Source organism: Peromyscus leucopus, chromosome 1 (assembly GCF_004664715.2).
Source record: "Peromyscus leucopus breed LL Stock chromosome 1, UCI_PerLeu_2.1, whole genome shotgun sequence".
Taxonomy (NCBI): Eukaryota; Metazoa; Chordata; class Mammalia; order Rodentia; family Cricetidae; genus Peromyscus; species Peromyscus leucopus.
The window spans coordinates 181,969,706-182,041,794 of record NC_051063.1 but is presented as its reverse complement, the minus strand read 5'-3'; the positions used below and the strand labels follow the sequence as shown (position 1 = coordinate 182,041,794).

Sequence of the window (72,089 nt, the reverse complement as noted above, 5' to 3'; positions counted from 1 at the left end):
TCTTCATTTGCCAAGTCTGCTGATAAAAGCTATGTCTCACACTTTGTCACATTGGGCACTGTGCAACATTCCTCTGGTCCTGAGAACTTGGAACCTTGTGGAACTGTTAATGGTTCTGCTCCTCATCGACTATTCTAATAATGTGCTATGACCTTGAGGATTTTGAAACTTTTCTCAGAATTTCAAGGAGTCTTCTGTAGAAATGTAAGGAGTCAGGAAAGAGAGGAGCTAAGAATGAAAACTGAATAGAAGCTCTAGACTTAGGGAAGCAGTAGAACTAAGGTAGAACAGAGAGAGAACAATAGAGAGATCAGAGGCAAAGAATTATCTTACTTAGAACAATAAAGTGATGACTGCAAGAGTATGGTGTACATAGATTCACTTGATATTCATGAAATTAGAATTCCTGCCACTTGTAAGCACCTTCTCCAGACTCCAGGAGAAAGGTTTTCAGGGCAGGCAACCAAAAAGCTTTCAGTAGAGGAGACTTGAAAGAGTTTGGGGCTGGGAAGGGAAAAAAGGAAGTGATAAAATTATATTTTGGCTAAATGTATTAAACATTTTTAAGACGAAAAAGTGGTGATAAGTGTATTTAAGATGAAAGCACATTTGATCCAAGTAGACTTTGTCATCAGTTTGTGTATATTGTTCAGAAATAAATTATAACTAATGTGGAAAGAAATGGTTATATTAAAGTATATTAAAGCAAATGATACGATAGACATATTTGAAACATTTTAGAATATTTGAAAATATATGACTTGCATCATAATCAGAAAATGAAATGTAATTCTATTAATTAGTGTTGAAATTACATGCATGTTAGGGGGATTAAATGTCCATTACTGTATCTCTAAGCTCTGTCTTTTATAAGCCATGCTCTTGATATTCTTCAGGAAATGACTATATAGAAATGTTTGTCTGTAAGGTCATATATAAAATGGGAAACAGTAAGGATTGTAGTATTTTAGTTATTACATTTTGATCTGTTTTTATTTATTTCTTTTATGGACTTAGGGGAGAAAATCATGTGGAATATGTATGTGTCATAAGACTTCAGGCAGGAGTTGGTTTTCTCCTTCCACCAAGTGGGTCTTGGTACTCAAAGCAAGTTTTCAGGCATGGTAGCAAGTGCCTTTAGCTAGTCCATCATTACTAAATTTTTGTATATATAATGTTAGTATACATAATCTATATGTGTTTCTAAATCGGTATTCTGTTCAACTCTCTCATGCTGTGTAATTAAAGGGAAGAGAATTAAAGTTAGTGAAAGAGGACAAAACACTAGTTTGGTTAATAAAAAATCTAGGTTGAAAATCTCTATTGTTAAAAGTAAAGTGGATAGCTTATTGCTGAGTTGTAACATATGTATTAAAATTTTCAATAGACAGGAATTTGCCTTCACTGGTCTCTGGGACTCTGACAATGGTCAGGGAAGAGAGAAACCATCCATCTCATGTCTTCTAGGAAAAAAGCAAGGAGAGGGGCAGAGGCCAGGATCCTAATGTCCTCTTCAAATATTTATACTAAATGCCCCAAGTTCCCACTAATAGACATACCTTGTGAAGTTTCTACTATCTCCAAATAACACAGCAGGCTATTTAGCACATGGTGCTTTGGATCATGAGAGTGGGAAAAAGGGGGATTGTGGAGAGAGACTAGGGAGATGAGAGACTGGAAAGTGTGGCCAGAATTAAAGTAAATATATATATATATATATGTATATGTATATACATATACATATACATATGTGTGTGTGTATAACTAAATATATATATAACTAAATGAAAGAATAAATAAATTTATTTTCTTAAAATATAAGTAACAAATGAATTTTTACAAAAGCGTTCCAAGTTTATTCAAGAACTAAAGTTCTTACCCAGTGTACTCAAGACCTGACATCAATTTCCAACACTTCAAACTAAAATGAGGGTAAAATTGACATTGCCGTGGTCACACAAGACAGGTGCAAATGCTGAAGAGATTGAGAAAGGAGGAGCAAGAGATCAAGAGCATCTGTATCTGCACCTATCCTCTTTAATTTTGAAACACTGTGGCACACATAATGCCAATACCATTAATTAATACAATTAGCTATTATCAATGGGGAAGGAATTAGATGAAGAGAGTTGGAAAACAATTATCACACTATTTGAGTAACAACCAAAAATCTACTTTATAACAATGAAAAATAAGAAATGTTCCATAGAATAACTAGGAAATATTCAGAATCTATGGATTAAGCAAGTTGGATTTATGCATTAAGGAATACATTTATGTACATATATGTATACATAAATAAATACATATATATCTATGTAAATATGTGAATGTGTTTGCCCATCTGTATGTGTGCTGTAACAATAATTAAATAAAACCAGACCAATAATTTGAGGAATATGGATGGTGGCCAAGGGAAGGAGGTGGGGAGGAAAATGGAAGGGAAATAATAATATTTACACTTCAAAAGTAATATATATATATATATAATTATAATTATCTAAAATTTTTTAGCATAGTCCATATATCTTCATTTTTTATTACATTTTCATACCATCATTATACAATCCATTTGTATTTCATTGTACTAAGTGTTCTAAAGATCTGCTCTGCTCATTGTGACTTCATGCTTTTCCCTTTGTTCCTACTTCAATGGATAGTTTCCCCAAAACTGACTATTTCCTCTGCTGAGTACTCTAAACTGGATCAGTGTAAGGGCCTCAAAGTTAAGCAATCGATTGAAGATAACCAAGAACAGTATCAATAGCCTGAAATGTTTAGTAGTCTCTGGTCCTTAGGAAGCACAACCCTATTGCAGACCATGTGATATACTTGAGAAATGTCATGTACGATGGAGAAATCACACTGGCCCCTTTAGCCTTACTGGATGGATTTTACAGTGCTAGAAGCAATCATCAATAGTACCCAGATGTGAGCCCTGAGAGCTAAAAGAAAATCAAGCCTAGTACAATGCTGTCATGACTATCATGGGAGGAACCAATCACTTGATGATTGAATATCAGGTCCACATCACAAGATGGAACCCATAAAAGCACCTTTGTAATGGATGAGAATATGTGACTAGAGAGTTGTATAGATTCTAGAGAAGAAGTTAATATTATTATTTTAATAAATGAAATAGTAATAAACTGTCAAAAACCTCCTATTTTTTATACTCAGAGTTTACTCATCACTCCACTTTCATCAGAAAAGATTTTTTGCAGTCTATTGTGATTAACATACAGGTTCACAATTATTCAAGGTGCTGAGAATAAGATACTCTGGCAAGGCCGTGGTGCCACACACCTTTAATCCCAGCACTCAGGAGGCAGAGCCAGGAGGATTTCTGTGAGTTTACGGCCAGCCTGGTCTACAGAGCAAGAGTTAGGACAAGCATCAAAACTACACAGAGAAAACCTGTCTCAAAAAAAAAAAAAATACAAGAAAAAAGAATACTCTGGAGGTCCAAGCTAAAAATTGCACACCCATATCACAACTTTTCCACTCAGTACTCAGGGATCATCATGGAAGAAGAGGCAGAAAGAGTATAAGAACCAGAGATGATAGATAATTCCAAGGAATCATGTTTTGTCCAGATAGAACAGAGTAATTGCACATGTGAATTCACATCTTAGGACAATATGCATAAAATCTGCACAAGATCAAGGTAGACAAAATTCAAACTGAATGAGATGGTCAAGAAGTATCACTCCTACCTGAAAAGGTGTTGGCTACAGAAGGGTTTGAAAAACTAAATGTCACATTTCCAGAAGGATTTGAATTTTGAGTGTCTACTCATGTTTTTAAAGATGCCAAAACACTAGGTACTCACCAGAATCCTTAAGTAATTCCTGTTTTTTCCTTTTGTTTGTTTGCTTTGGTTTTTTTCCTTTTATTTTATTTTACAATACCATTCAGTTCTACATATCAGCCACAGACTCCCCTGTTCTCCCCCCTCCTACCCCCCTCTCCTTCCCCCAGCCCACCCCCCATTTCCACCTCCTCCAGGGCAAAGCCTCCCCCGGGGACTGAGATAGACCTGGTAGACTCAATCCAGGCAGGTCCAGTCCCCTCCTCCCAGACTGAGCCAAGCATCACTGCATAAGCCCCAGGTTTCAAACAGCCAACTCATGCACTGAGTACAGGACCCAGTACCACTGCCTAGATGCCTCCCAAACAGATCAAGCCAATCAACTGTCTCACCTATTCAGAGGGCTTGATCCAGTTTGGGGCCCCTCAGCCTTTGGTTCACATATATACAATGGAATACTACTTAGCAGAGAAAAACAATGACATCATGAGGTTTGTAGTCAAATGGATGGATCTAGAAAAAATCATCCCAGACTCAGAAAGACAAATATGGTATGTACTCACTCATAGGAGGATACTAGAGGTAAAACAATGATGACTGGACTGCTACTCACATCACCAGGGAGGCTACCTGGAAAACAGGACCCCAAGAAAGAATCGAGGATTGCCCAATGGCAGAGAAGTGGCTGAGATCTACATGAACAACCTGGACATGAGTGGGAGTAATGAAGGGAAATGGTTGACGGAAAGAGAGCCTGTGGGAGTGGGAGATCCCAACTGAATCAAGAACAGAGAGGGAGAACAAGGAATAGGAGACCATGGTAAATGAAGACCACATGAGAAAAGGAAGAAACAAAGTGCTAGAGAGGCCCACAGAAATCCACAAACATACCCCCACAATAGACTGCTGGCAATGGTCAAGAGACAGCCAGAACTGACCTACTGTGGTGATGGGATGGCCAAACACCCTGATAGTTATGCCAGAAACACCATCCAAGTACTGAGGAATCTGGATTCAGAGATCCATGGCTAGGCCCGGGGTGGAGCTCCGGGAGTCTAATTAGTGAGAAAGAGGAGGGTTTATATGAGCAAAAATTGTTGAAACCAAGGTTGGATAAAGCACAGGGACAAATAGCCAAACGAAAGCTTTTTTTTTTTTTTTTTTTTTTTTTTTTTTAATGAACACATAACACCGTGGGGAAATAGTAGTGAGGGATAAGATTTTATAAAGGAGATAATGTGGGCTGGGCAAGAACAAAACACATATGCATGCAATTAACAGTTAAAAAACATTTAAGTAGTAAATATTATAATTTTTTTGAAAAACAACTAACTTCATTTGTGTTGGAAGAGATCAGAGAATATTGGATCCAATGGGACATAAAAAAATTCTGTAACTTTCTCATGAATCTGACCTCAAACTTTCTAGTACCTTCTGTACAACCTCAGTCAACCTTCAGGAATGATGAAAACTCAATGCTCCTTCAAAACATTTTGCCTCTTTGGAGATATTCACAAAAACTCTTAAGTAACTTTGTTAATTAGTAACTGGAATATGTTATTTTTTTTCTCCCAAAATGATTTGGACTCCCAAAGCCAGATCTGTCATTTCTACCGTAGGTGAAATGAAAATTACAGTTCTAGAGGGAGGTGAAGTCACAGAGTCACAGACCTCTATCTCAGGCTTGAGCTCACCATCACACATCACTGCTTATTACAAGTCAGTGTCTGCCTAATGAATCCACCACTCTGCAGAAGCCAAAAGCCGGGTGAGTACTCTGTCATTCAGTTTTAGCAGCATATTCAACAATGAAAGGAAGCCTGAGTAAGTGCCTATGTCTAGCATTCGAAATCTGGGGTAAAAATAGATCTGTGGAACAGACAGAAGTTGCAGAAGAATAATTCCATATCTAAGAGGTTAGCCAACATTGGACAAACCTAACTTTGTGCAGGTCCCTATCAGTACTTACTGTAATATAAATCTCTGACTGAGGGTGACTTTGGGTTCCACCAGGGTAATGCAATCCATCTGTGAGAGTGCTGAAGGATTGTGGTAACATGAAAATGTGATAACTTATCTTCCTCTACATGATGTGTAGGCTAATTTTGCATTGGGATTATTATAGTTGAACTTAGCATAGTTTTATGCCCATAGTAAAAATTCTAATAGAAGTGTAAAAATCACACAGCCCTGAAAGATATAGCTTGTGAATTTGTTTCTGGACTAAAGGGTATTCTTATGCAACACTACATGAATAAGTCAGAGAGTCAGGAACAGAGTCTGTATAGAATGACAGTGGTATAATGACATGCTTAAAATCTGCCTCTTAAACTTGGGAAAGTAAAACCAAAGGGAATTTATGAGTTATATGTTAATAATATGAGCATTGGAAATGAGAGTAAGGAACAAATGTATCTTGTGTTATCTCTCCTGGTTGAATCGTATTCTAATGTTAAGCACAAAGTGCTGTCATACTTTCCCTCACTGTTTTATCCTTATTGATATTGGAACAAGTAAGTGCCATGTGCCATGGTAGGCCAGTACTCTACCCATCAGCTATGCTTGTATCCAATCCACACTTAACTTATTTTTGTTTCATATTGATCAATGTTTAAGTTTTTATATTATTCAGATTTCTTATTATTTCTCATGAATTCTTTCTATTTGAGTAGATTACAATATTTATTATAATAGATTCATCAATATAAGAATTAGTAAGCATACACAAAATTTAAGGAAACATCTTAGTATTTTAATTTTTTCTCAGTTATTTCAGCACACATTAGCATCTTATGTCATAATTACACAGATTAATAATGTTAGTAATTCATCTCTACTTACCACTCTAGCCTTTCCCCCTCATTTAAAACACTGTAGATTTACAGTGATGTCATAAACATCAGGTTTCATCTTGTACTTGTGCAATCAAACTGGGAATTAGGACAGCTGTCACCACAGGTCACTGTTAGAACACTGCATTGTATTAAAATCCTAAAAGCCTTTTGTCTATGAAAGAAACAGTTATTTCAAAATGAAAACCTATTTTTAAAAGATTTATTTACTCATCTACTTTTATTTTGTGTGTATTAATGTTTTCTCTGTACATATAAAAGTGCACGGAGGGTACAGTACCTGTAGAGGCCACAAGTGATAGTCAAAAAACCTGGACCTGAATTTAGAGTCAGTTGTGAGCCAGCATGTCAGTGCTGGGATCCAAGCTCAGGTCCACTGCAATACTTTCAAGTGTTCTATATGACTGAGCCAAGTCTGTTATTCCCAAATAAAACTTCTCACAAAAAGCATACAATAAAATATCAACAACATGAAAGACATGTCATGTGGGGGAACACAAACTACATAAAAGACTGCAGTGTGTTTGAAAATGTTTCTCATGGTTTTATGATGAGGCACTCAGTTGACGGTGTTTAAACCTTACTAGCCATTTTCTAGACCTTCCAGTGTGGATTCTGGCAAAACCAGCTATATATTTAGGAGATGTGTGTACCATTTTTGTTTCTATGTTCAGGTCTTAACAGTTGAAATAAAGCTACTCTTCATATCAGACAGCTATAATAAATCTCAAAGAAATGGTTAAACTAACAGGCAAGCAGTGACTCACAAACTATTACTGCTGCTGGTGATTTCTACACTTAATTAAGAAAAATAACACCTATTTCTTATAATGTTCAGATGCAAGAGGAGCAAGTGGATATGAAGCAGTAGGAAATAAACATTAAGTCTAAGCTTTGATGCATAGAGACCAAAAGATCTAAGATTGATTATGGACTCAGTGTCCTTATCAATGCCCAGTACATAAAATTATAAAATTAGGGAATTTTCTGTATCTGAATTGCCTGCACTGTGGAGTCTTCTGAACTACAAATCTCTCAACTATCATGCCCAGCTCATCCTTCTCTCATCAACTCCTTTTTCCTCTCTGGGACATGGCCAACTCTGGGCTTGGCCCCCAGAAATGTGGTACTAGGGATATGTTATCATTTCTGGCTGAAATGTCAGCAAACATAAGGTACTAGATCATAATAGGTGATGATCAGGCATGATTGAGGGTCCTGGACTCCTGAGATGCACTTATGTTGTCCAGTTTACTGAGTGGAATAGGACTCTGTTAACAATTAATGGACCAATCACATCAGTGGGACCTCACTCAGCACTGCTATTTGTTTTTTAGGTTTGTGTTAATACAGATCATGAGATATGATCAGGTAAGAAAGGCTGCAGGATTTGAATTGCGCAGGGAGATATATATTCAATAAAATAAAACTTTTTAAAAGTTGTATTTGCCATTATACATTTAACTGTTCACAAAATAAAGTGAAGTGAATATTTACAAGTGAGAATATTGGATTTCTGTGCACATGATCTGTGTGACTGCAACACAATTTTGTGTGCTAATGATCTTGCTTTGAAGACAAGCACACATTTCAGGATAGAGCTGAGGGACCTCACAGTTCTGAACACAGAAGTGCTCTCACACTGTGGTGGATGGTGGTCACTGTTTCTTTTCTTTAAAATTTCTTCTTAGTTCACTACATTGAATGCAGGTGAATACACAAATACTCAATTCTCAAGTAGCTGGTATAGATACATCTTAGTCATTGTCATTCCAGGAGTCCCAAAGGCCACAACAACACTTAGGATGAGGTATCACATCAAGAATTTAAAACTTTTCCATCCTCACAGATGTGGCAGGATTGGTCCACTGGCATTGTCTTCCTGGGAATTTGTCCTTTTAGTAAGGACAATTACAAGTAGGTAGCGCTTTAAACATCTTCCTGGGTTGTTGCACTTTCACCTCTTCCCTGATGGACAGGGTATAGCCTAAATGGTGTTATATTTGCTATGTATATGTTGTTGTCATATGAAGTAGCACAAGTATAAATTTTAAAACATGTTTTTTAAAGTGCACTGAGGAACATTTCAGTGAACTCACACCATGGTTAGTATCAACATTCATAAACATTGGGTGATGTTTGCTGGGATCATGGTTGGGAACCATGATTTTCTTAGTTTAGTGTACAGAAGGAAGCTCCATACAACCAACAACTTTAATTAGAACTCACTTCTATTCATTTCTTTCTTCCTCCTTTCCCACTTCTTTCCTTCTATCATTCTTTTTTCCTTCCTTCCTTCCCTCCTTCTTTTCTTTCTTTAGATGTATTTCCTCAACTAATGAAACAAAATTCACAGCCATACATCTAGTGGGAATTTTATTCCAGAAGAGGGTATCAGTTTCCACTACAGATGGTTGTGAGCCATGATGAGGTGGGAAGGGGCTTAGACCTGCCTAGGCTCAGTGTGCTGGTCTCTGCTGACTCCCCATAGGAGACCTCAAATTGGGGGAAGTGAGGATGTGGGGTGGCTTGGAAAAGAGGGCTGGGGGTTGGAATAAGGGACAAGGGGGATGTGTGGATAGTATGTGGAGTGTGTAGAAAATTTCTTAATAAAGAAAAATGAAAAAAAAAAAAGAAAAAAATCAAGATAAAAAAAGAGTAATTCTCCAGAATGCCAGCATGAAGACAAGCTACCAAAGTGAAATGAATTGTGTATCAAGCAGTAATATTTACTGGAGCAAGATCAGTTTCAAGGCAGATATTTTAATTACTATTTGTTATGGAATCCTTTATGAGAGGACTCTGATTTTGAGGAATGGCAATTGACACTATGCTTATTTGTAACATGGCTGTCATCCAGATCCTCAGGGTCTATTGTTGTAATTGGTGGTACTAGAGAGGGCCTGTCAATTCTAGAAAATGATGCTCAGCACCATCTTTTGATGTCTGAGTATGTTGACTTAGCTGCTTTTGCTTGCACTTACAGTCATGTTTTCTTTTGTCCAAGGATGACTTTTCTCACTCCTGCCATACCTTGTAAGCTTTCTTTTCTTCAGTCATCAGAAATAGAACAATTTAAAATATATTTCTCTAACTTCTGGGCAATTTCACCATCATACAAACCTGAATCCTGTGGGTCACCTATGATGGAGCAGAGGCAGCATCTTTCATCACTCTTGATTCCATTCCTCCATCTTCTCCATAGTAACTGCTGCCTCCAGACAACACTGGAAGCTTCTTTTTCCTTTTCCTGTAACCTAACCACCTTTTGTAAAAGATGCACCATGTCCTCATTTGTCCTTTTCTGAATGCCTCCCTCAGCCTCAGCCAACAGCTTCTCCTGATTCCCTTTGTAGTTTCTAGATCTTTTTGTTCACTATCTTTATAACACTCCTGACACTGAGTATGGGGTTTCAGTTCTTCTTCTTGGAGTTGCTTGGCTACCTGTGGATGACTCTGCACTAAATGGTTCTCCTGAATATCTGGTACCAAATTATGCACTTTTTTTTCCAGTGTGCCTTGAGCCCTGGCATGGTCCTCCTTCACTGCAAAATCTCCATACTCTTCCTTCGTGCTGTGGAACCATCAATGCCAAAATTGGTCATGGTCTTTATTGTTTCATCTCTCCTTGGTGACCTCAGTGCACAGTCATCCCCCTGCTCAGTAGCAGCCCCCATGGAGCCACCAGCAACAATGTTATGGAATCCTGTCAAGCCAGAATTGTGGTATAAAAATCTATTTCGTGAGTATTAATTAATTGATCAAAGGTTGCCACTAGGTATTTTTGGGTGGTCAGCTGGTTGAAACTCCCATGATTGCTACTGTATGATGTAAAAATAAATTTAGTTTTGTAAAAGTGTGATTATTAGGGCCAGTTAGATTCTCCTTCCATGTTAGCATGTGTATTGGTGTCCTTTTATAGGCAGCCATGTGGAGACTTCAGGGGTGTAGCTTCCATGATATTTCTAATAGATGTAGTTTCACAGCAGATATCTGTTCCTCTGGCATTTTCAAACTTTCTGCCTCCTCTAACGCTAAGTTCCTTGAGCCTAGAGTGCAGGACTTGTACAGTAGATAGATCAGTTGGTACCTGGCACCACAGCATCATTCTTTACTCGTTGTTGATCAGTTGCGGTTTTTGTAAGGTTTCCTTTTTCTAAGAGAATCTTCTTTGCTAAGGAGTGAGAGCTACAGCAAGAATGGGTTGCTGAGAATGGAAGAAAATAGTCTTCTCTGGGGAGGAATCCCCTAATTAGTTATCCAATACCAAAGGGTGAACCGTGAAGTCAGTTAAATGCAAGTAGCATTATACATACAAACACACAGATACACACACACAAAAACAACCCCACATACTTATGTAACAACAGGTAAAGAAAAAGGACCAAAGCCATGAATTTGAGAGGAAGTTTGTATGTTGTTAATTGGAAGGGGTTGGAGGAAAGAAAAAAAATGATAAAATTATATGCTAATTTCAAAAACTAAAGTCTTAGTTCTATAGACTATAAGATGTATTTATATTTGTACAACAAATTAAATTGTGATTGTATAATGTATTTCTCAGAAAAATTAAAAAAATGAAGAGTATTGTAAAAATAAAAAGGAGTGTGAATACTGGTGTATAGAGTTACATTAGCTCAACTTAAGAGGATGTATCCCATTTTCAAATACTTGTCCTGGGACATTCACAGACAGTGCCATGGCATGTGATCTCTTGTTCACCCAAACGCACACCCAAAGTTAGTATTTTCAATATTTTATTCCTTATTTTAAATTGATGATTTTTATGTTTGGCTTCTTTTTTATTCTATGCTTTATTTGTTTAAAAAGTAGTAAGTTTCCTTAAGGCATTTTCTTACTTCCTGTTTTTTATTGGCCCAAAAATCTCTCCTTCTACCATTCCACAGTCTTCTTCCAAGCTTCTACTACCCCATGTCCATTATTCCTTCTTTCTCTTCTGAAACACATGTATTGTTTTACCTTCCCCATCCCACACTGAGACTCTAATGGGCTCCTGTCAATTTCCTTGACCTCTATACACACTCTTACATAAGCACACTTTTCTAAAAATTAGAAGCCATGAAATTACACTTGGCCCTCTGATATCTGTCTTTATGAACTTGAATTATATCACCTAGTGGAGTGGTTTCTGTTTCTTCTGTAACCATTCCCTAGTGTGTTCTACAATGCCAGTGAATGGGGAAAGGGGAGGCTGTAAATATCTGGTAGTTCCTTAAGGTCTCACCTCCTTTCCCATTCTGTTTAAACTACTTTAGATCCCAAGTTCTACTGCCAGTTCTTTCCGAGTTCTAGCTGGCTGTCTCTGCATGATTGTTGAGTGTGAAAAGGCAACAGTGCCTATTCTGGGGATGCTTGGTACAGCCTGGTACTAATTCACAAACTCACTGCCTGCTTTTGCAGTAAACCTAATATGATTAGAGAAGGTTTTGCAGACACCATCTTTCACAGGAACAGTGTATGATGTCCTGAGAGTTTTCTCCTACTGCATTGATAGGCTGTCTAACCCTCCACCATCCTTCCTCTCAATTCCACTCTAGACTTAGGAGAGGTGCATTATTATATTGGACACAGTTTCAATAGAAACATGAATCATCCCAGTAGCTATCATTTATCAGATGTTATCGTTATCTGTGATACTTTTCCTGGCACATTTTTCCTATTTTTGTTCTGTTATACATTCTGTGAGATTTCATCAAACTAGCTGTCCCCACTTCTCTAAGATCCCTGACCAGGTGTGCACATATGCGTGTGTTGTCTATGTGCTGTGAATTTTCATAATAACTAGCTCTTAAATTATTTTAGTGTATGTTTTCCTTTGAATCCTCATTCCTATATGTTTTGTGTTCTTAATAATTGTTTTTTTATGTTAGACAATTGTGGGTTTGAGACCCAATGATCATTCAGGAGCATCAAAATCCAAATTGAGAGTCAGCCTTAAGCAACTGCCTGAAGAAAAACACTTCTCACGAAGCTGCCTCAAATGCATTTCACAGTGAGCTTTAAAAGGCCAAGAACCCAGAAAACTTATGTCCTCATTGGCAGCTGGCAGAGGGAACTAAAGCTAACAAGCACTTTAACCAATACAAAACCACAGTTACTTGCACTTTATGACCTCCCAGTTACTAGAAAAGGGTTGGCTACATTCCCAAGGGAAGATTCATGGAAGGGGTAGGAAAGGAAAAGTCAGTTTGGGTTAAGTCAAAAATGATAAGGCGGCCTTGTCATAAGACCATAGATATATTCTGAGTGGTATTATAAATTTCTCAATACTTACGTTTTAATTTTAGGTAAGCAATATAATAAGAACAGATACATTTAAGTTATATGGCCTTTACTGAAATTGTCTTCTTTTACATAATGACTAGCAAATATTACTATTTTCTGGAATAATTTTTGTTTATTTGAGCTGTCACTTTTCATTGTTTCTTATAGGCCAACATCATATTGTCATGAAAGCTGGGTTTTCTATGAAAACTAATGGTTCTTCTTTCATCAGTATGTTCATCTTGAAGCATTGATCAATTTCATAGCGACAACACAGAAAATGACTACTTGTGTCAAAATATTTGGAATGAGATCATTTTATGTGTTCTAGGCTGGCCTTGAATTCCTGACTGTAAACGACCCTCTGCTTACGCTAATCAGAAGCTCCATGGTTTAAAGGTGTCCTTCTTTTACCACAAGCTATAAGCATTTGTTGTTATTCATTTTGACCAGAGAAATCACTGGGGCATAACTAAAGATCATTGTTCTATATCACAGAATGGACTTCTGGATTCTGGCAATCAGAATTATTTTCTTATCACAAACTGTAATTGGAATTCTGGGAAATTTTTTTCTTATGTTCTGCTATCTAGTCCTTTACTACAGAGAACGTGTATTAAAGCCCACAGATTTTATTCTTTTTCACCTAATGACAGCCAATGCCATTATCATATTCTCTTCAGGAGTGCCCCACACAATGGCAGCATTTGGACTGAAGCAGTTCTTGAGTGATTTTGTATGCAGGATCCTAATATATATTCAAGTAGTTGGCCGAAGTGTGTCCATTGGAACGACCTGTCTCTTGAGTGTCATCCAGGCCATGATCATCAGATCCAGGGAATCCTGTTGGAAGGATCATAAATTCAAAACTGTAAATTATATATGCTCTTCCATTTCCCTTCTGTGGATCATCTCCATGTTAATACATTTCATTTTCTTTGTATATCCACTTATCAAATTTAATAGCAAAAATATAACAACAAAACTAGAGTTTGGATACTGCCCTACTGTAGAGCGTGATGAAATCAGTGACTCATTTTATGTAACATTGATGGTGTGCCCTGAGGTCTTCTTTTCTCTGCTGATCACCTGGTCCAGCAGCTCCATGATTTTTATTCTGTGCCGACACAAGCAGAGAGTACAACTCATCCGCAGCTCACTTGGTTCCAGCAGACCCTCCCCTGAATCCACAGCAATCAAGAACATCCTGGTTCTGCAGTCTACCTTTCTGACTTTTTATACTTTCTCCTCTGTCTTGAGAGGGTGCAGTGTTCTTTTGTATAATCACAACTGGTGGCTGGTGAACATCACTCGACTCACTTCGCTGTGTTTTCCATCTTTCGTACCCTTTGTTCTTATGAAACATTACTCCATTGTTTCCAGGGTTATTTCAATGTGGATCAGTAATAAAAATAATTTATTCTTATTTTAAGTGCATGAATGATGATACGTTTTGTGTGGGATCTAGATTTTTTACTCACCCATCACCCTCAGAAGGTTAATAGAGAAAGTTAAGTAGGTAGCATCTTATCTTTCTAAGATTAACCAAAATGGGTATGGGAATTTTATCAGTTGATTGAATTAGCAGTGTCCATGAGACTTACAGCTACTAGATTCTTCCCATTGCCCAGCTAACATGCACATGTGAGCTAATAAATCACATAAAACTTTACTTCTTGTAGCTTTCATCTTGTCAGGGCACCTTGACTTCTTTCACAGACAACTTGATGGTCCTACATCCTAACTTCAAGGAATACTGAAACCATGACTGGCCATCAACTTGTGCTTCTCAGGAGCCTCCTCCATTCACAATTACATCCTCCTACACCAGTACCAGAAGACTTCTCTAGTCTTATCTTCTCTGATAGACTGCTTGTAGTTCTACAGAAATACCTGTTGACTTCTTCTCAACATCCAAAGAGTTTGGAAGATGCCTTTCATTGTTTCTTTGTTCTTTCACTGATTTGAGGCATATTGGCGGTACTTCTTAAAATACCTCCTAGAATTCTGCCCTGGATCCACATGGATATTAATTCTTTATAGGTGAATCATTCTTAAAATGACAACTCCAATCTTTGTCATAAATTATGTTGCCATAGCTTTGTTAATTTATATCCAGGTTCTCTGTTGTATTCCCTATGTTTGGCTGTTTGTTTTTATGGAAATGCCAAGATGACTTTATCACTTTGGCTCTGTAGTGTAATTTGATGCCATGTTTTGTGATTTTCCATTTTGTTTTTATCCCTTACAATTGCCTTAGCTATTTGTGGTGTTTGGGGCTTCATACCACTTTTGATAGCTTATCCTCTACATGTAAACTAGATCTTTGATAGGCATGTCACTAAATCCATAGGTTAACATTTTTTTTTAAAAAAAAAAAACTTTTTTATTGTATTGAAAATAGATATTTTTTGTCACATAATATCCTGTGATTATGGTTTCCCCTCTCCCTCTTCTCCCAGTTCTTCCTCATTTTTCCTCTTATCTGGATCCACTGCCTTTCTGTCTACTTTTAGGAAAAAACCCTGTTTCTAAGGGACAATAATAAAATAAAATAACATGAAACAAAAACAAATGCATTGGAGTTAGAGATGACAAACAAACAGAAGAAAAATAGCTAAAGGGCAGGCATAAGAAACAGAGACCCACTTGTTCCTACACTCAGGAATCCAACAAAAACATAAAACTGAAACCTATTACATGTACTCAGATACCTGATGCAGACCCATGCAGTTCATGTGCATTCTCCCTATGTCTCTTTGAGTTTATATGAGCTTTGATATTTCCTTGGTGTCGTCCATCCCTCTGGTTCTTATACTTTTTCCAACTCCTCTTTTGCAGGGTTACATGAGCCCTGACAGAGGCAATTGCTAGAACAATCCCACTTATACCTCTAAGTTCTAAGTGAGCTCTCCCTCCCTCCCTCCCTCTCTCTCTCTCTCTCTGCATAATGTCTGGCTGTGGGTCTCTGTATTTGTTTCCCTCTTCTGCAGGAGGAGGCTGCTGTGATAATTGCTCACTAAGGTATTGGTCTATACTTATAGCAGAATGCCATTAGGAGTCATTTTATTGCTACTTTTCTTTAAACCAATATTATTAGATTTTACCCTCGATTCCTGAGCTGTTTGGGCTTTTTGGTCCTTAGCATCCCAATAAATGTTGCATTTTGGTTCCATATGATAGAATTGTCCTTAGGTCAAATCTGATATTGGTCATTTACTCCTGAAACTTTGTATCACCATTATCCTAGCATATTTTGGTGACAGTACACCATTGTATACCACAGAGTTTGTGGCTGGCTTTGGGATTACCTTTCTCTTCTAATAGGCTTCAGAGTATATTCCTGTACCACAGACACTAAATCATGAGGGTGAAAACTCTTTGTAGGCACTAGATCAACTTCTCCATGTTCAGAGTTATGTGTTGGTGCTCTCTTCATCACGGGTGCCTTGAAACAATCTTGTGGAGAAATATCTGTCTTCTTGGCAACATCCTGGTTTGTTTAAGGATTCCTGTGGGATCCCTTTGGCCAACAACTCAAATAGATGTAACCTAATCATGGTAGAAGAAGCTTCATTTTGTGACAAGTGATGTTCAGGTTGGACTGTCTCTGCCATTATTTGATGATTTCAATTAGATCACCTTCAAATATATATCCCTCAAATGGCCCTTAATTTTAGCTGTCTTTCTCTATATTTCCTCCACTGTCCTACTCTTTTTTCTACATCCACACTTGATTCTGCTGTCCCATCTCCCTAACCATCTGTAACAATCTACTATATTTCTATTTCCAATTGAGGTCTACCTTTATCCTTTGTTACCTTAGACTATACCTAACCTTCATGCTTCTATGGATTGTAGCCTTTTTTCATTGGCTTAGAAGGTAATATTCTCAGAAAAGGTAGTGCATGTCTTATTTTCTTTCTGAGTTGGGATATCTCACTCAGAATGAATTTTTATAGCTCCATCCATTTTCCTGTTAATTACATGATTTTGTCTTTTTAGTGGCTGAATTATATTCTATCGTGTAAATGTATCATGTTTTCTTCATCCTTTCTTATGTTGAGGGACTTCCTTCTTCTTCTACTTCTTCTTCTTCTTCTTCTTCTTCTTCTTCTTCTTCTTCTTCTTCTTCTTCTTCTTCTTCTTCTTTGTCGTTGTCTTCTTCAAATTTTTGCTATTAGGAACAGAGCAGGGCTGGAGAGATGGCTCAGAGGTTAAGAGCACCGACTGTTCTTCCAGAGGTCCTGAGTTCAATTCCCAGCACCCACATGGTGGCTCACAACCATCTGCAATGAGATCTGGAACTCTCTTCTGTGTATATAATAAATAAATCTTAAAAAAAAAAAAAAAAAGGAACAGAGCAGCAATGCATTTGGTTGAGGAAGTGTCTCTGTGGTTGTAAGAAATGACTTTTGGTTATATGCCTATGAGTAGTATGTGGTAGTTTGAATGTAATTAGGTCCCATAATCTCATAGGGATTGGCTCTATTAGCAGATGTGGCTTTGTTGGAGTGGGTATGGCCTTGTTGGAGGAAGCATGTCACTTTGGGGTGGGTTTGAGGTTTCCTATGATCAGAATACTACCAAGTAACTCAGTCAACTGCTGTTCTGCAAGATGTAGAATTCTCAGCTATTTCTCCAGCACAACATCTGCCTGCATGCTGCCTTGCTCCCTGCAATAATGATGACAGACTGAACCTCTGAAATTGTAATCAAGCAACCCCAATTAAATGTTTCCTTTGTGAGGGTTCCCATAACCATTGCATCTCTTCAAAACAATAAAAATCTTAACTAAGAGAGAAGATTTTACCAGAAGTGGGGAATTGTTTTTGAAGACATCTCCGTGCATTTTTTTTGAAGTAATATGGATTGTGACTGTAAGTTAGAAAAGCAGTTGAACATTATAAGTGCAGCTTAATGGGCCATACTAGGGGCATGGATGATAGTGGTGCTGAATGTGATATGATGAAATATGGGGGGGGGGTTACTCAAGAGATTTTAGAAGAGAAGATGTTTACTATACTGCCCAGAGATCATTCTTGTGATATTTTGGTGAAGAGTGTGGCTGCTTTTGCCCTTTTCTGAAGAGTCTGCCTAAGGCTTAAGTGAAGGGTTTGAATTCATTCGTTTGGCAGAAAAAATCATAAAACAGCCCAGTATAGATTCTTTTGTGTTGATATTAGTGGTAACTCTAATGGAGATGTATAGTGAAAGGGAGCAAGTTGAACAGGGTAAATTACAAAATGTAAATTTTGAGGAGAAAAAGAGCACTAGGAAGTGGAATGTATCTAAATTCTATGTGCAAGGAGATAAATGGTTTAAGAAATATAATAAAGAGAGTAGTGATCTCAGAGAAAAAATAACTCTGAGCTAAGTTTCCAAATTATGAAAAGAAACTGAAGAAAAGCTTAGAGCCAAGTTTTGTGGGGCATACTTTTAATCCTAGCCCTGGGAAGGCAGAGGCTAGAGGACTTCTGAGTTTGAGGTCAGCTTGATCTCTAGACTAAGTTTAGGGTTAGCCAAACTCAGGCAGTGAAGGACAGAAAGCTAGTGAAGATGTAATCGAATGAGGGGGCCATGTTATAGCCCCAGGAAGCAGAAGAATTTGGCAGATTCAGCTACATGGCACTGGGTTTATATTTAAGGATGGAAGAAAGGAGTCATAGAATAAAGCTGTTGAGGCCACGTATGCGGCAGGTGTGTCCCTGAATGCAGGACCATAGAGGCCATTATGTGAGGCTGTGAAAGTGCAGTCTGAATTACCTTGGAGAATGTAAGTTGTTAGAGATGACAGATTCATGGGATACCTGCCAAGGATAGCTGCTAACAGAAAAGGCATTCAGTAGAAGAGAAAGAAGTGTATTGGAGTCAACAAAGCTGAATGGAATTGGAAATCAGAAGAGCATTTTGACATCAGACATGGAGTTGCAGAGTTTAGAGTTTGCCCAACTGGTCTTTGTTCTTGCATTAGTTCAATATTTCCTTACTATGCTCCCTCCCCTGCCTTTTGGAATGGTAATGTACATACTGTGCCATTATAAGTTGGAAGCATGTAATCTGTTTTTGATATTGATTTTAAAGGAGATTATAGTTAAGAGATTGCATGAATCTCATAAGAGACTGAACACTGGACTTTTAAACATTGTTGAGACTGTTATAGACTATGGTGATTTTTGAAGTTGGACTCAATACATTTTTGTATTATAATATTGTTACAAGCTAAGGGAATCAAGGTGAGGAATGTGGTACTTTGAAATTGGCTCTCATAATCTCACAGGGAGTGACACTATTAAGAGGTATGGCTTTGTTGGAATAGGTATGGCCTTAGTGGAGGAATTTTGTCACTGTGGAGGCAAACTCTGAGGTTTCCTATGCTCAGAATACACCCAATAAGTCAATTGACTTAATGTTGTCTACAAGATGTAAGACTCTCAGCTATTACTCCAGTATCACATCTGCCTGCATGCCCCCATTTTCCCCATCCTGATAAAACTCTGAAGCTGTAAGCAAGACACCCCAGTTAAATGTTCCCTTTGTAAGAGTTGTCATGATCATGGTGTCTGTTCACAGTGGAAAAACAAAAATAAAAAACAAAACAAAACTTAAATAAGACAGTGGTATAAGTTGTTCTTTGTATAGATGGATTCAGCCTTTCACAGAACTGCCACACTGATTTCCATATTGGTGGTACAAGTTTGCACTTTGACCAGCAATGGATGAATGTTTCTCTTACTCCACAACCTCTCTTGCGTGAGCTGTTACATGTTTTATGACCTTAGCCATTCTGACAGCTGCATGATGAAATCTCAAAATAGTTTTGATTTGCAGAAGTGAATTTTGTCAGCACACTGCATGATGGTGCAGAATGTAGCTGAGGCATTTCCAGGGTCTTCATCCTACCAACTCATCCCACAGAAATTGTACTTCCAATCTTAGTCAAACCATCTTTTTCCTTAATAGACTTCTCTTTTTGCTGCCATTTCTTTAAAGTGGTTCATAATTGTCACTGCAAATGTGTAATTCATCAATATACAATTCCTGTTTGCTATCTAAAGTTATGTTTGAGTTTGTATATGTGTGTGTTTTGTATGGGGAATAATCCACAATTGTCAGTTCATTTTATATGTATAATGAACAAGGGGGATCAAGACAGTAATAGGGAAAACTGCAGAGACACCTGAACCAAGCTTGTAGGAACTCGTGAACTTTAGTCTGACAGCATGACTGGACTAGGCCCTCTGCATAAGGCAGACAGTTGTGTAGCTTGGTCTGTTTGAGGGGACCCTGGCAGTGGGATCAGGGTCTATCCCTGATACATAAACATGCTTTCTGGAGCACATTACCTATGGTGGGAAGCCTTGCTCAGCCTTGATAATGGCGGTGGGGCTTCATCATGCCTCAACTGAATATACCAGGTTTTGTTGACTCCCTATGGGAGACTTTACACTTTTGGAGGAAGGGATGGAAGATGGATTGTGGAGGGAAAGCTGGGGGGGAGTGGGAGGAGGGATGGGAGGGGGATCTGTGATTGATACATAGAATGAGTGGAAAATTTTCTTAAATAAAAAATTAAACATATATAAATATATATGTTGGCCTAAATACACACATGTTTTATAATATATATAAACGTATATATATATATATATATATATATATACTTATAAAATATATTATAAAACGTGTGTGTGTGTGTGTGTGTGTGTGTTTTCCATATGCCAGAGAGCATGTGGATATAAGAGAACATTTTGTGTGTAGGTTGGTACTGTACTTCTATCCTTTTGGTTCCAAGAGATTGAATTGTGAATCTACACATACTGAACAATGTTGCTCACCTTAGAAATCTAAATTTAATTCATTTCTCCCTCCCAACACAAGAGCATTTAACAAAATCCTATGAAACATCTGTATGTGAATATGGAGAATATGCTCACCACAGTTAGGGGATTCATTTATTTTTAATTTGATGCTTATGAGTGTTTCACCCTCATGTTATGCCTGCGCAGCACATGTTTGCGATGCCCTGGTCAGACAGAAGAGGAAGTTGGGATGAATTCCAAAATGCTCTTAGCTGGCCTGTTTGGTGGGAATTGAACACATGTCCTCTGAAAGAATAGCCAGGGCTTTCAACCTCTGAATCATTTATCCAGCAGAGAAATTTCATTTTCTGCTTCCCAAATTCCTTCACACCACTACTTGACTGATAATTAAAATATTTTTCTCATATGATTTTTTATGAATAAAGAACACAATAAATGCACACTTCCTGAAAGTATCATATTCCAATTTTCCCTTCAGTCTACTCACTTCATCACTGTCCTCTTTGCTAACCATGTTCTAATATTTTATATTACTTAATATTTCCTCTTTGGAACTAAGAGGTGTGTGACGCGTATCCCACCCAGAGAGTCCCACCTCTAGGACCTAGGCTTTGGGGTAAAAATCCATGCCCTCCCACCCCCACTCATTGTTGCCCCAGATGCAGGCCAAAAGGAAAGAATCCTGTAGGCATGGCTCCTCCCACCACCACCACCCATTGGACACTGTAGTAGACACACCTGTTACCCCAAACTCATCCATGCCCCTGATACCTCAGTGGCTCCCTGAGACACAGAATCCACCAACTCCAATTGGACAAAGAGGTAAGGGACTCTTCTACTAACCAGATTGTCCTGCCTCTAGCACCTAGGCTCTGAGGCACAACCTGTCCCCCCCAATCCCCACCCTTCACTGTCCTAGTTACAGGCCAGCAAGGAAGACTCCTGTGGGCAGGATTCCCCCCACTGGACCCTGCAATCAGCAAAAACCACACCCTACCCCAAACCTACTCATTCCCCTATGACTTAAGAGGCTCTGTGTGACACAGAACTCACCAGCTCTGATTGGATAAACAGTGGTTCCCTGAGACAGACACAGCAAGAACAGATTGGACCAAGAGAAGCTTGCTCAGAAACAGAAGAGATGGTTAGACACCAGTGCAAAAACTCATACAACCTGAATAGCAATATGGCACAACCAGAACCGAGCAGTTCTATAACAGCAAGCCCTGAATATCACAGTATAGAAGAAGGAAAAGAAAGCAACCTTAAAAAATAACTTTATGAAGAAGATAGAGGCCTTTAAAGAGTAAATAAAAAATTCCCTTAAAGAAATTGAGGAAAAGGTGAACAAAAAATTGGAAGAAAACAATAAATCCTTTAAAGAAAACCAAGAAAACCAAGAAAAATCAGTTAAACAGGTCAAGAAAACAGTTCAAGACCTGAAAATTGAAATAAAAGTAATGAGAAGAAAAAGCAAGGGAATGCTGGAAATAGAAAATCTGAGTAAATGAACAGGAAGTATACATGCAAGCAAAACCAACAGAATACAAGAGATGGAAGAGAGAATCTCCAGCATGAAGGATACAATAGAAGAAATACATTCATCAGTCAAAGAAAACACTAAAGCCAAGAAAGGCATAACACAAAATGTCCAGGAAAAGACCAAACCTAAGTATAATAGGGATAGAGGAAGGAGAATACCACCTCAAAGGCACAGAAAATATATTCAACAAAACCATAGAAGAAAACTTGCCTAACTTAAAGAAATATCTATGAAGACACAAGAAGTTTATACATCACCAAATAGACTAACTCCCCTCCCCCAGCCCCCAAAGTCCCCTGGCCACGTAATAACCAAACCACTAAACATACAGGACAAATAAAGACTATTAAGAGCAGCAGAAGAAAAAGGCCAAATAATTTATAAAGGCAAACCCATCAGAACAACATCAGACTTCTCAATGGAGATTCTGAAAGTCAGTCAGTCCTGGGCAGGCATAATGCAGACACTAAGGGACCATAGCTTCCAGCCTAGACAAATATACCCAGCAAAACTTTCAATGATATTTTTAATCACCATAGATGGAGTGCACAAGATATTCCAAAACAAAACCAGATCTAAACAATACCTATCTATAAATCCAGCCCTATAGAAAGTACTAGAAGGAAACCTTCAACCTAAGTAGTTAGATGAACCCTCGAAAAAACAGGCAATAGATAACCACACAGCAACAAATCTCAAGGAATGGAAAAACACACACACTACCACCAAAAGATAACAGGAATTAACAATCATTGGTCATTAATATCCCTTAATATCAATGGACTTAATTCACCTATAAAATGATACAAGCTAACAGAATGGATATAAAAAGAGGATCCATCCTTCTGCTGCATATAGGAAACATATCTCAACTTCAAAGACAAATACTACCTCAGAGTAAAAGGCTGGAGAAAGACTTCCCAATCAAATGAACTACAGCTACAGAACAGACCTCACCAAAGGATGTTGCAGACTCATAGTTCATGAAGGGTGAGTAGCTATGAATAACCTCTTTCACTTTATTAACCCCCTCCCTTAGAATATTTCTTGCACCATGTGTCAGAATGAGTCTGAAGAAAAACAGATTTGATAGAAGTTACAGGACATAGGTTTAAAGATGAAAGGCATTTCAATCAGCTCCAGTCAGTTTATAGGCTTAGATAAGGAAGCAACCAACTATCTTAATCATAGGAGAGCCCTAAAAGCCGCTGACCTTATGAAATAGCTTTACAGGCAGAATGGGATAAATGGCAGAGATTTTAACCCCTCCCTTCTATGGAGAAACATGCCATTATTTCATTTGGGGGTCTTACAAAGAGATAACACCAGGAGACCTCCTGAGAATGTGTACTAGAGGCAATGAGGTTTGCTATTTTTCTCTGAGGTTGCAGTCCATGTTACAGTTTTTGTTGTTGTTGTTTTTTGTTTGTTTGTTTGTTTGTTTCTGCTAAGATTTGCTACACACTAAAGGGTTAACTTGAACAGTAAAACTTTGAAATTGCCCTACAGCTAGCTTGAGCTCCAGCAGTATTCATTTAAATAACAATACAAGCCACTCCTGCCAAAGCCAGTTTAAAACTGGTGGCAACTTAAACTATTTCTTCAGCCACCTCCTAATACTGTATTTAAAAAAATGTCTTTTTCTCCCTTTTCCTCTTTCTGAGTTGAATGTTTTTACAAAGTTCCTGGTTATTTACAAGATCTTCGCCAAGTCCAAGAACTTCCAGTTAACGCATTAAACATCCAGTTCAATGGAAGAAGGACGATTCTCCCATGACCTGAAAATTCTATGTGCTTTTCCTTGGACCTCCAGAGACATCTGGAAACCAGGAAATCCTACCTAAACAAATGCTTACATCTGCGCTTTTTTTCCTCTTTGAAAAACTCTCTGCAGTAAGTGCTGCAGCTCACTTAGACCTGCATCTCCACTCCTCCCCTACCTTGACATTCCCAGTGACTGGTGGGAAACTTGATACACTGGCTGCTGTAGTTGAAATAATCCTCTTCCTTTTGTCGTTCATATTACAACTGTTTTGGGTTTTTTACTTTGCTTATGTTATTTCATAATATACCCTAAAGAATTTATTAAATTGTTACTCACCTTATATACAAATGTTATGCCCAGATCACGACACCAAAGAGACCACTGAAGATCATGGATGTCCAGAATACAACAGCAAGGTTTATTCTATAGATACAAGTCTAGACAGGGAACTCACTCCTCCACCCAATACAGTGAGGCAGGGAGGAGTTGCTCTTTCTTTGAGAGGCTAGCTATTTAAAAGCAAAAACCACAAGCCCTTCATGGGGTGTGTGTGGGGGGGGGTTGGGAGGGTTTGGCATGGGTGTAACTCGGATTGGTTTATTTTTATTTTTGAAGATCTCTGTTCTCTTTTAAATGGGTGAGGTATGTAAATGTAAATTTACTGGTTGGGGTTTACAATTATCATTTTGGGGCCTGTCCAGGACAAGTCCCAGGCTTTGTTCTTGAGGCGCCATGGGGGCTGGCTGGCCTAGCATGTTCTGACTGTGGAGGTTGACTGAGTAGTCCAAGCTCTGTCCTTGAGCTGCCATGAGGGCTGGCTAACCTAGCACATACTGACTGTGGGGGCTGGCTCAGTCGTCAAGGCTCTGTCTTTGACTCATGCACATAACTCTTAGTTGGAGAGGCATCCCAGACAGTAAACATCTGGCTGAACTTTGAGCAGTCAGAGTACGTGCAGAAAGGGAGCTACTGCAAGGACTATGTCTTTTGTTCACGGCCCTCCCAGAGACTGCTTGTTCAGTCTCAGGAAACTGGAATTGAGGCCGATCTCTGAGAGAAGACTGAACAGCCTGTTATGGCATATGCTTGGTCCTTTATAAGAGCTTTTGTTTCCATATTAATATAGTTTCAATACAAACTTATTGTTTTTAAGGCTAGACCTGACAGGTATAAATCTTAAGTTCTAAGTTTATAAGAACAACTAACTTATAAACTGTTAATAATAAGTTTACTTTAATTTTAAACTATTAAAAATAATTAAGAAATACAACCTATTGATTAATTGGTCAACTTAACTTTAAACTATTGAGGATAAGTTATACTTAAATTATAAGCTATTACAGATAATTATTAGGATACAAGTTAAAGCTTGATCATCTTATAAATTATCAAATTCTCTAATGTATACAAAAAACTATGTTTATATAAATGTCATTGTTATGCCCAGATTGTGACCCCCCCAAAGAGACCACCAGGAATCTTGGGTGTCCAGAATGCAACAGCAAGGTTTATTCTGCAGATACAAGTCTAGACAGGGACTCATTCCTACACCCAATACAGTGAGGCAGGGAGGAGTGCCTCTTTCTTGGGGAAGTAGTTTTTATAGGCAAAACCCATAAAATTTCTTAGAGGGGCGGGGGTTAGTACGGGTCCATCCTTGATTGGTCAAGTTTTTCCCCGGGCCTGGACTTTACCTTATTTTATCTTATCTGTTTGCCCTGTCAGGAGTTTTACAACTCATCTCCGGGGTCTGGTCTTGTTATCTCTGGAGAGGGGCATCTCGTGGTTAATTGGTTACCATCAGACATCCTGACTCTGTTCTTTTGTTCCTGGGGCTGGTGCCAACATTTCTGGGGACTTGAAACTGGCCTGGCCTAGATCACAGTCCCCAAAGCTGCCACTGAATACTTTAGGTACAGAATGCAAAAGTAAGGTGTTTTCTAAGTCTCCAGGGAGGCTCTTCCAAATCTCTCACTCACAGCAGGGAGGTGGGGAGAAGGAGCCTCCCCTTTCTTTATGAGGCTAGTTCTTAAAGGCACAGACCATATAATTTATTTTAACCCACCTCCCTTTTTAGTCTTTTGGTCGAATATCCTGACTCTTTTCCAAAGTCCCTGTAGCAGATACAGCCACCTGGGGAAAAGGGGTCTAAGTTCTTATCTACACTTAGGAATCCTGGTTTAAGCTTCTCTTTGTCTGTAGGGGATAGAGTGGGGGGTTTTACTGAGGTATCACAGTCATGTATGCTAAATATTAATATAATAAATTCCTCACTTAACCCCTGGCACTTTAAAAATGTTTAAGCTTCCCACTTTAAACTATGCCATGCCTCTTATTGCCAGGATTTTGTCCAAATTAAGCTTTGAGATCATTTAGATTATATCCCCATTTACCAGGTCTAAAGATAATTTGCCTTGCATTCCAATTTCAAATAAAAGATAGCTCACCAAACAGATTTCAAAATGACCTTTTACTGTTCCTTTGATTAAAGGAATTAACTTTACATCGGCTGTTCTCTATAATCAATCTCCTGATGAATTAAATAAATAGATGCTTTTGAATGTAAAGTTTTTATAAGGGTATGAAAGTTTAGATATAAAGAATATTCAGGAAAGTTAAAAAATCACTTATGATATATAAATTGGCAGTTATTGGGATAGATAAAAATAAACATCTAGATATGTTGTAAATGATACATGACTCTCAATAAATAACTTAGAGATACTAAGGATGTATTTATCTATGGATAAAGTTTTTATTGAGGTCTGAGAAATACAGGTTTTGGGAATGGATTTATGCATGTCTTAATACAAGAGTCTATGAAGTTCTCCAGAAGGGACACTGGGGCTAATTATAGGCCATAGCTCCTCTACTGTACAAGATATTAAGGTTCTTCCTGGAAGGATTGAATCCTGACTTTACTGAGAGATTAAGATCATCATACATCCCCCTACAAAAACAATTCAGATTCATGCAGGGAGGCACCCTACAGAGCTGCTGGTTTGGATTCTAGTGATGTGGCTTTGTGGATTCAGGAAATTAAATATTCTAGACCAACTAAATGTTTAAAATACAGGGAAAGAAAATAATTCATTTGCTAGACATAAGTATGAATGTTTCTTGCATTTCAGGAAAATATTGGCTAAGTACTTCAGACCACTGTTACTCCTTCATCTCTTATAGGCCTAGAACCAGCTAATATTGTTACCAGAAGCTCAGGAATATCAAGATGGTTGGATAGAGAAAATGATAACATATTCTGTCCAGAGGTATCCCATCCTTAGCTACCACCCTGGGGAAGAGCTGTATTACAACTAATGGGTGTATTATTAATTTCTGCTATGGACTAATATCAGCTCAAAAGCTATAGATGGGTTCTACACAAAAAGACAGCTTAGATAAACAATCCCAAGACAGAATTGAACCATTATTCCAGAAATTAAAGGTGACAGACATGGCCTAGGTTATCAGGATTTGTCCTAGGAGCCACTGTCCCCCCACTGATGACCAAATTTCAGGAAAATCTGATGCTCCGATCTAGGTCAAATAATAGCCTTTGAATACTGAGAGAACTGTAGCTGCTACCTATCTGGTGGAAGAAAAACCTAAAAGTAGGTCATATAGAGCTCCCCACCAGCCTTAGAATAAACCCAATATTTGTTATTTAGAAAAAAATTAGGCTAGTAGGCTGTTACAAGACCTTAAGACATTAAATAAAATTTATTGGAGCCAATGGGAACTTTACAGCCTGGTTTGCCATCTCCTATGACCACCCCTAAAAATCAAAACATAATTGTCATAGGTTTACAAGATTGTTTCTTTACTGTGCCTTTACAACCTAAAGATTGCCAGCAGTTTGCTTTTAGCCTGCCTTCTCCAAATTTTCAGGGACCCTATCAGATGTATCAATAAAAATCTTACCCCAGGAAAATAAAACTAGCCCAACCTTATGTCACAAGTTCATAAAATATATTCTGATGTTTATCTTGTTCATTATATGCATGATATATTAATTTCTCATGCTGACAGAGTTATTTATAGTTTAGTTTTAGTTTATAGTTTTCTCATAGTCCTCCAACCCAATTATGTGTATATATATATATATATAATATATATATATAACAATACATATATTGCACAGATGAGAGAATACTCATATCAAACTATGAAACTCATAAGTCTGTAGATTGGCAGATAGCCCTATAGGATATCCTGGCACCTTTTCATGTGTCTGTCCAACAACTACAAATTCTCTCCCTATGGGAGCTTACCCATGAGACCTACATCCTTATGATTTATGGCTATGAGAGATAACATAATATTTTTCACTGCTTTTCAGTTTTAGGAATGCCTAGAGCACATCAAGAGCACTTAAGAACTGGTCCTTAACTTTTCATATATACCACTACAGGCATTCTTTATTACCCCCCAGGTCAAGCTATGATGTAAAGAAAAAGAACTCATCCTAAATACTCATCTCCCCATATCTTAAATCATGCTCTGTTTGTAATGAATATATTCTAAAGACTATACTAATTCTTTCCTCAGACATTTCTCCACAAAGTCACACCTAAGCCTCTAGGACCTTCTTACTGGTAATTGGAAATGTCCTGATGTTTTCAGAACAACAGAAACAGGGTATGCTTACATGTTTTCATAGGACACTGAACCACCTTTATGGATCCTGGATTGCATGATCACACCACATGACTAGGCCACTGTAGGACAAAGGTATTCTAAAGCTGCCAGTCTGATTACAGGCTGCTAATTACTCATAGATTCTTAAATATTGAGCTTTGACTTTATGAATAAATTGATATAATTCCAAGACATTTTGATGAACTGTTCATCAATGATATCAAAACTTATAAAAATATGATTAGAAATAGTAATCCTGTCCTAAATATATTTTCATTAAATTTGATCAATAGATAAACAGTATTTGGTATATATCTATATCACATTACACATATATATTATATAATATATATATATATATATTACATTTCAGATTTCATTCTCTGGCTATCCTGCTATCTTTTGAGACTCCAAGGATTCATGATTTTGCTTTGACAAAATTCACCACTTTTAACATATTGCTAATATGTCTAAAGATTTTGTCTCCCAAGTAATCGTCCAATCTTTTCCTGAAATTTAAGAAATGTCCCGTACCTGTGTCTAGCAAACCAGTTGTTTTCTTTCCCTGTACTTTAAGAGTTTTAAAATTCTTAGTTTCCTGAATCCAAAAAGCCATTTCCCTAGAATCGAAGCCAGCAGCTCCCTTTGGAGCTGCATAGGCTGTGCTTTGTTGTCTTGCATAGGTGCAGCAGCAGCTGTTCTACATGTTGTCTTGCATGAATCTGAATTGTTTTTGTAGGTGGTTGTACAATGACCTTAATCTCTCCAGTGAAGTCAGGATCAAGCACTCCTGGGACAACATGAATACCTTGAACAGCAGAGGAGCTATGGCCAATGATTAGCCCTAGTGTCTGTAGACTTTGGTATTAAGGCGTACTGATGAGACATCAGGTGTTACTATTGTGAAGGAGGTAGAATCCAAGTCCATTTCTAAAGCCTATATATCTCAGACCTCAGTAAAAACTTGTGGTGATATTATGTCCCCCAATATATTGTGCACCTTAATAAACTTATCTGGGGTCAGAGAACAGAACAGCCGCTAGGTAGACATAGAGGCCAGAAAATGGTAGCACACACATCTTAAATCCTAGCATTCCGCAGGTAGAGATCCAAATGGATCTCTGTGAGTTCAAAGCCACACTGGAAACAGCTAGGCATGGTGACTCACGCCTTTAATCCCAGGAGGTGATGGCAGGAAGCAGAAAGGAATGTAAGGTGTGAGGACCAGCAACTAGAAGCTTTTGGCTGGGTTAAGCTTTTAGGCTTTTGAGCAGCAGTCCAGTTGAGATCCTTTCAGGAGAGGACTCAGAGGCCTCCAGTTTGAGGATACAGGATCAGCTGAAAAGTTGGCAAGGTGAGGTGGCTGTGGCTTATTCTGCTTCTGTGATCTTCCAGCATTCACCCCAATATCTGACTCCTATTAGTAAGACCTTTTAAGATTCCTGCTACAAAAACTTTATCCATATTCTAACCTTTATGACTTATTTTATAATTTTAGACCTAACCTAGGCATACATCCTCAGTACATCTAGGGTATTTACTCAGACTCATTTATCATTCATAACATATCTACTATTTAAAAAAAAAAAAAAAAAAAAAAAAAAAAAAAAAGAGGCCTGCGGGGCTTGGGGAACCTGGAGAGAAGCCCTCCAGCTACAAATGGCGCCCAACGGCTCGAGTTTCCACCTTAAACCTGAGAATATTTAATAACCAATTCTAAACAGAGCCAAAACCAGGTTCCTGCTTCTTGTCTCATACGGACAGCTAGATGTGGCAAAACGCAAGTTTGAACACTGACGGGTTCCTGGCGGGTGTGTTTGACCGGCAGTATGGAGGAAATGAGGCATCTACCAGCGGCAAATTAAGCTGTGTGGTAGATTTAGTCTTTACTAGTATTTAAAAAAAAAAAAAAAAAAAAAAAAAAGAGGTTTCTGGGCTACACGCTGCTTTGATAAAAGCTTAGACCCACTATTTCTGAGACTTGATGACTCCCAGAGCTGGCGGAAAACGTACCACTGCCATGTTGGGAAGCTGAAGTGGGCGGAGCCAGCAGCCACAGCGCCTTTTCAGGCTTACAATGGTACAGTTTAAAGCAATAGGCTCAAGGCTCAAGGTAATATAAAAAATAAGCCACATAACGATGGCTACCACACAGAGAATCTGGATTATGTTGTCTTTGATATTCGTAACTGAAGAAAAACATTTGATTACAAAAGCTGTTGAGTTATGCCAAAATGTATATTTTAAAAGTACCTTGACTTCAAAATTTGGATATAAGGATATGTTACTTTGGAAAAGAAGTTCTGCTTTTGTCTCCACAGAAAGCCAGAGGCTGTGGATTTGTTCCAGATTAAGATACATCAGGTTTCACCAGCCAAGACCCCCTGAAAGGACTCCGATGACACCATGGCCCAGATGATCCAACATCCGGACCGGTTTCAAGGCAACTGGTTCACACAATACAGCCTCACGGACTACCCCATAGGTCTAAAATTTTCTTTGCTTCCCCATAAGATACAGCGCCCCCCTCCAGCAGGAAGCAGTAAGAGATGCTACGCCCAAATTCCCAAATATACCAAGCTGGCTTTAGAGGTGGAATTGGCTCACTCCCCTCTAAACCCAGACATATTGCTTTAAAAAAAAAAAAAATGGTTAAGGGATTCTTGTGTCCCAAATCAGAAGAGCCCTCTGGTGTGGGACAGAGAAAAACCAATATTTTTATTTAAAACAGGTTGATTATAAATGTGATCTCTTTCTAAAAAAGAAAAGGGGATATGATACATAGGAGGATATGGAGATGATAAGATAAAAGGGTAGATTAATGAACCTACTTTTAAAGAATAACTTGTTTAAAATGTTTTACATTGGTATAGATTTTAGTTTATGTTTAAAATGTTTTACATTGGTATAAATTTTGGTTCATTGATACAAACTTGAAGTTAATTTTGTTATACTCTCTATATATGTATATATTTCTATTCTTGTTTGAGGTGTTGTGTTTATATAACTCATTTAAAATTGTAATGGATAATTAAAAAATAGATTAATAATTAGTCATCTATGATAATCATATCTGTAGCCATGTTAGTTAAGTCTTCTAGGTATACATAGATATATTTCAGATAGATAGGTAATCTTCAAACACTTCATAGACCTAGAGAATATGGCATTTAAATAACTTAGAATTCTGTTGACGTGAGACACAATTGCTCCTGGCTGCACCAATTGATCCCGAGAGAATGTTGGGCTTCTAAGACATTTCCATTTGGAAGTTTGTCTTTTGGCACAAAATGGCCTACTGGGCAAAGAACTGCCCTTGCCTTGATGGCTAACAGTACAAATGCAATGCTCTCCTTTCTGGACAAGCGGGACACAAGGAAAGCGACCACTGTACTCTGCCAAGACAGGGTAAGATGGTCTCTTAAAATTCCTGCTTCTAAAAATGGTCTGTCAGATACTCTAGGCCTGTAGCCAATTTGAATGCACCAACAATGCTGAGAAAACATTAGGTGACTGTCCAGGCTGCCAGCTGTCTTGGTCTACTCTTACAAGATTCCCGAAAGTTGCTTGCATCCATCTACCATTTCTCAGGTACCATTATGTTCCTTCTCAGGTCTTTGATGTGGTTGAAAACTAGATAGTTGTAATTTCCTCAGTTATGATAAAAGATAAGTTAGATATAAAACCTTAAACTCACAAATATAAGATAGATAGGACATCTTCTTTAATATTGTAACTATAATTCTTGCTCGGTAATTGTTTTGTTATATGTAATTTTACCATGTTAAAGTTAAAACCTTCCTTTTTAAAAAAAGAAGAAAGGGGAAGTGCTGTGGATATCACTCTATGTAAATAAAACACTGATGGCCAATGACCAGGCAGGAGGTAGGTGGGACAAGGAGAGAGGAGAATTCTGGGAAGCGGAAGGCTGAGAGAGGGAGACTGCAGCCACCGCGAGGAGAAGAGCATGTAGAGACGCCGGTAAGCCACCAGCCACGTGGCAAGCTATAGATTTATAGAAATGGGTTAATTTAAGATAAAAGAGCAGTTAGCAAGAAGCCTGCCACGGCCATACAGTTTATAAGTGATATAAGCGTCTGAGTGATTATTTTATAAGTGGATTGTGGGACTGCGGGGCTTGGGGAACCTGGAGAGAAGCCCTCCAGCTACATGTTTATATGCTATATTTATCTATCCCCATAACTTGTGAAAACATGTCATAAGTTATTTTTTTAACTTTTCAAAACATTCTTTATATCCAATCCTTCATATTCTTACAAAAACTTTTACATCTCAAAACATCTTTATATTTAAATCATCAGGAGACATAGGTGATTGATAACTGAGAGTAGCCAATGTAGAGTGAATTCCTTTAAACAAAGGAACAGTAAAAAGTTACAGAAATCTATTTGGTGAGCTAATTTTATTTGAAATTGGATAGTAAGTCAAATTGTTTTGAGACCTGGTAAATGGAAATATAATCTAAATAATCCCAAAGTATAATTTGGGAAAAAACCCTGGCAATAAGAAGCATGACATGTTTTTTTTTTTTTTTTTTTTTTTTTTTTTTTTTTTTATAGTGGGAAACTTAAACATTTTAAATGCCAGGGGACTAAGTAAGGAATTGATATATTAATATTTAGCATATTTAGCATGTATATAAACAAAGTTTTGTATACATTAGAGAATTTGATCATTTATAAGATGATCAAGCTTTAGCTTCTATCCTAATAATTATATTTAATAGCTTATAATTTAAGTAAAACTTATTCTTAACAGTTTATAATTTAGGTTGGCCAATTATCCAATAAGTTGTATGTCTTAGTTGTCTTTAATAATTTATAATTAAAGTAAACTTATTCTTAACAGTTTACAAGTTAATTGTCCTTATAAACTTAGAACTTTAAGTTTTATCCCTGTTAGGTTTAGTCTTAAAAATAATAAATTTGTATTGAAGTTAATTTAATATAGAAACAGGAGCTCCTAAACAGAAATATAGTACATAAGGAGAATGACAATTTAATAAATCCTTTATGGTACATCATGAAATAAGATAAGCACAGAAAAGAACCCAAAATAATTGCTTCATGAGTGAAAAGAGAGAAGGATCTATTTTAAGCTATATCAGACTGTTTGTATCAGGCCAGCCAGTCATGAGGAATGGCAAGGTGAGGGAGAGGGTAAAGCCCCAGGCCAAACTGAAAGCTCAGATGCAGAGAGCAGAGATGTACAGAGATTAATTACAGGCAGTCAGGCTCAGAGAAAACAAAGATGGCAGATGTTCAGAAAAGAAGTAAGCATTTATTGTGGCAGGATTTCTCATCCATCAAAAGTTTTTTGGGTCCAAGAAACCCATTTAGAATTTACAGATCATGGGAAGAGCATCTTCAGCCCACAGATCTTCTTCTGAAGAAGTTAACTGGAAGTTCCTGGACTTGGCCAAGATTTTTGTAAATAACCAAGAACTTTGTAGTAACAGTCAACCTAGGAAGAGAAAGAAAGAGAAAAAGACACTTTTATTAATGCAGCAAAAGGAGGAGAGCTGAACAAATAGTTGAGGACTGTTGGGGAATTGACATTAGTTTTTAAATTGACTCTGGCAGTGAAGGCTTGTTTTGTTATTTAAATGAGGGCTGCTGGAGCTACTGGGGAACAGCAAGGCAGTTTTGAAGTTTTAAAATGCAAGGTTTGCCCTTTAGTTTCCAGTGAGCCATAGCAAAAAAGGCTGTTTGTAGCAGGAGCTGCCACTTTGGGAACCTTGGGAGAATGTAGCAAACTTCATTGGCCCTAATTTACATTCTCAGAAGGTCCTGTTGTGTGATAACATTGTTTTATCTCTTTGTAAGACCCTGAATGAAATAACAGCAGATTTCTCCCTAGGAGGAGGGGGTAGAGCCTCTGCCACCTGTTATTGTCTGCCTGTGAATCCATCCCATAAGGTCAGTGGCTCTCATGGATCCCCTTAATCTTTCTTTACATTTCCCAGGGGCCTTTTGGGATTAAGATAGTCTATTGCTTTCTCATCAAGTCTGAAAACTGAGTGGACCTGACTGAATTGCCTCTCATCTTAAGCCTGTATGCTTTAACTTCTACTAAAAGCTGTTTCTCTTTATACTAGTCCTGACACATGATGCAAGAACTATTCTTAGGGGAGGGAGTGCTAAAGGGGAAAGGGAATTCAAACTACTCACTGCTTGATGGGGAGATACAGGATCCCCTGGGCCTGCAGCACCCTTCAGTGAGGTTCACTTGTAGCTGAAGACTTCAGAGGTCACATTTACAACACCCCCCCCCCCCCGGCCCCAGGAAGGTAGGTCTCTTCACTAGACAGCTTCTGCCAAGTGACACCTTTCCCTGGAGATACTTGAATGATTTCTATTCTGATTTCATGAGTACCATGTTCAAAGGAACCAGGTAACAAATTTCCCACCAGTACCTGCTGGTGGAGATTTCTCCCAGGGCCCAGAATAGACACTACCAGCAGTGAAGAATTAAATCTGAGGGATATCAAAAGAATCTGAGCACATTGAGCCCTTTATTTCATTTACTTTCCTCTAAGTCAATTCTAGCTACACAGCTTCTTTTCTGTTCTTATTCTTAGCTTCTCCCTGTCCCTTCCGCTGTTCTCTCATTGTTCTATCTTAGCTCTTTTGATCTTCATTCTTCTCTCTGTCTCTTAAGTTTCTACTTTTTATACACATACAATCAGCAATTCTCTGGTTGTGCCACTTTCTGTAAGGGCAGAAGAAGTTTAATCTGCTGCTAGGCAGCCCACATCACAATGTGTAGTATTTGGTTAGTGAAAACACTTTTGCTGTGAGTTAACTGCAAAAGGGGGAATCTTTAGAACTGGGTATAACACCTGGACTAAGATAAAAGAGGGAGGGTAAAAGCTTAATTTGCACAAGAAACAAAGCTTGGTAATTTCCATCTGCCTGGCCTTGGCCATTGTCTCCTTAGGTCAGTAGAAATTCTTATCTTATCTCAGTAACTAGCAGTTGGTCAAAACACCACCCCTGATTTGTAAGGAGTAAATCTGATAAATTAGAGTCTTGTGTTAATAAACTGTGGTGAAGGTAAGGAGTTCAGAATTAAATATTAGTGGTAATTTTCTCTTAGCTGTAGGTGAGATGAGCTAATGCTTATCTATTTGCAGTCTATCCTAAGATGTTGAAGAAGTATCTCAGATGAAATACCTTTGTCTGGAGAATGGCCCTGGCCAGATGTTTGCTAATAAAGAATAAACACAGCTGGAGAATGTTATCCAAAATACCCTAATAGCATATGAGAAGTTGTGCCCAGGAAATGATCAACCATACTGTTAGAAGTTCTTAGAAAAAGAATCAAATGGGGAAGCCCCAATAGCACACAAGTGGTTCACTGCAGGGAATAGCTAATATATTCAAAAGCCAATGTCACCAATACTTAAGTTTTGGCTTCCCTCTGGAAAAGTTCTTGACTCTTGCAGGTAATAGCTTTTGCCATTTTCAGCTGAATTCCTACTTCATATTTCTGTGACTCCCAGCATCCAGGCACTGCTTTATCCAGATAAGGAATAAAATAATTCATTCTCATTTTAAGTATGTAAGTGATATATTTTGCTTAGTTTCCAGTTATTTCCTCACTCATCACCCTCAAAAGGTCAAAACAGAAAGTTAAGTAGGTAGCACCTTTTCTTTTTAAGATTAGCTGAAATGAATATGGGAGTTTTGTCAGCTGGTTGAATCAGCACCCTTCGTGAGCTGTTCACATTCTTTGAGGCCTACTGTACTCTTCAACTAGACGCTATGACTTTCGCCTTTGTCACCTGATGAGCGAAACAGCCAGACAAGTGCTGTCAATAAAAATGCTTTTCTTGTGGTTTTATTCCTCAGGTAGTCTTGGCTGCTTGGTGATTTCACAGAAAGCTCTTTGTTCTACATTCTAACTGCAAGGGCAACTGAAATGGTTAATGGCAATGAACTTGTGCATCAGGAGGTCGTAGTCACCTTGTGACTTGATCTAGCCTGCACAAATACCAGAAAACAAGTAGGACTAATATCTCTTGTGGTGGTATTCTAATTGTACTGAAATGTGATTTTGATTGTATGTTAATAAATAAAGTTGCCCGGGGGTCAGAGCTATTAGAGCCATAGCAAGATTGTGGCGGCAGTGGTGGCACATGCCTTTAATCCCAGCACTTGGTAGAAGAGCTAGGTAGATCTCTGTGTGTTCAGGGATACAGCCAGCATTGGAGACATATGCCTTTAAGACCTGGGGGGCTGTACATACAGGCAGTGACGAGGCAGTCACGTGTTTGGGTTTGCAACCAATGAGTAGGCAGAACAAAAAGACTATGAAAAGACATACACACAGGAAGTAGCTCTTTTTCAGAGAGCTAGGACCACCTCAGGAGGAAGGGTGAGATTTTAGCTCTGAGCTCTGAACTCTTGGCTTTCTCTTTTACATTGGTTCTGTGTTTCTTATTTGATAAGACGGTTGGTTACATCTACAATCTCTCACACTGTAAAAAATCAATTCAAAATGTACGATGGTTTTAGTGTACTCTCGATTTTTGTTTACTATCATTTTATTGAGAACTTTAGCATTGTCGGAAATATTGATTTCTAAATTCCCTTTGCTTTTGTTCTGTCTTTATCTGGTTTTGCATCAGTATAATGCTTGATTTATAAAAAGAGTTTGAAAGAATTTATTATAGCTATTATGGAAATCAGTTTTGAAGTTTCTCAAAAAAAGTGGAATATGAAACTACTATTTGATCAAGGTTTTCTACTCTTGGGCTGATACCCAGAGAACTCCTTATCATACCATAGAGATATTTTCACTGCTGCTCTATTTATTACAGCAAGGAAATAGAGGCCACTTACATATCAAGAAACAGATAAATTGATAATTAAATTTGTGTTCATAAAGAAATTGGACTATTTTTGAACTACAGTTTAAGAGGAAAACACAAAATGTTTAGGAAAATTAATGCATTTACAAGGAATAATTTTAAGTCAGGTCACACAAGCTTAGAATGAAAAAAAGTTAAATGGTCCCCTGCATATGTATATACTATCCTCTAATGTCTATATGAATATATACAAATTAGTATATATGAAACAGTATAACATTTAGAAAGGAATCAAAGAAAAGTAGCATTAGGTGATGAGCAGGTATATTGATCTAAGAATTATGAAAGAGAATATAAAAATAATTATTTTTCTGTTTTCTACTCTAACATTTTTCCTTTCCTTTTCTATGGTGCCTAATGGCATACCAATGCAATTGCTAGTGATAATGTAAAACCCTAAGCAATGCCACATGGCTTCAGCATGACTATTCTAACCACACTGAAATTCAGTGAAATATACAAAATTTCGGCCTGAACAAGTATTCCTTAGAGTAGCTAATTCATTGTAGTGCTTTAATGCTTTTATTTGTGAGTTCATTATAATAAAGTTATTTTAATTTAAAACAAACAGGTATCACAATTCATCCAAATTCAAGGATGGCCAACATATAACTATCAATAAATGTACTGCATCACACAGAAGCACTCAAAGACAGAATTCACTTGATTATCATATTAGATTGCCAAAAACCTGTTTCTTTTTCTTTTTTGAACATTTTATTAAAAAAAATTGATCCTATTCTCCCACAACATATTCTGATCACAGTTTCACTTCCCTTTATTTCTCCCAGTTTTTCCCCATCTCCTCTCTCATGCAGCTCCACTACCTTTCTGTCATTACAAAAGAACAGACTTCTAAGACATAATAAGAAACCACAATGAAATAGCATACAAGGAGATAAAATAAAACCATCACATGGAATTTGGCCAGGGTATATTAACAAAAGGAAAATAGTACAATATAAGGCAGAATAATCTGCCATCCAATCATTCACATATCAGAAGTCCCATAAAAATATAAAACTGGGATGGACCTGTGTATGTCCTGTGCTTTGGGTTCATTCTCTGTTAGTTGATATGATCTTTACTCAGTTGACTTAGAGGGCCTTGGTTCCTGGTGTCATCCATCCTCTCTGGCTATACTACTCTTGTCTCCTCTTCCTTGAAATTTCCTGAGCTCTGAATGGATAGATCAGGTTGAGACAGCCCATTTTTAAGCCAAGATGTCAGAAAATACCTTTAACAAAATCTAACACCCCTTAATCATTAATGCCATGAAGTGTCTAGAGATGAATGGATCATATGTCAACACAATAAAGGCTACATATTGTAAACACGCAGACAAGAGTTAGGACCCAAGAATTCTAGAAATAATAGTCAAAACATTACTAACCACCTTCATTTATATTTAACATTCAGAGTTGTCAACCATTTTTCTAAATAGTAGCTTGATGGGGAAATTACCTGCAAAACACAAATCTTTGGAAAACTCAAAGAGCATATATTTTCTATTTAAGCCATATGAATAAAGAGAAGAGGTTCATAGAAATAAATAGACAAGAGGGGGGAAGAAAAATGACCACAATAAAATGAAGGGGATTGGGGAGAACAGGACAAGAAAATGATGGGCATGAGTTGATGAAAAACACATCAAAGAGTTCATGCTTGAGGTGAAAACAAGGAAGAATGGTGGAATGACCTACTTTGCAGCTACCAAGACCCAGAACAAGGGATATGCATTGGCCAACCCTAACATCCACTCAAACAGTGATCTGTTGGCATAGGTGAAGGGACCAGTACTGCAGACTCAAAGCTACAAGATTTCCATAACACAGGGCAATAGCAGGATAATCAAGAGGAATTCCAGACCACTGACTCTTATCAATGTACACTGGCAAGTAAAGATAAATGACTAAAAGGGTTTGCTGCATGACTCACATAAGCTGAAGTTTTCCTGGTCCTGACTGGCTCAGAGTCAGGACAAATCTCTCTCACCCACCAGTCCTTCAGCCAAATAAACACACAGAGGCTTATATTATTTATAAACTGTATGGCCATGGCAGGCTTCTTGCTATCTGTTCTTATATCTTAAATTAACTCATTTCTATTAATCTATAAGTTGCTACATGGCTCGTAACTTACTGGTATCGTAACATCTGCTTCTCATAGCATCAGCTGGCAGCATCTCCTGATTCAGCCTTACTGTTCCAAGAATTCTCCTCTCTCTTTGTCCCAGCTATACATCCTGCCTGGCTACTGACCAATTAGTACTTTATTTATTAACCAATCAGAGCAACACATTCACAGCAACTCATTGTGTCATACCATAATTTCCATGATGAGATTGATTTTTTCCTTCTCATTTTTTTCTTTTTCCTCTTAAATTTTGTTTTATTTTATTTGTGGGGGAAGGTTTCATTGGCAGGGGTTGATAGGAAGGGACAGGGAAATGAATGGGATGAAGAAGCATGATGTGAAAGACACAATGAATAAATAAAAAGAAGGAAAACAAAAGATAAAAGAGAACTGTCACAAAGAAAATGACACAGACTTGATGTGTCAAGAGTGTGTATTAGTGTCATAGATGACTTGAGTTGCTTAGAAGTTGAGCATAAAACATGTGGAGTGGAATACAGAGGACATAGATGTTAGTTAATATATTTGAATTAGAAGGAGGCGCAATACAAGGGGATGAAAGACATAGATGACTGACAAGAGACTGAAGTCTAGGAAGGTCATTGGTAAGGACTGTGAACTTAACAAAACCATAGAGTCACTCAGAGTTTGCAGGGTGGAAAAAGGATTCAATAGAGACAAGTGAGGTATGATGAGGTGTAGTGGATTTCTGAAAGTCACAGTGGATATAGACAATTCATTCACAATTATCCTGTGAAGCCATTTAACCCTTTTTGACCCTATATATTTGTCTATAGTATAATGCACTTACCAGTCCTTAGAGAGTATATGACACAAATACCATTTGCTTTGAGTCTAAGTCTCATGCTTGCCCAGTTTTAGACACTAATAGCTGTCACCATGCCTAGGTTTCTTCCAGATATTGATTTAAATGTTGGATTCAGAACTGTGTAATGTAATATCTGAGCCTGTCTTTGGAAAGGGACATATATAATGAGACTCATTGTTTTGTTTATTTACTATACTATGATTAATTAAGAAGATCTAACATCAGAGGAGTACCATGTTGTGCTCAAACATCTCCATCTGGGATACAGTGAATGACTGTCCAGATGTACAGAATCCATATATTCTTCACTGTGATCTGTTCATTTAAACAAAAGCTATTTACAGATTAATACATTCTCAATGAATATCCTCATTTCCACATAGCAGCCCCTAGAGGCACAAGTACCACCTCCACCGATTGGAAGAAGAGGTGAGTGACTTGTTTCCCAGCTTACTGTCCCAGTCTCTAAGCCTTAACTCATATCATGTGCCCCTCACCCTCCAATCTCAGCCCCAATAACTAGCTAGCCAGTAAGAATCCTGTGGATAGTCCACTCCACCACTGCCTCTACACATTGAACTCTTAAAGACTTACTCTACCACACAAAACCAGCAACTCTTCATCTTTCCCCTAGCCAACAATCTCCTGCAACATCAGAAATCTCTAGAGGCACAAACACGACCTCCACCAATTGTAAGAAGAGGTAGGTAACTGTTCTTCCAGCTAAATAGCCTCAATATCCAGGCCCTAAGACCCCCAAGAGACAGCCTCTGCTCTTCTCCCTCCTATCTCAGCCCCAGCAGCCAGGCAGGAGGTAAGAGTCCTGTGGGCAGGCTGTTCCACCACCACCACCACCACCTTCATCCACTGGACTCTGTAATCTACAAGACCCATTTTGATACCCAAACCCACTGAAAACATCATTCTCTCCCTTCCCCCGCATTCAACCATCTCCCTCATCAGCACCCCCTAGTGGCACAAGCATCACATCCACCAATTAGAAGATCAGCTTTCCCATGAACAACAGCCTTCTCCAGCAACATCAGCAGACCCTATAGCCACAAGCTACACCTACATCAGTTGGAAGAACAGACACAGTCAAAACCTACACCAGTTTGAGGAACACAGTCTATAGGCACAGGCAAAACCCACACCTGTTGGAATAACAGACCCCATAGACACAAATAAAGGCCACTCCAGCCAGAAATACTTGATAATACATGGGATATAGGCACCCAAATGCCCACAAACCTCAACAAAGACAGCCCTTTTTGGCTTGTCAACCAGCCACTCACCAGAACCTTGGCCAAAAGTCAATAAAGGAAAGACAATAAAGGAACAAAAGATCCATCCAACAAAGACAGGTTGGCTTCCTACACAAAGAGATCCACTTGCCTCTGTCTTCCAAGTGCTGGGCTTAAAGGCAAGTGACCAAAACTACCCAGCCATAATTTTGATTGAATTAATCAAGGTTTACTTCTGTGCTGAGCGAAGCTGGTCCAGCAGCTGTCCCCCTGATGTGAGGTTTATGACAACTACTACGAGTTAAGTTTCTAGCCTCCTTTTATATGTCAAGACCATAAACTTGGGTTCACTAGAGGAATGTGGCAACATAGAAACCTTGTAAGCAAAATACCGAAGAATGAAGCAGTTTAAGTTTATCTGGCAGAACACCTGGTGTTGTGGGAAAGAGTGGAGATCAAGGCACAGTCTGAGTCTGGAACAAGTCAAATTCCAGGACACAGAGAGTTTAGTTTTACATTAAATGGAAATGAACTTATTTTGATCTTATAACAAGATGACTACTAATATTAAGATGGAATCAGTCTGGTTATTTACGTGAGGAGGAATAATAATGCTATTATTCTGATCAAAGGACAAAGTGGCCTCTAAGGTCTGTTTTTTATGCTGCCTGATTAGTATATCTCTCAACCCTTATTCCTTATTAGAGAAGCTTCTTTTTGAAGTCTATGGGGATTGACACATAGGACCACAATATTAAAGGTGCTGAGAATAAGACATGCTAGAGGGCCCAGCTAAAAATGGGACATTTGTATAATACTTCTTCCTCCAAAGAATCAGGAATCATCATGGAAGAAAAGTGTTAAAATTATTTTGGTGATACATGATTCCAAGGATTCTGTTTTATTTCCAGACAAAACAGAGCCCTTGTGCAAGTGAAGTTAATTGTTATGACTGTGTGTGCAAAATTTGCACAGATCAATCTAGAAAAATCCCAGCAGAGTAGATGTAGTCTAGAAGTCCCACTCTTGCTGGAGAGCTAACGGCCACAGATGGCTTCTGGGAGAGGATGTGTCAGATTTTTCCCTTTTAGAGACTACTCGTGATTCCAATGATGCCATTCTACTTGGCACACAGTAGTGTCACTAAGTAGACTTGGTAATTTTTAGTTTTAGTTTTGTTTTGTTTGCTTCTTTGTTTTAAGGAACACATACACATTTCAGTGAGTGGATAGGAAAGGAATTGGAAGGGGATAATCATTTCTTGACTTGACTAAGACACATATGCATATATAAAACACTCAAATATTCGAAGAAATAAATGTTATAAATGTTCTAAAAATGTTATGTTATGTTTATGTTCTAAAAGTAATTATGTCAGTTTGTGTTGGAAGAAGTCAGTGAAGTGTAGAATCCAAAGAGGCACAGGAACTTCTCTTTTTCATGAATCTGAAGTCAAAGTTTTCAGCAGCTTCCACAGGAGACCTCGTCAACCTTCAGAGATCATGAAAACTTAACGCCTCTTCAAAACACCTTGTCCCTTTGGATAAAAGAACAAGGAAATCTGAAGTGTCTTTACTAATTAATTAATTGCTAAAAAGTTTTCATAAATTGTCTATTCTCCCAAGGCTGATGCTGTCACTGTTATTGCTACTACAGGTGAAGTGAAAATTTCATTTCTTTAGGGAGGTGAGGTCACAGAGTCACAGACCTCTATATCAACCTTGTCCTAACTCTCTCACAGTTATGCTTATTAATGAGACTGGATCTTCCCAATGAACCCACCATCTTGCAGAGACAAGAAGCCAGGTGAGTACTTTGTATTTCAGTCTGAGTAGCAGAGACAGCAAAGAAGAAAAGACTAAGTGTTCGTGTACACTAATAGGAATCTGGGGTAGAAACTGAACCCTGGAACAGGCAAAGAAGGCACTAGAATAATTTCATACTAAGGGATGAGCTGAACAGATCAAAGTGTTTCTAACCTTGTCTCAATTGTTGCTTCTTACTGAGATAAAAGTCCCTCAACAAGGTTGACTGTGGGTAACACTAGGATCATGCAGCCCATATGTAAATGTGCTAAAGGGTTGTGGTATTAAGTCAATGTAAGAATTCAACTCAGCTTACATAATGTATAGTCTTTTTTTTTTTAATTTACCATGGTTTCATGTCATAATAAACATTAGAATAGAAATATAAGAAACACACATCCCTGGGAAGTGCAGGATGTGACAATGTTTGTGGAGTGAAAAGTATTTGTGTGTTACACTGCATTTATGATCTGGTTATTGAAACAGTAACTGAATCTATTGAATGGCCATGCTACAATGACTGGTTTGAAGCCACTCACTCTTGAACTTGGGAAGGGAAAATGAAAGGGAAGGTGCAGTAGGAATATCAGGCAATGACTGCTAGGACCAAATGTGCCTTGAGTTATTTCTTCTGATTTTATCTTACTCTAATATTAAGCACAACATGATGGCTTGCCTTCACTCACTGTTTAACATTATTGATAATGGAAGACAGAGCCTTGTGCATGGTATCCCAGAGTTCCACCATTCAGCTAAATTGATATTCACACTTAGTATGCTATATCTTCAAGGACAATGAGTAAGGTTTCACATTATTATTTTTAAAGATGTATTTATTGTGTATACACTATTCTGCTTGCATGTATGCCTGCAAGCCACAAGAGGGCACCAGATCTCATTACAAATGGTTGTGAGCCATCATGTGGTTGCTGGGAACTGAAATCAGAACTTATGAAGAACAGCTAGTGATCTTAACCTCTGAGCCGTCTCTCCATCTCTAAGGTTTCACATTCTTAAGACTGTATTTTTTATCTCACATTCCACTTTTCAATTTGAATGCATCATAGATTTCATTGTAATTGATTCATCAATATAAAAATTAACAAATAAGCTAGGTATTTTGAGAAAACCTTTAACACAAGGACATGGGAGGCATAGGAAGGCATATCTCTATGAATTTGAGGCTAACATGATCTACACAATGAGTTTGTGAACAGCTACATCTATATCGTGATACCCGGTCTTGAAAAATAACAAAAAAGTAGCAAGTACATGCTGATATTTAAAAGAAATGTTTTAGGAATTTAATGTTCTTCTTATGCGATTATTTGTTAATTACATATTGGCATTCATGTCTTATTTTGTACAGATTAATCGTGTAAGTAATTCTTCTGTATTACCTGCTAAAGCCTTTACACCTGCACTGACAACAATTCATATTTCCGGTGGCATCATAAACATCAGGTCCATCTTGTGTCTCTGAAATAAAACTGGAGTTAGGACGGTTTTTTGTCAGGTCAGACTGCATTGCGAAAACTGCACTTGACTAAAAACTCAGAAGCACTGGAACTTGACATTTCCTATGAGATAAACCTTTATGTCAAAATCAAAAGTTATTTCTAAAAAGATTTATTTGTCTGTCTTTATTTTGTGCTCATATATGTTTTTGCCTGCATGAAAATATTAGCTCTTTGAGAATGCAGTGCCTGCAGAGGCAACTAGAGGGTGAGGGAACCCCATGGAATTAGAGTCACACACAATTGTGAGGCATATGCTGGGAACCAAAACCAGGTAACAGCACATTTTCCTTACCACTGAGCAGCCTCTCTAGAACCCCCTAATGAAAACATTTTAAAACCAAAAAATACAACCAAATATCAATAAAGTGAACAAAAATCAAATGAGGAACACAAACTGCACTGAAGTCTGAAACATGTTTTAGACCATCCAACATGGCTTTGTTAGAGTAGGCTGAGGTGATTTTGTGCCAAACTGGCCATGGCCATGTCCTAGTATTGGCTCTGCCTGTGTGCGCTTTTTGGATTTAAAGAGGCACATGCTCTTTGTGATTCTAAGTTCAGTTTTTGACAGTGGAAATAATGATATTGTCATATTACACAGTTTTAAACATCAAAGAGGGTTTTGAACTTAGAGTATAGCAGGTAATCATAAATCGTCATGGCAATTTTCCTTCTACATATACATAAATTATATTTAACTGACAAAATTATATTTACTAATATACACTTAACTCTTTACAAAAATTTAAAAAGTGAATATTTTCATTTGAGAATGCAGGATCTCAATGGATGTGACCAGTGTGACCACACGCTACCTTCAATATTTGTACTTTTTCCCATCTTCACATGTGTGGTGGGGTAGATGCACTGGCGTCAATTACCTATAAATGTTCCCGGCCTCTCAGCAAGTAAAAACTCTAGGTAGATAGTACGTTAAAAAGCTTCCAGGGATGCTGGGCTTTCACTTGGCCCTTGTTGAACAGTGTCTATCTGAAACTATGTATTAGCTGGCCCTGGACTCTGGATAGATAGCTCCACACCTCACCACAGGCAAGGATGAACCAAAACTGAGGTCATGGACATAGGGAAGTTGACTCTGCACCACCTGAGGTAGGTGGCCCCAGTGGCCCAGAATGACCATCTCAGGTACCACCCAGGCCCACACCCAGGCCATGACTTGGTTTACCCTACCATCTACACCATTGGGACATGCTGGAGATTGAGAAGAGACTGGTCCTGTGAAATAATAACTGCAGGACCTCCAAGACTCAGACCAGTCATGGGATATCCCAGAGGAGTTCAGATGAGAATCGAGTGTACATGAAACAAGAGTCCTTGAACTTGACCAATGATTATTGAAATGAACATTTGCTAGTAAAGCTAATAGGATGAAATAATATAATATATGACACTGAGACCAAAAATGCCACCAGGATGAATGAAAAGGTGTTGGAGAGGCAGGAATGAAGGAGAAGCTAAGAGGGGTTTTAGTTTTGTTTTGTTTTTGTTTTTGTTTGTTTTCTTACTTACTTGCTTATTTTGTTTTGTTTTCTTTTGTTGGAGGGCACTGCAGAGGTGGGCAGAGCTATAGCAGGACCAGAAGGTGAGCACAATTGGGATGAATGATATGAAACTCCCAAAGAATTAATTAAGAAGCTAAAAATTAACCAGGTGTTGGTGGTGCATGCCTTTAATCCCAGCACTCGGGAGGCAGAGGCAGGCGGATTTCTGTGAGTTTGAGGCCAGCCTGGTCTACAAAGGGAGCTCTAGGAAAGGCACAAAGCTACACAGAGAAACCTTGTCTCGAAAAACCATTAAAAAATAAGTTAAAAATTAAAAAAATCTCTCATATTTTCTATGTATATGACCATCAGAAGAAGCAGCAAAATTATCAAAAAAGAAAACATATGTGTGTGGAGGCCATGTGTTACCTTAAAGTAGTATGTATTGTAAGTAATTTTTCCTGCCAGTAACTTTGAGAAATTCTTGCTATGTAGTCTAGGCTGAGATGGTACTCATGAGCTCTAAGGGTCATTCTGATTTAGTCATTTCTATAGCTCTTTGGATTACTAATACTTTTCATTTATTTTGTCAAGATAAATGGCTGTGGCCATTATCTAAGGAAAATCATGCCCAGTCACAGAATCGACATCCGGAATCTGACCATCAAAATCATTTTCTTGTCACAAACTTCAGCTGGAATTCTGGGAAATTTCTCTCTTCTTTACTACTATCTAGTTCACTATGGAGAAAGCAAATTAAAGCCCACATATTTGATTCACATGCACTTAATGGCAGCCAACACTTTGATCATTCTCTCTACAGGAGTGCCGAACACAATCGCAGCTTTTGGGATGAAGCACTTTTTAAGCAATTCTGCATGTAGATTAATTTTGTACATTCAAAGAGTTGGCCGGAGTGTTTCCATTGCCACCACCTGCCTCTTGAGTATCTTCCAGTTCACCACCATCAGTCACAAGGAATGTTGCTGTAAGGATCAAAGAGTCAAAGCTTCAAAGTACATTGGCTGCTCCATTGCCCTCCTCTGGGTTTTGTACATGTTGATAAATGTCATTTTCCCTGTGTACCCATTTATTAAAAGGAATAGTAAAAATATGACAAGCAAACGAGATTTTGGATACTGCTCAACTGATGGGCGGGATGAAATCAGTGACTCCCTCTATTCAGCACTGGTGGTGTGCCCTGAAATCTTCTTTTCTTTGCTCATGGCCTGGTCCAGTGGCTCCATGATTGTCATTCTGTACAGACACAAGCAGAGGGTTCAACACATCCGTAGCACTAGTGGTTCCAGTAAAGTCTACTTTGAGTCCAAAGCTACCCAGAGCATCCTGGCCCTGGTGTCTACCTTTCTGGCTTTTTATACTCTCTCCTCCATCTTACAAGGCTGTGTCGCTCTTTTGTATAATCACAATTGGTGGCTGATCAACATCAATCGCCTCACTTCTCTGGGTTTTCCCTGTTTTGCACCATTTGTTCTTATAAATTGTTACTCTGTGGTTCCTAGACTCAGTTTGGTCTGGATAAGGAATAAAATATCTAATTCTTATTTTAAGTATGTAAATGATACATTTCTTTCTGGTATCCAGTTGTTTACTCTGCCATCTCCCTCACAAAGCCAGTACAGAAAATTGAGGGAGTACTAACAATTGACCAAAATGATAATTTGGGAGCTTTGTCAGTGGTTTAATTTGCAGCCTACATGAGCTTATCCCATTGTAAGAGGACTCTCTCACTTTTTAACTTATCTCTGGAAGGCTTTCCTTTGTCCTGCTAATGTACAAAGAAAAATATTCTCAGTAAAGGTGGATTTTTTTCCTACTGTCATTCTCTAGGGCATCCTGAGTACTTGGATATTTCACAAACAGCTTGTTGGTCCTACAGTCTAATGGCAAAGAAAACTGAAACCATGGCTGGCCATGAAGTTGTGCTTCAAGAGTCTCTGGTCATTCACAACAGCTCTAGCCTACACCAGTACCAGAAAAGTTTTTCAACCATAACTTCCCAAATACTCTGCTTTTAGCTGCACTGGAGACAATCAGGTTGCTTTACAAAGCTTGTAGCAATTGTCCTCAACAAGGTCTCAGAAAGAGCATCTTACCTTACCACTTAGTGAAAAATATAATCAATGGAAATGAATGTTTTTAATGTTACCTTGAATTTTATATGTCAACATGTTTTAGAAATTTTTCATCTATGATCATCAGGGAGATTAGTCTGTGAATTTCCTATATTGATATCTGGTTTGGAATCACTGTAATACTGGATTAATCAATAGTTTGGAAGTCAATTAATATTGCAAGTATGGAAATCAGTTTAGAGGGCTGTTAAGAAAACTAAAAGAGAACTACTATTTGACACAGCTATTCCACTCCTGGGCCTATACTCAGAGTACCCCATACATTTCCACAGAAAAATATCCAAATCCATTTTATTACTGCTCTACTTATTATAGCAAGGAAATGAAGACCAGCTATATATCCATAAACAGATAAATCCATATCAGATTTTTTTCATACACAAAATGGACTATTATTCAACTACAGTGTTAGAAGAAATCACAAAAAAATGTAGGAAATTTGATGGACTTACAATGAATAATATTAAATCACAGACCACCAACTCAGAAAGAAAGAAAAATCAAATACTCTTTTTTGTATGCAGATCCTATCCTATAAGGTTCAAATGTTTATATGTAAGTAGGTAAGTTTAACTTTATTATGACACTTAGAAAGGAGACTCAAAAAGGTAATGTTAGGCAAAGTAGCAGTAGGGTAGTTATGTGAGAGTATATCAAGTTAGTTATTTTTCTGTCTTCAACTCTGCCAATTTCTTATTCTGCAGTGGATAAGGGCATAAACATATAATTGTTAGTGACAGTGAAATTCCCTAAGCAAAGCTCTATGGCTACAGCATAGCTATTCTAACTGTATAGAACTAAATTGAAATATAAAGAAATTGGGTCTGGGCAAGTGTTCATTTGTGTGGCTATTTCATTGTAGCTCTTTAATGCTTTTATTCATGAGTTCATTACAGTACAGTGATTTTAGATTAAAATAGAATGGTACCACAACTTATCCAAAGATATAGGGATGGCTTAGCTATAGCCAGCAATAAATGCAGTACATCACACATGTGGACTCAAAGACTGATATCACTTGATTATCTTATTACATGCCACAAAATATCATTTTCCCTTTTATTGAAAATAGTTTTATTTCTTATACAATATATCCTGATTACAACTTCACTGCCCTCCTCCTCTCCCAGTTCCTCTCCACCTCACCTCCCCATCAGATCCACTTCCTTTCTGTCATTGGAAATACAGGCTTCTGATATATAACAATAAACATAACAAGAAATATATAATGAGATAACATAAATCCCATAGAGGTTGGACAAAACCCACTCACTCATAAACTCAAGAGGCCCATAAAAATACTAAATGGAAAACTACAATGTATTGCAGAGGACTAGATGACGATGTGTGCAGTCTCTGTGCTTGTTACTTCAGTCTCAGTGAGTCCATAGGATCTTTCCTCAGTTGATTCAGAGGGCCTTGTTGTCCTGGTGTCCTCCATCCCCTCTGGCTCTTGCACTCTTTCTTCCTCCTTTCCCATGGGGTTGTCTGATCTCTGAGTGGATGGATTGATGGAAACATCCACTTTGCCAGACCTAATGTCAGAAATACTTTTAATAAACTCCAGCATTTCTTCCTCATAAAAGCCATGGAGTGCCAAGAGATACAGGGATAATACCTCAGCATAATAAAGGTTGCATACTATAAACCTAGAGTCAATGGCTAGGAACCTAGAGTATTATAAACAGGAATTATATGCTTACTAACCTCTTTGAGTTATGTTTAACCTACAAAAAGGTCCACAATCAATTTTTCTAAATAGCGCCATAATTGGGGTACATCCTATAAAACCCATGTCATTGGAAAGCATTTTCTTTTTGAGACGTATCAATAAAAGGAATAGGTTGGGTGAACAATAAAATATGATGAGGGAAGTTAAATGGGCACAAAAAACTGAAGGGAACTAGGGAATACAGGACAATTGTGTATGTGAATTGTATAAAAGTGGTACAAAAATGACAAAGACTCTAGGTATCAACAGTATTATTGTCATTGAGGATTTGAAAATGCCTAAAACATGAGGGACAAACCATTTGGAGTAGTGTCTACTCTAAGATATTGTGATTGAGAAGAGTCCTAGAACATGAGGATAGAGTCAAAGATGATTCACAATGGAATGGAGGCTCAGGAGGTCACTGCTAAGGAGCTTAAACTAATGAAAACACAGAGCCACTCAATGAGTTTGCAGGGTGGAAATGGGATGCAATAGACACTAGTGGAGTATGATGAGGTGTAGTGGATTTGTCAAAATCACAGTGGTAGAAAGATGTTGGATATGGACAATGCTTTCACAATGACCCTCTAAATACTCTGAACCCTTTTCTGATCCTAGATATTGGTCTATATTACAAAGCATTCACCATGAATCAGAAAGCCCACGACACTAATAACATTTAAAGTGAATCCAGGTTATATCCATGACCAGATTTAGACACAGTAACCACTGTCAACATGCCTAGGAGTTTTCCAGATTCTGAATTTAGAACTTTGTGTTGTAATGTCTGAGCCTGTCCTTGGAAGTGAGAATACATAATGATACTAATTGCTTTGCATAATTAATATGCTATAATAAAGGTCTACCATTAGAAGGGTGCCAGCTGTCTTTCAAATTCCTAGTCTCTTTTACTTTACAAACATATAAAACTATATATATATATATAAAGATGTGTTTTGAATTATACAAAATGTAAATATATGATAAAATATGTTTATTTTTATAATAATTATCATTATATACATATTTATACACTGCTAAATTCATCTAGTGTTGGTCATATGTATATATTTAATGGCTGACTACATAATATTGGATAACCAATACCTAGGGAAGATAGATTCTCCTTTTATGTGCACTCATTAATTACTTGTAGCTATCCATTCAGAGGTGAATTGTCAGATTCCCCATCCATGTTGGCTTGTCAAATGGTGCTGCGACTGATCAGGCCTTGTATTGGAAATTATATTCCTGACATTTCATGAAGAATTCATATCTGGTACTGGTAACTTAGCTCAAAAGTTTAATGGCTGAGAAGGTCATTAACCTAGAAAAGAACTTATTATTTCCACCTTCCTACACCAACATAATTTAAAATTGTATTCTATGTACTTATTCTGATACTCAGAGGTAAGAGAAGGTCTCAGCACTCATCAGCAAAGAAGTTTCCATTGATAGTAAATAGAGATAATTTTAGAGGTTCACAGTTTTTCAAAATTCAGTGAACAACTGACTATAAGGTGCTGAGGCACAATTTGACGCATCTAGAACACATATACTACAACTAAATCTCAGAGAACAACTTTCAAAGAGTGGAAATGTAAAATTCAAGGGCCAGTACATATGCTGAGAGAGTATATCCTTTCTGTAAAAAAGGAAGTAGAACATACAGGCCCTTTCTAACTACCTTCACATTTCTTTGTTTGCTCCCACATTTAAATCCATATATAACAATTATAGGCCAACATGTTCATGAGAGTAAACATACGCTATTTTTCTAAGCTAAATCCAATTTGCTGCAAATTTGTTCTTTTATTTTTTTTCTCCACAACTTAATAAAATTCATACACAGAACTTATCACTGATTATGATACATACTCCTAATGCTCTTAATTGCTATGATACCTATATTTCTCTATTGATTATGATCTCATTGAAAGAAGTAGTAATTGTATTAATATTTACATCCATCTTTAGATATTGGTCTGAATATAGATGAATTTTCAGTAAGTGTTTGATTATAGGAATGATAAAATGTTACAACAAAAAATAGAAAGAGGGCAGGCAATGCAAATGTTGGAATTCTCTGAATTGTAATCTGTTGTTTGATATTAGCAAGTACAGCAGAGCATGGAGACTGAGGTGTAGTGACTGATAGGCAGATAGGGGCAAAATGCTTGAAAGCATGGAGCTATTTACTCACGGGCATTGGCCAGCCACTTAGTGATTCCATTTCCAAAAGTTAAATACATAGATAAGATTCCAGATATTGTATAAAAGAGTACAACGTTGTTCACTGGGACAAGGATGGTTTGGGTGGCTCTGGTGTCAGGAGATGACCTAAGACACAGGACTATACACATGTGTTGGAACCTCTGATTGCGCTTCATCAAGATAAGCACCATGTAACTACGGGCTTGCATCATGAGTCCTAAACACATGACATCCGAGGAGCCCAATAAGGTTTAGATTAGATTCTCAGGTTTGGGCACAGCACAGCATAGGAAATCTCTAAACCCAGTGCAGTTCCTTCCATCCCAGATATCTGTCAACAGCAGAGCAATGAATCCATTAATAATAAGTTGCAGGAACCAGCAAAGGATGACAGAAAGTCCAATGATCTTGGGGAATATGGCTTTAAAATATTTGTACTTGGCATTTCTTAGAGTGATCATGTCAGACTGGAAGAAACTTAAGATGGATGTGGAGCATAGGGACATTCTTCTGGCCACTCTATAGAAATAAAAACAAGTCAACATACAAAGCTATATAGAATATACATACATAGAATATACATCAAACAAAATGTAGTATTGTCTGAGGGATGGCTTCATGGAAAAGAACCATGAAGTTAGCCCCAGTCATGCATTTGACACTTAAGTCTATAGCCCTGTCCCTAATCTCAGAGAATTCATCCATGATAAAACAGCAAAGCAAGGCTGAGTCCAGAGCATTTCCTTTGCTTTCTGGGCCAGCATATCCATGTCTGTGGATGACATTCTAATATACTTCTAGGACATAGAAAGAGATTTAGATATTAACTCACAGGTGTCATGTCCCCTTCAATCATGTAAACCTCTGGAATTACAAGACTTGAAGGGAGGAACATTTACAAACTGAACCACATTAGGTATTCTTTCAAGGTGAAGCAGATGTATTTTATTCTGACAAGTCATCTTCAAACATGCTAGAGACTTACTGAATATGACATTTAAGGTGTTTTAATAGCATAGATTCTTCTTTCTGACTATGAGACATGTCTGCTCCTGGCAACACCAATCTCCTTTAATAATCCTTGTTTGAATATAAAAATGAATTTTGTTCATATGACTGTTCTATTCTTAATTCCATTTAAAAACACAACCTGAATCTCCAAACCATCCTACTGAAGCTTGAATTATTTTGTAGACCTATATATTGTATGTATAAAATACAATTGTATAAAGTGTCAATACTGATCATATAAAAACATTAAAACATCTTTACCTAAAACTTGAATTCAATAAATGTAAAAATTGCCTCAATATCAGAATTAAAGTTATGAGAACATTTACCTATTTTTGGTATGTTATTATTATTTACACCTAGAAACTTATCACTAATTCAGTGTATATGTACAAATACATTATAAATTAAATTTCATTCACATAAATAAATACAATATCTAATATTAGCAAGTATACAGAGCAAAAATATGTACTATATGCATATACCACCTAGGAAGTACCCAGAAGGCAAAATACTGTCTACCAATTAGAAATTCAGATATAAGTGATGTAAACATCCAGCTCCAATAATGAAAAATATATTTGGTACAGTGAGAGAACCCCATTAGAATCATTTGCTATTGGTATCTACAGATATCTGACTTTTGTACTTTTTATACACAAAAATTCAACATTAGTTCCTCAGTATTATTACTTCTTTTCACACAGGGAAAATAGTCTCTTAATGTTCACTGTGCACTGAGGTTTAAACTAGGAAAAAGAAAACCATTGATCGACTTCTTCTGGAAGGGGAGTTTATACAGTCAAGCAAAGGTGGATCAAGTCTATAGGAAACTACTTCCCTATCTCACCATGGCAGCCATGCATTGCACCTTCTCACTAAATAGAGCCTGAGATATCTTCAAAGGGGTAGAGAGGAGAACCTCTAAGCACCGTGATGACATGTTACAATCACAAAGATCCCATCTCCATATTACTGGTACTGACCTACAGCTAATAGTTCCAAGAAGACCTGAACAGGACTGAAACAGCACCTAATGTACAGGTTTCTGAACCTTTATTATGCTGGGTATTTTACCTCTGCTGGTTTCTCTAAAGAAAGAGAAAACTACTAATTCAACAAAACTTGCAGTTGTAGCTTCTGTGGGATGGAGGGAATAAATCAAGACTCACTTGTTAAAATATGTTTCTCTGTGATGACAAATCCTAGATAGGCACTCAGCTATCCATGAGACAGACAGCCTGTTTTCATGTAGAAGGGAGTCCATCATAGAGTGTGACTGACATATTAATATGCTGAGACCTCATCTTCCTTGTGGTTGATTTGAAGTTACAACCATAACACTGCCTGCTGAGGAATTGATGTCATTCCTGAAGAATATTTCTTCCCATTACAAACTGAAAAACTTTCAATCTGTTTTGAAAGACCAAAAAGATATGCTGATGTCTTACCTGGGTTCTGCTCTCCTAGGGTGTTAGGATACAAAGGAACCCAAGGAGCTGGAGGAGAGGGACGGATTCTGGGGAAGAGTGAATATTGGTGAAAAGGGACGCTATATGTGGGTTTTGAATTTTGGAATCAATATCCCCAAAATTTACTGATTAAACCAATAGAAAATGACATTAACACACAAACACAAACAGACAGACAGACAGACAGATACACACACAGAGAGAATAGCAATCCAAATTATTTTTCCAGTAAGTCAAACAAAATAACAAGAATTAACAATTATTGTTCAGTAATATCTCTCAATATGAGCGGACTAAATTCCCCATTAAAAATACATAGTCAAACAGAATGGATAAGCAAACAGAATCCACCTTTCTGCTGCTTACAAAAACATACCTCAACATTAAAGACTCCACATCTAACAAAGCACTGATACCACAAATATATAAACAAATCAAGAAATTAAACATCAACAAACTAAATATTTTTTTTTTAATGGGGTGGAGATCTAAACAGAATTCTCAACAGAAGAATCTGAAATGGATGTGTAGTACAAATCTAAAAGGGTTTTATTAATAAAAACAAACCTGGAGCCAGGTATTGGGGTGAATGCTGGAAGGTCCGAGAAGCAGAACAAGGCACAGCTTCCTCACCTCACCAATTCCTCAGCTGATCCAGTTTCCACAGACTGGAAACCTCTGATTCCTCATCCAGAATGAATCTCAGCTGGACTATTGCTCAAAAGCCTAAAAGCTTAACCAGGCTCTAGTTCCTGGTACTCATGCCTTAAATACCTTTCTGCTTTCTGCCATCACTTCCTGCGATTAAAAGCATGAGTCGCCGGGCGGTGGTGGCGCACGCCTTTAATCCCAGCACTCGGGAGGCAGAGGCAGGCGGATCTCTATGAGTTCGAGGCCAGCCTGGGCTACCAAGTGAGTTCCAGGAAAGGCGCAAAGCTACACAGAGAAACCCTGTCTCGAAAAACCAAAAAAAAAAAAAAAAAAAAAAAAAAAAGCATGAGTCACCATGCCTGGCTGATTCCAGTGTGACTTTGAACTAACAGAGATCCAGATGGATCTCTGCCTCCCCACTGATAGGATTAAAGGCATGTTTGCCACCATTTTCTTGGCCTCTATGTCTATCTAGTGGCTGTTCTGTCCTCTGACCCCAGATAAGTTTATTAGGATGCACAATATATTGGGGGACACAATATATCACCACATGAAGGAGCAACACTTAAAGAAATGTTCAACATTGTTTACAATCAGTGAAATGAAATTCAAAATGAATCATAAACTCTATCTTTAACTGTCAGAATGGCTAAAATCAATCACAAGAGTGACATCTTATGATGGAGAGGATGTATAGCAAGGAAACAATCCTCCCTTGCTGGTGGGTATTCAAACTTGTATAGCCACTATTTAAATAAATATATTGGTTTCTTAGAAAATTGGGAAACTTTCTTTCTCAAGACCATAACACTTTTGGGCATATACCCAAAGATATTCCATCCCATCATAAAGACACTTGTTCAACTATGTTCATAACAGCTTCACTCATAATAGTCAGAAACTAGAACAACCTATATGTCACCCAAGTAAAGAAAGGATAAATAAAATGCTGTACATTTGCAGAATGGAGTATTACTCTGCTGTTAGAAACAGTGACATCACTCTTACAGCTGATAAATACCTTCAGTAATGTGGCAGGATACAAGATTAACTCAAAGAAATCAGTAGCCCTCCTGTATACAAATGACAAATGGGCTGAGAAAGAAATCAGAGAAACATCACCTTTTATAACAGCCACAAATATTATAAAATACCTTGGGGTAACTCTAACTAAGCAAGTGATGGACCTGTATGACAAGAACTTTAAGTCCCTGAAGAAAAAAAAATTGAAGGAAATATCAGAAAATGGAAAGATCCCCCATGCTCATGGACAGGTAGGATTAACATAGTAAAAATGGCAATCTTACCAAGAGCAATCTACAGATTCAATGCAATCCCCATCAAAATCCCAACACAATTCTTCTCAGACCTGGAAAGAACAATACTCCACTTCATATGGAAAAACAAAAAACCCAGGATAGCCAAAAGAATCCTGTACAATAAAATAATCTCTGGAGGCATCACGATTCCTGAATTCAAGTTCCACTATAGAGCTACAGTAATAAAAGCAGCTTGGAACTGGCATAAAAACAAACATGTTGGAAAAAAAAGCCAGGAAGTGGTGTCACACGCCTTTAATCCCAGCAATTGAGAGGCAGTGACAGGTGGATCACTGTGAGTTCGAGGCCAGCCTGGTCTTCAAAGTGAGTTCCAGGAAAGGTGCAAAGCTACACAGAGAAACCATGTCTCGAAAAAACAGAACACAACAAAACAAAAAACAAGGAAACAAACCCAGCATGTTGATCATTGGAACGGAACTGAAGACCCTGACATTAATCCACACATGTATGAACACCCAGTTTTTGACAAAGAAGCCAAAACTGTACAACAGGAAAAGAATGCATCTTCAACAAATGGGGCTGGTATAACTGGATGTCAACATGTAGAAGACTGCAAATAGATCCATAACTGTCACCCTGCACAAAACTTAAGTCCAAGTGGATAAAAGATCTCAACTTAAATCCAGTTACTCTGAACCTGATAGAAGAGAAAGTAGGAAGTAGTCTTGAATGCATTGGCACCAGAGATCACCTCCTAAATATAACACCAGTAGCATAGACACTGAGAGCAACAATCAATAAATGGGACCTCTTGAAACTGAGAAGGTTTTGCAGCGTAAAGGACATGGTCAATAAGACAAAAACACAGCCTACAGAATGGGAAAAGATCTTTACCAACCCCACATCTGACAGAGGGCTAATATCCAGAATATAAAAAGAACTCAAGAAACTAGACATCAAAATACCTAACAGTCCAATTAAAAAATGGGCTACAGAGCTAAACAGAGAATTCTCATCAAAAGAATCTTAAATGGTTGAAAGACATTTAAGGAACTGCTTAACATCCTTAGTCATCAGGAAAATGATGATCAACATGACTCTGAGATACCATCTTACACCTGTCAGAAGGGCTAAGATCAAAAATACTGAAGACAGCTTATGTTGGAGAGGATATGGAGCAAGGGGAACACTCCTCCACTGATGGTGGGAATGCAAACTGGTACAACCACTTTGGAAATCAGTGTGGTGATTTCTCAGAAAATTGGAAATCAATCTTCGTCAAGACCCAGTTGTACAATTCTTGGGCATATAACCAAGGAATGCTCAATCATACCACAAGGGCACATGCTCAACTATGTTTATGGCAGCATTATTTGTAATAGCCAGAACCTGGAAACAACCTAGATGCCCTTCAACTGAAGAATGGATAAATAAAATGTGGTACATATATACAATGAAGTACTATTCAGCAGAAAAAAAGACATCATGAGGTTTGCAGGCAAATGGATGGAACTAGAAAAAAATCACCCTGAGTGACATATCCCAGACTCAGAAAGACAAACATGATATGTACTCACTCATAAGTGGATCATAGATGTAAAGCAAAGGATAACCAGACTTCAACTCACAGCTCCAGGGAAGCTAGTTAGTACAAAGGACCCTAGGAAAGACACAGGGATCATCCAGCAACAGAGAAATGGATGAGATCTACATGAGCAAACTGGGGGTGAGGGGAGGTAATGGAAAGCAAGGGTCGAGGGGAAAGAGAGCTTAGGGGTACAGGAAGTTCTAGCTGGATCAGGAACAGAGTGGGAGAACAAGGAAAGAGATAACACGATAAATGAAGACACCATGGGAATAGGAAGAGTCAGAGTGCTATGAAGCTAGAGTTTGCCTTGCCCACAGTCAGGACAAATCCTTGTCACCCGCCAGTCCCACAGCCACTCAGACCCAACCAAGTAAACACAGAGACTTATATTGCTTACAAACTGTATGGCCGTTGCAGGCTTCTTGCTAACTGTTCTTATATTTTAAATTAATCCATTTCCATAAATCTATACCTTGCCACGTGGCTTGTGGCAACAAAGCTGGTGTAACAGGGTCATGAACATCATGGGAGTAACTAACAATTTCATGAGGAAGTCAAGGTTCACTTCCCATGATGGAACCTATGCATTGCGGTGTTATCAGGGACAAGAATATGTGGCTATGGGGTACATAGACACAGTGGCAAATCCACTAAATAAATACAAAGACCATCAATATAATGATATTAACCCAAATTTTGTTGTTGGTGTTGTTGCTTTCATTGGTTTGGTATTTTATAACAGAGTTTCTCTTTGTAGCTTTGGCTGTCCTGGGGCTCTTTCTGAAGACAAGGCTGGCTTCAAACTCAAAAATATCCCACTGCCTCTGTCTCCGAGATGCTGGGATTAAAGGCAAGCATTACCACTTCCCACTCCCCAGCCATAATTTTGATCCAATTAAGCAAGCTTTACTTCTGTAAAGCTGGTCCAGCAGTTGTGTCCCCTAATGTGGAGCTCAGGGGAACAGCCACAAGATAAATTTTATGGGGGAAAAATCATAATTTTCAGGTTGCCTGAGGAATTAGACAACATAGGAACCTTACAAACAAAGTACAGGAGCAGGTAACAGTTTAAGATTAACTGGCAGAATAACTTATGCTTTGGGAAAGGGTGGAGGTCAAAATAAAGTCAAGGTGTGGAACAATTCAAATTCCAGGAACTAGAGAGTTGAGTTTTAAAGTAAATAGAAATGAACTTATTTTGACATTTTGTAACAAGATGGCTGCCAATACGAAAATATAGTCAGACTGATTCATCACCTGGGAAGAACCTAGTACTATTATTCTGGTAAAAGAACGTAGTAACAAACTGTTCACTGAGCTCTATTCTTTATACCTATTGATTAGTATATCTCTCAACTTATTATCTCTTCTTATTAGAGAAGCTTCTTTTTTCAGTCTGTGGGGAATGACACAGAAGCCCAGATTATGCAAGGTACTGAGAATAAGATATGCTGGAGGGTCCAGCTAAAAATGAGAAATCTTTATAAAACCTCTTCTGTAGCTGAATTTTTTCTGTGTCCCACCTGGCCCAAGGTTGGGACACATCTCTCACCCATAGTCCCACAGCCATTTATAGAATAATCAAACAGAGGCTTAATATTGATTAAAACTGCTTGGTCATTATCTCAGGCCTACCACTGACTAGTTCTTATACTTAAACTCAGCCCATTTTTGTTAATCTATATGTTGCCACATGTTCCATAGCATTACCTGTGTGCTATTACATGCTGCTCCCTGGATGGTGGGCTGGCATCTCCACACTCAGATTCCTCTTCCCAGAACTCTCCTTGTCTGTTTATTCCACATATACTTCCATGGCTCATGGCCAATTAACATTTTATTAAACCAGTGTACAAAAGCATTATCCAACAGAACTCTTCCTTCAAAAATCAAGGATTTGTCCAGACAGAAGAGTGAGTGATCTTGTACATGTGAATTTTCTTGTTATGACCTATGCATAAAACCTGCAAAGATCTGTCTAGAACAATCCCAGTAGACTGGAGGTGTTCAGCAAATCCCACTCTTAGCCTCTTAGCTGAAGATCTAATGGCCACAGATAGTTTTTGGGAGATAATATATCAAATATGTACCTTTAGAGACTACTAATGATTCAATAGATGCCATTCTACTAGGCACATAGTAGTGTCACTAAGTAGATGTGTTGATTTTTAAGTTTTTTTTGCTTGTGTTATGGAACACATTAAAATTGAAAGAAATTGTAGAATTGTAGTATGTAGATAAAAAAGTAATTGAAAGGAGAAAATCATTTGTAGACTTGACTAAAACACATATGCATGTATAAAACACTCAAAAGTTTTAAGTAACAAATGATATAAATATTCTACAAGTTAACTGTGTTGGTTTGTGTTGGAAGAAGTCAGTGAAGTGTGTAATCCAAAGAGACACAGAGACTTCTCTAACTTTCTCATAAATCTGAACTCAAACTTTCTAGCTCCTTCCCCAGGTGCCCTGGTCAATTTTCAAGGTCATGAAAACTCAGTGCCTCTTCAATACCCCTTATCCGTTTGGATAAAATCACTAGGAACTCTAAAGGGTCTTTGCTAATTAACAATGAGAACTTTTCATAAATGATCTAGTCTCCCAATGCCAGCCCTGTCACTGTTGTTATTGCCATTGCAGTTGAAATGAAAATTGCAGTTCTGGAGGGAGGTGAGGTCACAGAGTCACAGTCCTCTACATCCTCCTTGTTATAACACTTCCACATTGATGCTTATAAATAAGACTAAATCTGCCCTATGATAGTCCCACCATCCTGCAGAGACAAGAAGCTAGGTGAGTGCTTTGTACTTCATTCTGATTGGCAGAGTCAGTGAAGAAGGAAGGCCTGAGTAAGTGTTCCTGTCTGATGATGAGATATGGGTTAGAAACAGATCCATGGAATAGACAAAGAAGGCACAAGAATAACTGCTTAAGTAAGAGATGAGTGAGACAGAACAAAGTGTTCCTAACCTTGTCTCTGTTTTTTCTTAATGTAATGTAAGTCCCCCATCAAGGGTGACTTTTGGTAACACCAGCACAATGCAGACCATCTGTGAGAGTGCTGAAGCATTGTGGTAATAAGAAAATATAATAATTCACCTCAGCTAACATGATATGTAGACTCTCTTTTCACTATTATTATTTTAGTTGAATTTACCATAGTTTCATGTCCTAGTAAATATTAGAATGGAATTATAAGAAGCACACTTCCCTGGGAAGTGCAGAATGTGGCTAGGTTTGTTTAGTAAAAAGTTCATATGTGACATTAAATTTATTATCTGGTTATAGAAGCAATAACTGAATCTGTATTGAATAGCCATTGCTACAAGACTGGTTTGAAGACTCTACCTCTTGTACTTGGAAAAGGAAAATGGAAGGGAAGTTCCAGTATGAGTATCAGACAAGGACAGCCAGTACCAAGTGTATCTTGGGTTATTTCCCCTGGTTTTATCATACTCTATTATTAAGCATGATTGGATAGCATGTCATCACTCATTGTTTATCCTTATTGCTAAAGGAAGACAGAGCTTTGTGCATGATGTTCCAGGGTTCTGTCAAATAATTTGGTACTATCATTTAGTATGCTATATCTTTCTGGCCAATATTTAAGGTTTCACATTATTCAAATTGCACTTTATTATCTCACATGCAGCTCCTATATTTGAATGCATCATAAATATTATTGTAATAGATTCATTAATATAAGAACAAGCAAATAAGCAAGACGTGGTGAAAATCTTTCATCCCAAGATTTTGGAGGCAGAGAAAGGCCTCTCTGTGTGAATTTGAGCCCAATAGGATCTATGTAGTGAGTTTGAGGGCAGCCACAGCTACATAGTGATACCCAGTCATGAAAAATCACAAAAAAGCAGCAAGTACATGCTCAGTTTTAAAAGAAATGTTTAGGAACTTAATGTTCTCATGCTATCATTTGTTAATTGCATATTAGTGTTTCATGTTATATTTTGTACAGATTAATAGTGTTAATAATTCTTCTGTATTATCAGCTATAGCCTTTACCCATGTAATGACAACACTTTATACTTCTTGTGCATCATAAACATCATGTCCATCTTGTGCTTCTGAAATCAAACTCTTTTGTGTCAGGACAGATGACACTGAGAACACTGCACTTTACTGAAAGCTCAGAAGCACTGGAACTTGACATTTCCTATGACATAAACCTTCATATCAAAGTGAAAATTATTTCTAAAAAGATTTATCTGTCTATATTTATTTTGTGTGCAAGTATGTTTGTGTCTGCGTCTATGAGCTCTTTGAGAATGGAGTGCCTGCAGAGGCCACTATACGGTGAGAGAACCCCATGGAATTGGAGTCACAGGGGGACCAAACACAAATCCCTTACAGTAAAAACACATTTTCCTTACCACTGAGCAACCTCTCTAGTACCCCCTTATGAAAACACTTTAAAGCTAAAAACATACATCTGAATACCAATAAAGTGAACAAAAATAAAATGAGGAACACAAACTGCACAGAAGGTTGAATCATGTTGGAGACCACCCTACATGGCTGAGATGACTGTGCCTGTGCCAAACTAGCCATGGTCAAGTCCCTTCAATATTGACTCCGCCTCTAATCGGTTTTTGGATTTAAAAAGGCACACATCCTTTTTGATTCTAAGTTCAATTCTTGACAGAGGAAATAGTGGTATGTCTATATTATATAATTTTAAACATCAAAGAAGGTGTCAAACTGAGAGTATAGCAGTGAATCATAAATTGTAATTGCTGTTTTCCACATATACATACATTATCTTTAACTCAAAAAATTATATTTTCTATTATACACTTAACTCTTTAAAATTTTTTTAAAACAATATTTTCATGTAGAATACAGGATATCAGTGGATATGACCATTGCGATGACACTCTATTCACAATATTTGTCTTTTTTACATCTTCCCTTCTGTGACAAGGTAGAAGAACTGGCATCATTTTCCTAGAAATGTTCCTGGACTCTCATTAAGCCCAATGCCAGGTATGTGGAACTTTAAAAAGCTTCCAGGGATACTCAGTTTTCATTTGTCCCATGTTAAACATTGTGTATCTTAAATTGTTATAGCTGGCCCCTGTACTTCAGAGAGATATTCCCCACCCCTCATCACAGGCAAGGATGAAACAATGCTGAAGGCATGGGCATCAGGGATTTGACTCTGCCCCTCCTTAGGTGGATGGCCTCAGTGATCCACAAAGATTGGCTCAGTTATTACCCAGGCCCACAACAGGGCCCACCCTAACATCTACCCCATTTAGGACAGGCGGTAGTTTTTGAAGAGACTGATCCTGTAAAACAATACTGCAGGGATCTCCAAGACTAAGGGCAGCCATGGAATATCCCAGAGAAGTTCCAGTGAGAATCCAATGATGACAGTGTACAAGAAACCAGGTGCCTTGAACCAGACCAGTGACTCATTGCAATGAACATTTGCTAGTAAAGCTAACAGGATGAAAGGATAAAATATATGACATATTGAGACCCCCAATGCCTCCAGGATGAATGAAGAGATGTTGGAGAGGTAGTGAAGAAGGAGAAGCTAAGAGGGTTTTTTGTTTCTTTTGATCTTTTTATTTGTTTCTCTGCTTGCTTGCTTGCTTGCTTGTTTTGTTTTATTTTGTGGGAGGGCTCTTCAGGGTGAAGGGGGAATGGAGGGATGAGGAGGTGAACAGAATTGGGGTGAATGATGTGTAACTCACAAATAATAAAGAAGTTAAAAATAAAAAAGTATATTTCCTATGTGTGTGATCATCAAGAGAAGAAGCAAATCATTAATAAAGAACATATTTGTGACACAGTTCTGCTGAACTTTTCAGTGATCTCACCTCTCAGTGAGCATTAGTGTTGACAAAAATTGTAAAATGTTTGTTGCAATATAAGTCTCAAACTGTGATTCCATGATTTTCATGTGCAGACACCAGCAGCCATTCCTCTAACAACCTTAAAACAAACTCAATTTCATGTATGTTTGAGATTTGCACATTTTCAAATAAGGAAACAAAATTCATACCCATACATCTCATGGCAATGTCACAAGGAAAATATCACTTAGAACCCTACAGATTAAGCACAAAATAATACTGTAAGATTTAAGACCTAATGATATGCAGAATTCTATCCTGTGTCTGTATTGATTAATTGATCAAGAACTGTAACTGGGCTAATATGGGCAGTCTGCAGGTTGAAGTATCCAAAACTATTAGTGAATTCTAACTATCACTTTTCTTTGATGATGTAAAGAACTTTATTTTGGCTGACATTCTTTGGACTGGCATTTTGGCATGTAGGTTGTTTTGTTGTATTGGTTCCCCATAAGCAGATGTGACCGGTTTCCCTGAGTGTTTGTGGTGACATTCACAGGCATTGCCAGGCCGTGATGTTCTTGGTTTACCCAGAATTATACCTAACTTTGGTGTTGTCAACTATATTTTCCTTTACTATTTGTCATTTTAGTTATCTATTGTATTTTGGTTACTAATTTTTAATTAGATTAAAAGTAGCAGGTTTCTTTTATGCTTTTTCCTATTTAGTGTTCTGATTTAACCAATCCCACTTTTTCCCCATTTGTCCACCCATATCCAGCATATGTGATCCAGGCACACTTCTTCTATGCTATTATCCTCGTATGTTCTCATCTTCACTGGACTCATAGAGAGTCTCTTTTTAATCCTCTTATGGGCCCCATACTAGCTTTTGTGGCCTTGATACACAGTCACTCCTACATAATCACATATTTTAAAAATTATAAGCTAAGAAACAAAACTGAGACACAATGTACGCTGTTGATGATTCAAGGCCTGTGGTACCTCACTTAATAGAATACTTTCTATTTTTTGATGTAGCCATTTTCTAGGGAGTTTCCAGTCCCAGAGCATGGATAAAGAGAAACTGCTGCTATCTGGTAGTTCCCAAGCTCATCTCTGCACTTCCTTTTAACTTCTTCAGATTTCAAGATTCACTGGCAATTCTCCTCTAGTTCTTGATTGCCCTGCCGATTGTCCAGCTAACTGTCTTTGCATAGCAAATTAGTGATGTGATGTCTTCTTTCCTGAGGCTCCTTGGTTCAGCCTGGTACTAATTTACAGCTGCTTTTGCCTACATCTTCAAGGGGATCTCACCCTACTAAAGAGGGTTACAAACACATTCTCCTGAAGGAAGAATATTGCGTCCTGAGAGTCTCCTCCATCTGTACTTATGGGCTGTTTAACCAACTGCCTTCTTTTCTACAATTTCTACTCTAGACTTCTGAGTGGTGACTGAATATCACAGACATAGTTTCAATAGAGACAATGAACATTTCCCCATTAGCTGTCATCCTTCAGATAGTGAAGCTCTCCTTGTTATTTCTGCTGACTTATTTTGCCTACTATTATTCTGTTGAGTATTGTGTGGCATTTCATCCCATTGGATGTCCCGATTGCTCTAACAGTCCTAACCTAAGTGTGCACAATAGTGTGTGTGTCTAGTTGGTGTGACATAATAGCTCGCTCTTAATTTAATAAGATAAAAGCTGTCACCCCATCATCTGAATATGTCTTATGCTCTTAATAAATTTTCTTATGTATAACTCTAGATACATTCTGAATGATATAATAAACTTTTCATTACTTATCTTTTAATTTTAGATGAGATACATATGAAGAATTGATGTCTTTGAGTATTTTTGCAGCTACTAAAATTATCTTTGTGCATAGCAATTCTAGAAAATATTAGTATATTTTCATTCTCTTACATTATGCTTGATAGTATTGGCTCTCACATTCCATTGCTTCTCACAGGCCAAACATCCTAGCCCATAATGCTGCCTGTTGTATCATTATGAAGGCGTATCAACAATGCATATATGTGTGCTGAGGCCTTTAGATAGCTTAGAGTAGGATGCATGCTAAGAAATAATTGCCCCTGTCAGTAACTTTGAGAAATTCTTGATATGTAGTCCAGGCTGAGATTGTACTCCAGAGCTCTAAAGGACTTTTTGATTTAGTCATTTCTGTAACTCTTTGGATTACTAATACTTTTCATTCATTTGACCAGAGAAATGGCTTTGGCCAATATTTACATAAAATCATACCAAATCACAAAATGGACTTCTGGAATCTCACCATCAAAATCATTTTATTGTCACAAACTACAGCTGGAATTCTGGGAAATTTCTCTCTTCTTTACTACTATCTAGTTCACTATGCAGAACGTAAATTAAAGCCCACAGATTTGATTCACATGCACCTAATGGCAGCCAACACCTTGATCATTCTCTCTTCAGGAGTGCCACACACAATGGCAGCTTTTGGGTTGAAGCAGTTTGTAAATTATTTTGGATGCAGATTAATTTTATATATTCAAAGGGTTGGCCGTAGTGTCTCCATTGGCACCACCTGCCTGTTGAGTATCTTCCAGGCCATCACCATCAGTCAGAAGGAATTCTGCTGTAAGGATCAAAAAGTTAAATGTGCAAAATACATCGAATGCTGCATTGCCCTCCTCTGGGTCTTGTACATGTTGATAAATGTCATTTTCCCTGTGTACCAATTTATCAAAAGGAATAGTAAAAATGTGACGAGAAAACGGGACTTTGGATACTGCTCAACTGATGGGCGGGATGAAATCAGTGACTCCCTCTATTCAGCACTGGTGGTATGCCCTGAAATCTTCTTTTCTTTTCTCATGGCCTGGTCTAGTGGCTACATGATTGTCATTCTGTACAGACATAAACAGAGGGTTCAACACATCCATAGCTCTTGTAGTTCCAGCAGAATCGGTTTTGAGTCCAGAGTCACCCAGAGCATCCTGGCTCTGGTGTCTACATTTCTGGCTTTTTATACTCTCTCCTCTATCTTACAAGGCTGTGTTGCTCTTTTGCAAAATTACAATCGGTGGCTGGTGAACATCAGTTTCCTAACATCTCTATGTTTCCCCTGTTTTGCACCCTTTGTTTTTATGAATCATTACTCCATGGTGCCTAGACTCACTTGTTCCGGATCATGAAAAAGTCACTTGTTCTTATTTTAAGTATGTAAATGATATGTTTTTTGTGGTATACAGCTGTTTACTTACACCTCCCCCTCAGAAAGTCAGTACAGAAAGTTAAGGATGTAATGCCTTGTCTTTTAACTATTAACAAAAATGATGAGTCATTGTTGGTGCTGACTGATCTGTCTCATGGTGAGAATGGGGAGGTGAAATTCCCCACTATTAATGTGTGGAGTTTGATGTGTGATTTAAACTTTAGTAATGTTTCTTTTAAATATTTGGGTGAACTTTTATTTGGGGCACAAATATTCAGAATTTATACATCATCTTGGTGACTCTTTCCTGTGTTGAATATGTAATGTCCTCCTTGATCTCTTTTAATTGATTTTAGTTTGAAGTCTATTTTGTTAGATATTAGGATAGCTCCACCAGCTTAACTCCTAAGTCCATTTGATTGGAAAGTCTGTTCCCAGACTTTTACTCTGAGGTAGTGTCTGTCTTTGAAGTTTAGGTGTGTTTCTTGAATGCAGCAGAAGTATGGATCCAGGCCACAAAGACCAGAAGGCCAAAGAAGAAACAAAAATAAAGAAAGAATACATTCATCCAAAAAAGACAACCTCAGAAATCAGCATCTAGATCTCTAATCAACCCAAATACAGATGCATAAATGCCAGTGTAAGAAGACAATGACAACATGCAGGTACCACCAGAGTCCAGCTATCCTATGGTAGCAAAACAAAAATATTCTAATATGTCAGAAATAAAAGAAAACTACATTTAAAACAGCTTTATGGAGATGATAGAGATTATTAAAGAGGAAATAAAAAGATCCCTTATAGAAATACAGGAAAACAGAAACAAAGAATTGGAGGAAATCAATAAATCCCCAAAATAATGCAAAGAAAGTAAAGAAAAAAAACCAACCAGGCCAAGGAAAATGTTCAAGGCATAAAAATCAAAATTGAAGCAATGAAAAATACAAACTGAAGGATTTCTGGAAATGGGAAATCTGGGGAAATGAAAAGGATCTATAGATGTATGACCAAAGGTCTGAGAAAGAAATCAGTGCAACATCACCCTTCATACTAGACAAAAATAATATAAAATATATTTGAGTAACTCTACACAAGCAGGTGAAAGACTTGTATGATAGACTTCAAGACTTTGAAGATGATATTTGAAGAATATGTCAGAAGACAGAAAGACCTCCCATGCTCATGGATCAGTAAGATTAACATAGTAAAAATGGACACCTTACTAAAAGATATCTCCAGTTTCAATGCAATCCCCATCAGAATTCTAACATAATTCTTTACAAGCATGAAAGACTAGTACTCATATTCATATGGAAAATTAAAAAAACACAGCATAGGTAAAAATTGCCTATGAAAGAAAAGAATTCCTGGAGGTTTCTTCAACGCTGAAATCAAGCATTACTTCATAGGTCTAGTAATAAAAACTGCATGGTGTTGGCATAAAAACCGAAATGTTGATCAATGGCACTGAGTCAAAACCCAGACATAAATCCACACACTTATGGACCACTGACTTTTGATGGAAAAAGAAAGCATCTTCAACAAATTATGCTCATCTACCTGGATGTCTGTTTGTAGCAAAATAAAAATAGGTCCCTATCAATCATCTTGGACAAAATTGCTACAGAACACCAGGAATAGCCTTGAACTCTGTGGCACAGGTGTCAACTTCATGAGCAGAACACATAGCTCATGCACTAGGTTAGACAATTAACAAATTTTCATGAAACTGAACATTTGTAAAGAAAAGGACACTGTCAATAGGACAAAACATCAGCCCACAGAATGGGAAAAGATTTTCCCCAATTCTACATCTAACAGAGCACTGATACCCAAAATACATAAAGAAATCAAGACATTAAACATCAACAAACTAGAATATTCAATTAAAAATGGGGTAGAGATCTAAATAGAATTCTCAACAGAAGAATCTGAAATGTTTGAGCAGCAGTTAAAGAAATGTTCAACATCTTTGCAAACAGTGAAATGCCATTCAAAATGTCTTATGGGTATGCTTATCAATGGTTAAAATCAATAACACAAATGACATCTCATGCTGGTGAGGTTGTAGTGCAAGGAAGCACCCTTCCACTGCTGGTGGGAGTTCAAACTTGTACATCCACTATTAAAATAAATAAGTTGATTTCATAGAAAATTTGGAATCTATCTATCTCAAGACCACAATACTGCTGGCCATGAAACCAAAGATATTCCAACCTATTATAAGGACACTTGCTCAACTATGTTCCTATCAGATTTATTTGTAATAGTCAGAAACAGAAAACAACCTGTATGATACCCAACTAAAGAATAGATAAAGAAAATGTTGTACATTTACACAATGGAGTATTACTCTGCTGTTAAAAGCAGTGACATCATGGAATATGCAGGCAATATGAAAAACCTGAACTTGAAAAAAAAATCATCCTGCATGAAGTAACCATGACTGACAAAGAACACCATGGTATTTGCTCACTTATAAAAGGATATTACTTGTAAAGTACAACAATACTCAACTACCATCCACAGACACAGAGAGGCTAAGTAACATATTGAGATGATGGTGGACACAAGGATCTCCATGGGAAGGGAGGGGAAATAGAAAAGATTTTGCATGTGGAATGGCAGTAGGTGGAGGGGAGGAAACACTGAGAGAAACAACTGGAATAGTCAGTACATTGTGGAGGTGGTAATCTAATTCCATGAAAACACCATGGAAACTACCACAGTAACATTACCATCAATAAGACTGATTCATTAGAGTTATGGACAACATGTCAGTAACGAACAATTTCATGAAGACTTCAAGGTCCACTTAAAATGATGAAACTCATGCTTTGGGATCTTATCAAGGACAAGAATATGTGGCTAGAGGGTACATAGACCCAGTGTTCAATCCACTGAATAAGTACAATGACCATCAGTATAATGATATTAGCCTGAATTTTGTTAATGTTGTTGCTTTTATTGGTTAAGTTTTAAATGACAGAGTTGCTCTCTGTAGCCTTTGCGGTCCTGAGAGTCCCTCTGAAGACAAGTCTGGTGTCAAACTCAAAGACATGCACCTGACTCTGCCTCCTAAGTGCAGGCTTTAAATGCAAGCACCACTAATACCCAGCCATAATTTTAATTTAATTAAGCAAGTTTTTCTTCTCTGCAGAGGAAAGCTGGACCAGCATCCATGTCCCCTATTGTGGAGATTAGGAGAACAGCCACAATACAAATTTCTAGACTCCTTTTATATGGGAAAGTCATAATCTTGGGTTTGCCTGAGGAGTATGGCAACATAGGAAAGTTGAATGCAAAGTATATGAGTAGATAGCAGTTTAAGATTAACTGGAAGAATATCTTATGGATTGGGAAAGGATGTAGGCCAAGATAATTCAGGGTGTGGAACAAGTCAAATTCCAGAACCAGAGAGTTGAGTTTTACAAGAAAAAAGAAATAGATGTATTTTGATGTATTTTGCCATTGTAATAAGATGGCTACCAATATTAAGATGGAGTCAGACTGGTTCATAATGTAGGAATACCTAATACTATTATTCAGCTAAGAGGACATAGTAATAAATTGGCCAGTAAACGCTTATCTTTATGATGATTAATCAGTATAATTCTCAACCGACATTAGAGAAGCTTTGTTTTTCAGTCTGGGGGGGTTGACACAGAGACCCACATTATGAAGGTACTGAGAACAAGATACACTGAATGTCAAGCTAAAAATAGGACATCTATATAAAACCTCTTCCTCCCAAGAATTAAGGATCATCATTTGAAAGAAGAGGCAGAAAACAGATTAAAGCCTTTATGGCAACAAATGGTTATGAGAAAACTGGTTTTGTCCAGACAGAACAGAGCTCTTACACCTGGTAATTTACTTGTTAGGATCCTATGAACAAAACTTGCACAGATTAATCTAGAAAAATCCCAGTAGAATGGTGGTGTTCAGGCAGTCCCACTCTAAGCTAAAGAGCTAATGGCCACAGATAGTTTATGGGAGAGGATGTGTCAGATTTTTATGTTTTAGAGACTACTCATGATTCCATAGATGTCACTCTACTAGACACATAGTACTGTCACTAAGTAGACTTGGTAATTATTAATTTTGGGGTCTTTTTTCCTTGTGTTAAAGAACACATTAAAATTGAGTGGAATTGTGGTGTGTAGATAAAAAAGTAACTGGAAGGAGATAGTCATTTTTAGATTTGAATAAAACACATATGCATGTGTAAAACACTCAAATGTTTTAAGTAATAAGTGATATAAATATTCAAAAATTTAACTATGTTGGTTTGTGTTGGGAAAAGTCAGTGAAGTGTGGAATCCAAA

At 37.7% G+C, this 72,089-nt stretch overlaps 3 protein-coding genes across 3 annotated transcripts; all 3 read left to right on the top strand.

Annotated features, from left to right (window-relative positions):
* The first annotated feature begins 13,438 nt into the window (after nt 1-13,438).
* On the top strand, nt 13,439-20,894 carry LOC114684482 (vomeronasal type-1 receptor 4-like). Its single transcript, XM_028859078.1, has 2 exons — nt 13,439-14,335; nt 20,775-20,894. Exons 1-2 carry the CDS (start codon nt 13,448-13,450, stop codon nt 20,892-20,894), a joined length of 1,008 nt encoding a protein of 335 aa, XP_028714911.1. The 5' UTR covers nt 13,439-13,447.
* A 26,382-nt stretch (nt 20,895-47,276) lies between these two features.
* LOC114684481 (vomeronasal type-1 receptor 4-like) lies at nt 47,277-48,311 on the top strand. The gene has a single exon (XM_028859077.1). The coding sequence runs from the start codon at nt 47,277-47,279 to the stop codon at nt 48,309-48,311; it is 1,035 nt and encodes a 344-aa protein (XP_028714910.1).
* Nucleotides 48,312-66,829: 18,518 nt separating this feature from the next.
* Nucleotides 66,830-67,741, top strand: LOC114684480 (vomeronasal type-1 receptor 4-like). Its single transcript, XM_028859076.1, has one exon. The coding sequence runs from the start codon at nt 66,839-66,841 to the stop codon at nt 67,739-67,741; it is 903 nt and encodes a 300-aa protein (XP_028714909.1). The 5' UTR covers nt 66,830-66,838.
* Nucleotides 67,742-72,089: the final 4,348 nt, after the last annotated feature.

Bases quoted from the DNA above. Each gene is read 5' to 3' on its own strand.
- LOC114684482 (XM_028859078.1), top strand. From the start codon at position 13,448: ATGGACTTCTGGATTCTGGCAATCAGAATTATTTTCTTATCACAAACT. The intron at 14,336-20,774 runs ATTTCAATGTGG...CACATACTGAAC, and splicing joins ACTCCATTGTTTCCAGGGTT to AATGTTGCTCACCTTAGAAA.
- LOC114684481 (XM_028859077.1), top strand. From the start codon at position 47,277: ATGCCCAGTCACAGAATCGACATCCGGAATCTGACCATCAAAATCATT.
- LOC114684480 (XM_028859076.1), top strand. From the start codon at position 66,839: ATGGACTTCTGGAATCTCACCATCAAAATCATTTTATTGTCACAAACT.